The sequence below is a fragment of the Solanum dulcamara genome, chromosome 5, assembly GCF_947179165.1.
Source record: "Solanum dulcamara chromosome 5, daSolDulc1.2, whole genome shotgun sequence".
Classification (NCBI taxonomy): Eukaryota; Viridiplantae; Streptophyta; class Magnoliopsida; order Solanales; family Solanaceae; genus Solanum; species Solanum dulcamara.
The window spans coordinates 67,864,039-67,936,127 of record NC_077241.1 but is presented as its reverse complement, the minus strand read 5'-3'; the positions used below and the strand labels follow the sequence as shown (position 1 = coordinate 67,936,127).

Below are 72,089 nucleotides of genomic sequence, written 5' to 3'. Positions count from 1 at the left end.
CCTAGTGCTTATGAAATTTTTATGGTTGTTATATAGGTCCAATAAATGGATCGCATAAGTTGGAAAGAGTTGGTTCAATTGCTGATAATGGATATGATCCTGATTATGGGTGGTTTTCTGTAAAGATAAGTCTTGGCACACCACAACAAAATTATAGTTTAATCATTGACACTGGTAGCCGTTCGACTTGGGTACGTTGTCTATTTTGTACCCAAGGTTGCACATCAGACGATCCTCCGTATGATCCTTCTAAATCATCCTGCCAAAATACATTCAAAAATCCCTTTACCGCCTCTTATGGTGATAATTCGTATGCAATAGGCTTTTGGGTATGTGATACTCTCATTATAGATGGTCTTGATTCAATAAAGAACTTCGAATTTGGTTGTGCCCAACGAATCTCCGATGGCAATGGCGAAAATTTTGTTAATGCAGCTGGATTTCTTGGACTTGGCAAAGGAGACTCCTCTTTGGTATCTCAAGGTGGTGCATCAATGAAAGCGTTTAGCTATTTTGTCCCAGAAAATGATGGTGGTGGAGATCTACAATTTGGGGATAAAGCCACAGAAAAATCTAACACTTGTACAAATCAAATTACATCAATGCTAAGTGGAGGCGATCAAGAAAAATACTATATTGATTTAGTTGGAATAAGTGTAGATGGAAACGAACTTAGTGTTCCATCGACAGAATTCACATCTGGAGGGACAATTATAGACAGTGGAACGGTCATTACTCGATTGCCACAAGTGGTATACTCTGCACTTCGTGATGCTTTTAGACAGTACATGTTCAGTTATACATTATTAGATAGAGTCGATGAGCTCATGGACACTTGCTACAGCTTAGAGGGAATCGAATCAATCGCGTTACCAGAGATTAAATTCCATTTTGGGCAAGAGAATACTATTGATGTGACTTTGACAAAGGAGGGAACTATATGGAGGAAAGATGATACAGTAAGTTGCTTGGCTTTTGCTGCAACACATAGCTATGGCATTATTGGTATCGTTCAACAGCGTGGATTCAATGTGCTTTATGATTTGGAAGGGCAAACAATTGGATTTGGCACAAACTGTGCGTGATTACTTGTATAATCGATTTAATAGCAAGTTTTTGTTGTTGTTGTAGTACTACTTCTTATTGTTGTTGTAGTACTACTTCTTCCGAGGGTAAAAACTTACTCCCATCGGATGTTTGCATCAAGTTAAATAATAATTGTTTAATTGGAATACGTTCTTATGATTTGACATAAATATTTTGTGCGGAGAAATTTTTTACTCGTAATGACAAATCCAAAAATTTTAGCCAGGGAGTTCAACATTTTCAAAGGAGTGAATAGTAAAGAAATTATTGAATGGGTTAATAAAGATAAATTAAAGTATTGTTAAAAATCAAACTAACAATATATTATATGACATTAATATAGTAGTCGTACCGCCTTAATCGGATTCAAACCAGCAACCGATGGGAAATTCTGAACTCCCTTGACCTAATACTATGTATTAATTAATATAGATATTATAGTACTAATTTACTAGTATTAACTATTGTTGTTTAAGGAACGTAAAAAAGGGCAGTCCGGTGCACTTAAGCTCCCGCTATGCGCAGGATCCGGGGAAGGGCCCGACCACAAGGTGTTTAAGGAACGTACAAAATTCAAAATGAACAAATAAAAAATGAACGAAAAGAGTATATTACAATATATGCATACTTTGTATTAGAACCATATCCTTAAAATCGAACTCATCAAAATAAAATCTTAAAATCTCAAACCCACCTTTATTCGAATCAGGGTGGCATTTATCGAGATTGTTCCATATACCAAAAACTATAAACATCAACCCATGTAATACAAGTTAACATATACCCCAAAATCCTGAAAGAAAAAAAATGTATATACTTATAAGCCGAATATGGAAAAAAAAACGAAAAAGAAAATGTTACATAATTATTCTTTATTCTGTATTAAATATTTTAAACATCAACCATCATGATAAGGCCATTTAAATAAGAGAAACTTACATAAATATACAATATTAAGAAAATATTTATCATCTATAGCAATAAAAAAAATTCACTGAACACTTATATGGCCATTTAAATAAGGAAAAATTACTCTTTTACACATATTCTAATACCATATTTACTTGTATTCCCTATTATACCAAAAAATATCCAAAATCCCTCTTTTTCCTTTAACTCTCTCTCTCCCTCACTGATACATCACTCTTCCTCCCTAAATCCTCGCCTAAATTCGCTCTTCTTCATCAGTTTTTGAGATTTTGAATTTCTGAGTACTTCTGTTACTCAATTTCAAGGTTCTAACTAAGGTATATTTAAGTTTTTCCTTATCTGGAATCTCACTTCATCCTCATTCAATTTGATTTCTCCTAAAATTTGTATCATTTGATTTCTTCTGTAAATCTTTGAAAAATCTTCTAAAATTGGTATTCTTTGCTTTCTTCTGTAAATCTTTCTATTTTTTTAACTCATATTTTCAATGATACATATGGAATCTGTTCATGGTCTCACACAGTTGAATAAAAATCAAGGAATTCTTGTTTCACCTGGTTCTGATTCATCTTGGAAAGGTTACGACGAGGTTAGATCCAAACATCGTAACGATCCAGCAGTGATGGATAAGCTACATGAGAAATTGAAGTCGAAAGCTCTAGTTAAACATGCACCCAAAGAACTAGACAACAAGATTGAAGGGGTTACATCACGCCCTAATCTCCCAAAGGTATGGGTTCAATTAAGTTTTTTTAATGCTGATTTTATGAAGGTTTTTTGATTCTGATACAAATTGTTTATGTATCAGATTCTCATATATCAAGCGTTAACGCTTCTAATACATAATGTGTTTTTTAAATGTCATTTTTCTGGAGATTTACTACTTCTGATACATCGTGTTTAAGTGTCAGTTTCTATTGTATCAAGTTTTAATGATTCTGATACATCTACATTTATGTATCAGATTATAATTTATGAAGCCTTACTGCTTCTGATACATCTTCTGTATATATCAGATTCTCATGTATCAAATATTTTAATGCGTCTGATACATCGTATTTATGTATAAAGTTCAAGTTGTACTTAACCATTTTTTATGACAATGCAGGAAATGAAGTACGCCATCAAGAAGATCCCGTCCCACCCCTTGAGATTCGGCACGGCATATAGGGCTAATTTTATTGATCATTTTGAATCATCAATAGGTGAAGAAGGTATAAAGTTATTTAGGCAATCCATATTTGGTCACTACTTAGATATACCAAACTGCAATTTTCAAGGGCAAATCATCAAATGCCTCTTACTTCTTGAGGTAGAGCAAAAAAACAAAGAGGAATTGCACATTCGTCACGTGTAAGGTAATATACTCCGATTTATAATAAAGGATTTTGCTATCATTACTGGTTTGTGATGTACCGATAATGTTAATGACTTTCTGTACTCTGATGATCCAACAAGTAGATTATTTTTTATATATTTTTCTGGTGCAAAAAATGGGGTCAACAAAGCTCGTTTCGTTGAGCATTTTTTGGTTGAAGGATGGAAAACAAATGAAGACGTTGTTCAGATGACCATTCTCTACTTTATCCACACTTTTGTTTTTTCTCAACTAGGTGATGCACCTATATCTATTGATGATTTTAAAATGATAGAAGATGGTAGGTATGAGCAATACCCTTGGAGGAAAATAACATTTTCTAAATTGATAAAAAGAATGAGGCAGGAGTTTTCAAATGCCAAACAAATGTATCATCTAAGTGGCATGCCATACGCTCTGAATACATGGATATATGAATGTGCATCTCAAGTTCCCTCTGAAATGCTGTAAGAGTGGGTAATAAAATTTCCAGAATTCTTAATTGGAGTGTTGTTGCCGTGAAGCCAAAATTTGAGACCTTCATGTCTACCATCTTCAGTGAGGTACATGCATTGAAGATTATTCATTTATGCACCGATTCATTATACATAACATCTAAGATGCATTCTATATTCGTGTCCTTGATACATTATAATTTGATTCATAAAATAGATGTATCGGTGCTATATTTATGTATCAGGTTATAAATGTATCAAGATATAATGCCCCTGATATATCTACTTTATGTATCAAATGAAAATGTATCAAGCTATAACCTTTCTGATACATATAAATGTATGTATCAGAAACTCATTTATCAGTCTTTACAGCTCCTGAAAACTCTACCTTATGTATCAAATTATAATGTATCAAGAATTACATCTCATGATACATCTGTATTTATGTATCAGATTTTACTGCTTCAGATAATGTTGTTTTTTTATCAGTTTCTCATGTATCAAGGATTAATATTTCTGATACATCATGTTTGTGTACCAGAATTATCATGTATCAATTATTCACTTATTTTCTGACAAGCAACCAATCTTTTTTGTAGTATCGATGCTCCAACATTGTGCCATCTTAACATGAAATGGAATCTATTGTTATTCATTGCAGTCAACATCAACCTGAAGCTTCTACATCAGCTGCCAAGGTTAATTTTAAAAAAACCTCAAGAAGTCCCCGAATTTGAGGACTTTTCAACAATACCACCCACAAAATTATTAAAAAGATCCAGTCATGTCGCTGATACATCTTCTCCCCCTCATTCCAAAAGAATGAAGACTACCCCTGCTAAAGAACCAATTTAAGTAGAAACAACCAACATGCATAAGGATGTCATACTACCAAATGAATCAGAAAAGCCTGTTTCTCCTGACAATGTATCAGCGGCGAAGTCAGCGGTAGGAGGTGAATCTTCCGGTCATTCAGAGTAAATTGTTCATATGCAATTCAAAGCATTAAAAAAGTCCATAAAGAAGTCTCTAAAGAAATACGTAAGTTATTACTTTAAGATGTATCACATAAAATATACTTTTAATTATTTGATACATTTTGATTTTTTATATAACTGTATCAAGGTTGACCGGAAGTTCGAATAAAATTGATTCAAATCATATTGATCTTTTGAAAGCCATCAACAGTATAGCGCACCGCATGAATGACACATCATCTCAACTTAAAACAGATGATTTTGATCAAACATTCCATGTAGTGGAACAACAACAAGCACCTACTGGATCGGAGGAGCACAATCTTGCAAATAAATCTGACCCACCCCAAGCAAATGACTAATCTAATGTTTAGGAAGATATTAAGGTACATACATCACGTAATATTTGATATTTATACTTTTAAACTTCTGGATATATTTCATTTTCATATATCATATGTAAATATTATTATGTTTTCAGAGACCTAAACCATCCACCATGATACAACAGGTGGACAATGTATCAGAACAAAATATTTCATTAGATGTTTCAGAATTATTTGATCAGCATATTTCTTCTGATACATTAAAGGTAATGTATCAGGAACAACTTGATGACCAATCTGATGCTATATATATATATTGTATAATCTCAACCTCTTTAAATATATAGATATTTAAACATTTCGTACATATATATATCATAAGTAAATGTTATTATGTTTCCAGGAAGCTGAATCATCCAACAAGATACAAAAGGTGGATGATGTATCAGAACACAACATTGTAGTAGATGATGCAGAATCATTTGATCAGCATATGTCATCAGATACATTAAAAATAATGTATCAGTACAAAATTTGGTGAAGGTAATATATCATTTCAGTAGTTTTTTTCTTAAGTGATTATTTTTATTACATTTGTAGGAACCGGCAATATTCATTATTACACCACAATTAAAGGATGTACCAGCACACCAAATGAAACCACAAAGAGCAGATATTGTTCAGCTTATTGCTGATTCTGATATATTACAGGTAATGTATCAGATACATTATTGAGATAAAGTCAATATTAATAAATTTTGTAATGACGTTATACATTACATGTAGAACACTACAAAGAAAGATGAAAGAGTAGCCATTGATAAAAATGATAAAGTAGAAGAGCATGTTGAGAAGATTGAAAAGGAAAAAATCAAACCAAACACATCGAAATCCAATACTTCAACATCGTTATCGACCGAAACTCTGGATGTGATAGATGCTCTAATTTACGGACTTCCATTACTAGCCATGCCATTAACCATTGTTAGTCATGAGCAAGTAGTTCAGGATGAATGTCTACTACGCAATAGCCAGCTACCTACCACTCTTCCATCGAAACTCAATGTATTGCCAGATGATGCAAAGACACTTCTTCCAAAAAGTAGGATTCTTTCTAAGATCTTACAATCGTCGTGTCTATCAAAATTTGGGTCGAGTGAAAAAGGTAAGGAAAAATTGACATCTGTTATGCATCAAACACACCTTTTTGAAGGTTTTGATATATGTTATCATTCCCCATCCGAGTTTATCACAAACTACTCTCAATGGATAGATAAAGGACTACTAAAATCGCATGACAAAAAGTAAGTATGATATATACAAATTATATCAATACAAGTTGTGTATTATATATGTTCTGTTATTTAAATACAAGCTTCTATTCAGGAAACTGAAGGAGGAACATCACAGATCCAAGTGCTCTTCATTCGGCTTTGAAAAAATGGACTTTGTAGTGGCATTTTCTCAAGATAAGAACTGGTTCTACCTAATGTCACAGTCAAACAGATGCTAGAATGATAAGGTAAAAATTTCATCATAAAGAATTTGATACAAGTCATACTTACTATCTGATACATAGAGATTAATGTATCTGATACATACATAATCTGATACATGCAGTTTGTTATTGTATAACTAATATTTTCTTAAAATATGCAGCACATCGATGTAATATTTTACTTTATTTGGAAGAAATCAAACATGCAGTTGAGCAATCAGTATCGATACACAACGATAAACTGCATTTTTAAAATTTTCATCGAATCTGCACACACATGCTACTATCACATTCCACCTGACATTTCTACCCAAGAAGATATGGCAAGGGCCTCTGTTACAACTCAGCACGAGAGATCTGTGAAGAATATAATAAGAGTTTTCTCAATACTAGCGGGGTTGCCCTGACATTTGATAGATAAGTTATACATACCCGTAAACTGTGACAGGGATTTTCATTGGGTTCTTGCGGTAGTTGTATTGAAAAAAAGGTTGATACGTGTGTATGATTCGTCGCCTGGACGAAGAAGTAGCAACCCTTCCCAAGAGATCCAAAAGATAGCAGCAATGCTACTGACATACCTGCAAGATAGTGGTTTCTTTGACAACAACGAACATACTGATTGGTCGTCGCTTGATTCATGCAAGGACAAATCAACTGGTAACATACTTGAACCACATCATCCATTTGCAGTTGAATACGCTGAAGGATTGCGCAACAAAAAAGTGATAGCTTGTGAGTATTAACAATTATATATACATAAATCATTAATATGTCAATTTTATTTTTTTTAAACTTGTGTATTCCTTTCCTTGCAGGGATTGTAGAGTTTTTCTGGTCATTTTTATTGAATATCTTAATGATGGAATTTCTATTTCAAATACTGGACTAAACGTCGAATTCTTTCGTTTAAAATATGTCGCACTCTTGTGGAGATATGGTTGTCAAAAAATCATGGATGGTTATGTTAGCGAAAACGACGAACCAAAAAAACCTAGGAGAGATATCTCTCCAAGTCAAGGAGAACTGATGGATGCCCACTAGGTTTTTTTTATAATAGTAAACATTTTAGATGTATCTGCTGTTTTAATGTATTTGATACATTAACTGTAATGTATCAGAATCAGTAAGCAATTGAAATGTAATAATCTTTCTATATATCAATTGAAAAGATTTGTATGTTTTTCTCATGTGTCAAACTCAAATATAAAATCAAAGTTTATGTATCATATTCTAATGTATCAAACTTGTAAGCCCGGGGCATCTTGCTTATGTATCACAATAACATTTACCAATTTTTAATAAATCTAATACATATATTTTTGTATCATCTTCTCATTTACAAAACAGTAATTCTTATGATACATATTGTTTATGTATCAGATCCGCTTGTATAAAGATGTTATGATTCTGATGCTTCTTTTTTATGCATCATATTCATAAGTGTCAAGCTTTGCAAATTCTGATACATATTGTTTGTGTATGAGATTTTCATGTATCAAGATTTATTGATTATGATACATCATGCATATGTATCAAATTCTCATTTCTCAACATTTACTGATTCTGATACATTTTGTTTTTGCATAAGAATTTCATGTCTCAAGATTTAATGATTATAATACATCTTGCTTATGTATCAGATTCATATGTATCAAGATTTACTGCATATGGTACATCTACAACCTATATCAACACAAGATGTTATATATCATCCACAACTCTTGTGGAATTATGGTTGTCGGAAAGCCAATAATGTTTATGTTAGGAAAAATACGATAAAAAAAAAACTCATGTGAGATTTCATCTCTCCTAGTCAAGGAGAATTGATGGACGTCGAGTATTTTTTTTAAAAAAAATTGTAGTAGTAGAATGTACAATTTTATTTTTCACCAATTGTAAACATTTTAAATGTATCTGCTGATTTAAGTATCCCGATACATTATATTTAATGTATCAGAATCAGTAATGAAGTGAAATGTACTAATCTTTCCGTATATCAACTGAAAAAATTTGTATATTTATCTCATGTGTCAAACTCAAATATAAAATAAAAGTAGATGTAATTATATGATTCAAATAGAATGTATACCGGGATACTACAAGCATCATATCTCTTTAGAATGAAATAACAAGTCTTTCTGTTGTGACCTTCGTGGCCACAACGTCCACAAGAATTTGTGCTACTTCTTATCTTCTCACTAGCAAATTTTTTTTTCTTTTTTTTGGTCTTCCTGGCATCCTTTTGTATATTGGTGGCAAGATAAAATCTTCCAAAATTTTCTTTGCAGCAGACCAATCTTTCGTATCTGGCATTGGAATCATTGGTAATTCATAAGTATTTGCCAACGCCTCTGGCTTGTAGTAATCAACACAGTATGGGTGCAGGTCAGTAATGTTCTTACTCTTCAACACTGTAATTGCATATGGACATGGTATCTCGTCTAGTTGAAATCTGCCACAATTGCATGTTTTTCTTTCAAGACACGCAATGTATCTTATACCTAATTCATAAACAGAATAAAGATATTCTGATGAAGCAACAACGTGCAGGAAATAAATTTCAAATATATGTATCAGTACTTATGCATCACATACACAACTATGTATCATAAATGATGTAAATGGGTAATAATTATCACAGAATATATATAACTGATGAAGCAAAAAACTGCAGAAAATAAACTTCACATATATGTATCAGAACTCATGTATCAAATACAGATATGATATATCAAAACTGATGTATCAGTATATAATTATCACAGGATATACCTCAATGATGAAGCAACAAACTGCAGAAATCAAGCTTCACATATATGTACCAGTACTTATGTATCAACTACACATTTGATGTATCAGAACTGATGTATCAGTTTATAATTAGCACAGGTTATACCTAAATGATGAAGCAACAAACTACAATAATTAAACTTCACATATATGTATCAGTACTTATGTATTAATTACACAACTAATGTATCTATACTGATGTATCATTATATAATTAGAATATGCTATACCTAACTGATTAATTAACAACCTGCAGGAAATAAACTTCACATATATGTATCAGAACTTATGTATCAACTGTAGAACTGATGTATCATAACTGATGTATTAGTATTTAATTAGCACATGTTATACCTAACTGATGAATCAATAATCCGCTGGAAATAAATTTCACATATATATATCAGAACGTATGTATCAACTACAGAACTGATGTATTAGAACTGATGTATCAGTATTCATTTAACACATGTTATACCTAACTGATGTATCAAAAAATTACAGGAAATAAACTTTACACATATGTATCACAATTGATATATCAACTACAGATCTGATGTATCAGAATTGATGTATCAATATTTAATTAGCACAGTTTATACATAACTGATGTATCAAAAACCCACAGGAAATAAAATTCACATATATATATATATATATATCAGAACTTATGTATCAACTACAGAACTGATGTATCAGAACTGATGTATCAGTATTTAATTAGCACAGGTTATACCTAACTGATGTATCAAAAAATTGCAGGAAATAAACTTCACACATATATATCACAACTGATGTATCAACTACAGATCTGATGTGTTAGAATTGATGTATCAGTCTTTAATTAACACAGTTTATACATAACTGATGTATCAAAAACCTGCAGGAAATAAACTTCACACATATGTATCACAACTGATGTATCAATTACAGAACTGATGTATCAAAAATGATGTATCAGTATATAATTAGCACAGGTTCTACCTAACTAATGTATAAAATAACTATGTATCAAGTACTTATTTACTTAAAAATAACTGTCGTGTACCTTCATTCTCGAGCACTTGATCGTGTTTGATACTAGGATATCTTCGAATTTCCTACCCAAAGTATGTTTTGTATAAGATGCTATTTTCCTATTTTTTGCAGTTCCAACCCCCAAATAACATTCTCGTTTGCTTTAAAAAGTCAATTATAGGTAGCTCTCGTGCTTCAACAAGACATCCATTGATACATTCTGCGATGTTAGAAGTCATCATTCTACCCCTGTTGACAGTGGCATGAACCCTTGACAACTTTTCGTATCCTGTATTTTTTAAATAGTGTGCCACCCGGTGATCAATTCTTTCAACTTTGGCCATTAATTTATCGACTTCATCTTTTCGATATGCCTTGGCCATTGAATAGTAGAGGTCACTTAGTACAACTTTGCTCCTTCTGTATTTAGCACACACATTTTTCCATATATGCCATATGCATGCAAAATGAGGGACATTGGGAAATACCATGCTTACACACTTGATTATGCTTTCGTTCCTATCTGATACAACACATATATTGTCCCTCTCACCAAATGCATTTTTGAATATCTGAAAAAATCACGTCCATGATGCATCATTTTCTGTATCAACAACACCATATGCCAACGACAATATGCAACCTAAAAAATCAATAATAGCGATATAATAGTTATTAGAATTCATAAGATTGACAACAAACGTGACAAATGAGACGACACACTGTTATTCAATAAGCAATAGTATCAAAAAGTAATACTTGCCCCATCAAGTGTGCTAGCTGATACAAATGTCCCTTTATAAGGTCCATCAAGATGCGCACCGTCAATAATAACTACTGGTCGACAAAATTGAAACCCACTCATCAAGGGCCTTAACGTTATGAACAGATACATGAACTCATCAGTTGGTGACTTATGCATACTTATGTACGAATTTGGATATACGGTTTTTAGCATATGTATGTATACATGCAGCTGTCTATATCCATCAATAGGTTTTCCCCTTAACATCTCCAAAATATGCTCTTTTGAACGCCATGCCTATTGATAGGTAATATCAATTCCATACACTGATTTAATATCCTCTCGTATATCATTAGGGGTGAGAATTCTCTTATGATTAACCAATTTAGGTACTGTGAATGCACTAACAAAAGCCTTTGTAGCATTAACTTTGTTGAAAATCCTATCTCTTAGTGCATATGAATGTTCACTATTGAAATGTCTAACTTTGAATATATCAGATTTTTTCCAACATGAAGCTTTCATTCTCCAACAACAGTCGTCTGAACAACATACTAACACATAACTGCATTTTTATAAAAAAAAATGGCATGTATCATACCAACATTTTTTCATATGTAATACCACCAAACAAAGGGACATTCTGATAGGAAGTGTGTCAACGCATGTACTTGATATATGCTTCTTAGTATGTATCATGAACAAAAAACAAACATGCATCAGATACACAGATTCATATGAATCTGATACATACTGACAGCAATATTTTTTAAAAGTATAACTACGATTATTTTTTAACTGAGTTACAGAAATAGAGTTTTGATGTATCATGACAGGAAAAAATAATTTTTTTAAGTATGTATCAGATACACACATTCATATGTATCTGATACATACTGTTTGATAATATCCAAAACCAAAATTTCTAAATGCAGACTATGCACATATATTTTACTGTTGGATCTTTTAACCTTGAAATTAAATTCATTATTGATTTTGTATTTGGCCATTACATCAACTAGAGTTGCTTTGTCCTTATAGAATTGATTATCCTTCACTTCCGCACCATTTGTATCAGTGATGTAGTTTGTCAAATCCAATTATGGTATATAACAATCTGCAGCATTACCAGATTCTTCTAAACCAAAAATTTGAGACTCATTCGCGTTTGATTCGGCACAAACGATTGCTCCAGATGTATTATCGAATGATTTTATCTCATATCTCTTTTTATCAGAGTTTGATATGCATAGGGGATAATTTACGAATCCAGACTCGTTCTTCTTCAACTCTGTGTAAAGATTAACACTCATATCATTACGAATATATATTGACAACGAGTTACCTTCAACGATGTATCAAATTTTAATATTTTTCACTGATTCATCTACACTCAATTCAGTAGCGATTGTTGCTTTTAGATTTGAGTAAGATACATTATCACCGACAACGATTCCATCACTTTTGTATTGTTCATAACTAACATCGGATTGCCAAACTCCCGAATGTCTCAGTAGTATCGGAATATTCATATCGATTGATTGATGAAACTCGAAGTTTGGTTTGAATTGATGCTCTATTTTTTTCCTTGGAGACGATGCTCTGTTTTTTGGCTTGAAACTTTATGTACATAACTATTGCCTTTTTAATCAATTAATCCCATTAATTAGATCAATGATTAATTTAAAGAGCCAATCATACCTTATCTCAATCTACTATCCATAAATAACTGATGTGCATTAACTATTCTACAGCTAAAGTTGATGTATCAGATACATAACTTATGTATCAGCAAAACTGGAAAAAAAAAGTCGAAATCGACTTTTGTTTGAATTGATGCTCTATTTTTTTTCATTGGAGACGATGCTCTATTTTTTGGCTTGAATCTTAATGAACATAACTGTTGCTTTTTTTAACAAATTAATCTCATTAATTAGATCAGTAATTCATTTAAAGAACCAATCATACCTTATATTAAGATACTATCCATAAATAGCTGATATGCATTAACTATTCTACAGCTAAAGATGATGTATCAGATACAAAACTAATGTATCAAAAAAAAATTGAAATCGATTTTGGTTTGAATTGATGCTTTGTTTTTTCCATTCGAGACGATGCTCTATTTTTTTGCTTGAATCTTAATGAACATAACCGTTGCTTTTTTAAACAAATTAATCTCATTAATTAGATCAGTAATTGATTTAAAGAACCAATCATACCTTATATTAAGATACTATCCATAAATAGATGATCTGCATTAACTATTCTACAGCTAAAGTCGATGTATCAGATACATAACTAATGTATCAGCAAAACTGGAAATAAAAGGGAAATATGGTAATTTTGATACGATGAGGGATGTATAGTAATTAGATTTTTCCATTATGGGATTTAGGTAAAGTTTACTTTAAATAATGCCTCCTACGAGAACCCTATGTGAAGCGTAATATAAAAATAGATAAGAAAAATAAAATTTAAGAGTTGACTTACTTTGCGTGAGGCTCAAGCACCTATCTTATTATTTTTTTTAATATTTTTAAAAAACTACTACTCCCAACAAAATTAAATAAAAAATTGTTTCTTAACAACTATTTTAAGGTCAATAGTGACATCATTTTCTCTACATCCAGAAACTCTCGTGTCTTTGAAGAAGGAATCAAGCTCTCAATTCTTCACTAATCAATAAGTCAAAAAAAGAATTGAAGAAACAATTATTGAAAAGTTAGCAAAAAAGAAGGTAAAAGACATTGCGCTCATACTCTCATTATATTCCATTTCTCTCCTATGCACTCCGTTTTATTTATGTGGCGATATGTATGTGACTGAACTTGGAAAATAAAAATTAGTTAATATGAAATATTACTTATAAATTATTTTGTTCTATTTCGGACGAAACTATTATTTTTCTGATTTTTAAAAAATATATCCAACCTAATATCGAACTATACCATTTCTAGCTTATTTATAAGTCCATTTTTATAATATTTTGGAGTCATTATAATATAATATATTTTTTGTTAACACTATCAAACGATTATAGTAAAATATTAGGTTTCTAAGTATTCAACATATGGGACGAAAGGAGAAGTACGTAGGAATATCCAGAGGAAATGAGCTTGGAAATATGTGCTAAAAATAGATGATAGAATTGGGGGGGACCAGGTGAATATGACTGAGATAGCAGACTTCCAGCAATGTATTGAGAATAGAGGTTTGATGGAGATGCCAACAATTGGAAGCAGATACACATGGAGGGTTGGACATGGAGCAAATAGAAGAATGTCAAAAATAGAATCAGTGTTCATTTATACTGCATGGATGAATAACATGCCTAATTATAAAGCAGACTTCCTATTAGAACGGATAAACGATCATTGCCCTCTGAGGCTACATTTACTCCAGGGACAGAGAAGAAGTAGACCACCATTCAAATATTGTAATGTGTGGACGTCTCACCCTAATTTTACAGATATAGTGAGAGAAGGGTGGAACCAACCAGTATAGGAATGAATTATGTTTAGAGTTGTGAGGTAACTCAAGCTTTTGAAATAGAAGTTGAGATTGCTCAATGAGCAACATTTTAGAAATATAATTACCATGGAAGATGAGGATAGACTTGCTCTTGCTCTTGCTCAAGCTCAGACAGTCTTGCATACTGACCCTCTAAATGAACATCTACAGCAGGTAGAAAGGTAGCTCAGAAGTTTAGGCCGTTTTCATACCTTGCAGAAGTATATCTATAGCAGAGGAGCAAAGCAACATGGATCAAGTCAGGTGATGATAATACAAGATACTTTTTTTGATAATAAAATACAAAAAAGTACAGCAAGATATAATCCAAGTTATAAATGATGAAGGGCAACTGCAAATTAAACAAGAGAATATTGCCTTAGTTTTTGTTAAGTTCTATCAAGAGTTGTTGGGGACAAACGAAACAAATAGAATGGTTATTGTGCAAAGTATCTTGAGGGGAGGATGTGTACTGACTACAAGTTAATAACTACAACTTCTAAGGTCATATACAACAAAATAAATAAAAGCCACCATGTTCAGAATTAACAACAAGAGCCCTGATCTAGATGAATTTGGTAGTGTTTCTTCAAATTATCACCGCTAATTGTAGGTGAGGAGATAACTAATGTTATACTTGAATTCTTTGAGAATGAGCAGTTACTTAAGCATATAAATGCAACTACGATAACTCTAGTTTCAAAAGTAGAACAACCTCAATATACAAGCCAGTACAGGCCTATAACTTGTTGTAATGTTAAATTCATCTCAAAGTAATTTGCCGAAGACTAAGTGAGGCGATTCCTATGATAGTGATTGCAAATCCAGGTGCTTTTGTAGAAGGGGGGCTCTTATCCACAATGTATTAATCTGTCATGACCTATTAAGGCATTATAGTAGGAAAACAACTCCTAGGTGCTTTCTTAGAAGAAGCCCTGAAAGGTTATGAATTTTCTATACCTTTTGTCAATCTTGTTATGAAGTGTATGACCTCAACTAATTATTTACCATTAAAGTAAATGGTGAAAGATAGTGTTACTTTGAAGGAAGACTGCGATTTAGGCAAGGAGACCCAATGTCCCGTCTACTATTTGTGCTTGTCATGAAATTATTGACAAGGGTCCTTAGAAGAATGAGTGCACTGCATAACTTTCAATTCCATTCTATGTGCAAGGCTACAAAACTTATGCATTTAATATTTGCCGAGGATTTGATATTATTTTGCAAAGGGAATCTCATTTCTATTCACAAAATTATAGAGGCCCTTAACCATTTTAGTGCTGTCACAGGGCTTGTGGCCAATCAGGAGAAGTCTAGCATTTTTCTGATAGATATAAAAGAAAGACTACAACAGAAGATTTTTCATAGGATTGGATTCACTAAAGGATCCCTGCCTATTAGATACTTAGGAATGCTCTTGTCCTCAAAGAAGTGAAACAAAATGTACTGTCATCAGCTAGTGGACAAGATAACAAGTAGAACAAGCACTGAATATACAAAGCAACTATAATATGTTGATTGACTATAAATTATAAATATTATTTTATTCTTAATATACAACTTTTGGGGTGCTGTATTTATTCTTTCGCAAAGTGTGATCAAAGAGACTGATAGAAAATGTAGAGATTAATTATCTAAGGGGAAAATCTGAAGGGCATATGAAAGTCTCCTTAGTTGCATGGGTAAGAGTTTGTTTGCCAATTTTTTGGGGGGGGAGTGAACATTAAAGGATGTGAGGACTGAAATCTAGCATCCATTGAAAAAGTATTACGATAATTGGCAACAAAAAAATATGTTATGGATAAAATGGGTTCATGAGATATATATGAAATATGTAGGAATATCTGGGGCGATTGCCCACCTTAGGATAGTAGCTGGTACCGAAAAAAATTGAATAGCTTGAAGGAAAAAATGGTGAATTGGTACACAAGTGGCATACATAAATTAACGACTAATGATATCTACTCAGTGTCTAATAGTTATACTGATATGCTGGGACCACTGACTAGACTAAGGAAAGTGGGCCTATTCTGAAGTTCTATTATGCTACCTAGGCAAAGGGTGATTATGTGGCTAGCATACCAGAATAAACCGCTCACAAAGAGAGGATAGATGCTGCGATTACACATTTCACTTGCAGGAGATATTGATTGTTGTTTGTGTGCTACAGATATGTTAGAGACTCAACAACATCTTTTTATAGATTGTACTTGGATTGCAGAGGTTTAAGAAGCAATGAGTAGATGGTCTGGCATCCCAATCCCAACCCCAACCAAAAATGTAAAGGAATACAATATGTGCTAGATTAAGAGCAGACAATGGAGACAATTTCACAAGGAGCTAACAACAACAATATGTGATACCTTGAACTATAATGCATGACAAGCAAGAAATTGGAAAGTGTACAGGGATTTGAATATAGATACAGGGTTTATAACCATACAAATACAGAAGGGAATTCGAGAAAGGGTTAGCATGAGTGCAGGATCTAGGAAAGCAAGAAGATGTCAAGTATTAATACAGAGAATTTGTTTGTCCTTTTTGGCAACTATGATGGAGGTCTAGATTGAAGCTGAATAATCTTCCTAGAAGGGGATTCAAATCACTAGATGCTTTTAGATTGTAAAAAATGTAGAGTTGCTTTGGTTGGTGTAGTAACATTCACATTTTATTTCCAAAAAAATAATATCAAAATATATCTTTTTAATTTTGCGTGAAAAGAAGTTTTAGTTTCATTATAAGATACATTTGAAGAGCACAATTTTTTTTTTTATGTTTTTAATGATTTAATCTAAGTTTTTAATTGCATAGTACAACATTTTAACTTGTTATTTCTAATGTTTAATGAATTCTTGAAGTATATTTGCAAAAATATTAGGGTAATTGTTACTTGATTTAGTTCATTTTTAAAAAAAATTTTACCTCGATCTAGAAGCTAGCTTCCACCCTTTTGCCCCTTAGTAATCAGTATACCAATACAACATTCTCCATTTGGATTTCCCGAACATAATAGAAAAACGTATAAAATTCGAGCAAAAAAGTAAAATAAGAAGGATTCGTTTGATTTCATGCATATATTTGAAAAGTAAATTGAAAGTTTGAAAGTAAGAGAAAACATTATTTTCAAGTCGTCTTTGATATCACTTTTTTTTTTCTTCCCTTTTTTGATTCTATGAAATATTTTGTTTGAGAATAGTGACTGATAAGTATATAACCTTTTTTGTTTTAAAAAAAATATTTGATTGAGAACAATTTATTTTGTAATTAATTATTATGAAATTAGTTATATCATGATTGTTATCCACCATACACTATTCTTCTGTGAAAAGTTATGTCGTGATTTTATCACAATCAAATATAAAATAAACTCATTCTAAAATTAGTTATCCCTTATCACTCGTACCAAAATGAGCTCTAAAACATTAACTATTGTATTTTTCAATAATAAGGCTAAAAAGTGTAATTTCCACTTGTTTTTGGTTTAATATGAAAAGGATATTTTGATTTGAAAATTACAAATGGGCTGGTTCGGGTTCGGGTTCGGATTCGGGGTTGTCCGACAAAGGGAAGTCGGATCCTGTTCTCTATATAAAAGTTTCCCTCTGATTGAAAAAAAGTAACAATGGCCATCACGGGAAGACCCGTCGATAATGGAAAATCAACAGAACAAAGGGTATGTCTTCTTCTTTGTTTGGGTGAACAACCTAATGTTTCTTTCTCTATATATATTCCTTCTTGCATTACAGCATCTCTCATTAATGTTGTAGGTTTCTTTTGTTTGTATTTGTAATTCTATTGTTGAAATCAAGGTGAAGCATTGGTAGAATGTTTAACTGGTGGAGGCCAAAAGATTTCAGCTTTAATACATATTGTGTTTCCCTAGTATAGTATGCTACATAATGGAGATACCTACCCCATAGTCATGCAAAGGGTTAAAGATGGACTAGCTTTTGGAGCACACTTGATGTAGATTTGAGCAATTTAGGGATTCGAATTACAGCTAGAGCAAAGGAAAAAAAAGTAAGAAGAGAGTAGAAAGCTGTAGATTCTCATTCATATAGTAAAATGGAGTCTTTCATCATTAATATACTCAGCTGATGCATCTACAAAACGTGATTCTCCGTGGGACTAAATGTTCTTAACTATAAAATGCAAGTAACCCAATTGTGTACTTACTATAAAGAGTAAAACTGGAGTAGTGATAATTAACTCATAACAACCCTCACTGCACCATCGCATAAGCTGAATGTACTACTTCCATCTGCAGCTCATAATCATGTGATTGCTGGGGCACATCAATACCACCCCCTCAAGAACATCCTTTACCTCAAGGATGAAATGCAGGAAGTTGAACCTTCAGGGAATTAACATCCTCCCAAGAAGCCTGATCTTCTGGCAAATGTTTCCACTGAATGAGCAATTGAGCAACAACTTTATTTCCCTTTTGAATCATCTTACGATCCAATACCTTAACAGGTTGAGGACAGACCCCATTTGAATCATCTTCCCCAAGCCACAGCAGGTATATTCAAAAGCTGCAAAGAGCCAGAAGTCCAGGAAAGGCTACTGAATCAGCCTTGCTTTTCTGACACACACCACCCTTTTGACATAAACCTCAACTTCCTTTTTTTATCCTCTTCCGACAGAACAATGCAATCACTCTTCTATAAGTATGATCCATCCCAGAATTGGTCTCCCATCAGTAAATCATGCCACAACTGATTATATGAACTGCTCGTTATTGCTAATATAATGAACATCAAGCCGCTAGTCTTATATAAAATTTCATTATGAATTTGGGGAACAGAGGTTCATTGCGCTGTACTTCACTACCTTGAAAACAAACAATATATTATCCGATCTAGGGTTAATTTCCTAACTCTTTCAACTTTCAGAGAGCTTAATAACTAGTAATTTCTATACTCAGTAGGAGTATATTCGATGCTTCTGTTCTTTCATTAGAAAGAGAGTGCACTATTCCATTTTACTAGCTTTTCTGTAATTACTGAATTCATCTGTTGAAATTTGTGTGTCCGTTAGAAATCAAGCTTTTCCTCATATTATCCATCAGAAACTTGTAATTTTTCCAGGATAGTTTGCTTTAAATTCTGTGAACCATAAGTCCTGATAATGCAATTCATTTGCACAAATTCTGCTTTAGGATACAGTGAACCCATCTATGCATGTCGGTACCCCTGTGGCTAATAGTCGACGGGAACTTTTACAGGGATTCCGCAGTAGCCCAAAAGATGTTCAGATGTACCATATGCATAACAATTTGATTTGGGTTGGAGCATGCCTCTTGGAATGAACTGTCTTCCATAGTCTGTACAACATACTCTATCTGGTAACTCATAGGTAGAAACCAGGAAATAAGGTTGATACTTTGGATTGGTACTTTGGTAGTCAATGGCAGAGCCACATAGACGGTTGTCAGTTGAACATCCTTTGTCAGAGAATTATACCGTGTTTATAAAAATTTATTGTACATATTTATTAAGATCTTGAACACCTTTAGGGAAATTCGGGCTTCATCATTATTGCTAGTTGCTAGTTGCTAGTTGGGAGTGGAGACTTCGATATCTGATAAGAATGGCGTTATAAGGTCCTAATAAAGAAAGGAAATGTATGTTCTGTTTATTCTTACTCTAACTACTAAATTATTAGAAATAGGTCCTTGATTAGGCATACTTTTCTTTCTGATCTGTCATAGTGAAATGTAATCGAGTTAGAATGTGCTCCCACAGCTCTTTTATTGGAACAGTGTCTTTTTTCCTCTTTAGGTGGTGTCCGAAGTCAAAAGTAATTTGGTTGCAGCAGGAGTGCGGCTTGTGAAGAACTTAAATGGTAGTCTCATATCTTATCCTTGTTGAATTGTTTACTATTTGACATAATTTGCACATTGATCTGTAAGACTTAACTTCCATTTCAAACTATTTCTTTGTGAGTCAGCTTGTAGGGCCAAATTTCAGGATATTGATCAGAGAGAACGTGTAGCTGCTGCAGGAAATCTTACTGGTATTGATGATTCTGAGGTATTTCCAATGTCCCATGGCAATTGAACTCAAATGTCTGTGTTTGTTCTGTGGTTATAGGCATCTTGTAATCACAATTTTTAACTTTTGATGTGGCGAAGGTTGTTGGATATCTCAATAACACGAAGGAGATTCATTACAAGAAGATCATATGGGAAAAAATGAATAAAGAGTTCGCTAAGGTATTGCCTTCTTCCATCAACTCTTCTACATAATAGTTTTAACTATAGAGAATTTTGGCTGAAGTAATTGGCACTTCTCATTAAGAGCAAATGCATTTCTTCTTGTTCAAGTTCGTTTTATAGTATAGACAACAGTATCTTTTGTGTTTCTTGTGGTGTCATGACATATCAATTCATCATCCATATGCATTATCCTTGTTATCTTGTTTCCTGCTGGTTGTCTTCCACCTACCTGTCCACCCCCCACCCCCCCTCTCTTCCACCTTCTGGTTGTTTGATTAGACCTATTCCTATGTTAGGTTCCTCTGTTAATGTTGAAGAATTTATATCCATAGTGAAGACTGGAAGTTTTAGAAATGGAATGCCTCTAAAACCACTTTTAGCTAGGCATTGCTGCTGATCTCTCTCTCTCTCTCTCTTTCTCCTCCTCTCCAGTGGAAGATAGCTGAAAAGGTGCTTTGTTAGCCTAAACTTAGGTTGCTGACAGTTTATTCATATGCGGTGATGCCCTGTTTTGATCCATGACTTCACTGTCTCCTTGCCATCTTTTGTTAGACAAACAGAAATTCATGAGATAGGAATCGGTACTAATGAACTCAGTGGTTCCAGTGTAAATGATAGAAAAAGAAAATGGTATGGCATTGTAATGCAGTCTTTCATATGCAGATATGCAATTTCTGATCAACAACTTCACTCTCTCCTCTCCTTTTTTCATTAGATAAATAGAAGTACCTTAGTCTCTGTCTTCTTAAATGTACGACTCCTCTATTGATCTACTAATGACCCATCTATTTGAAGTTGTAATTGTTCAACTTGCTTCTTTCTCAGGGTGATAATAAACTACATGCGAAGAAAAGAAAACGGGAAATTGGAGGTAAAAAGGATGTCCATGCTAAGAAATCTGCTAAAACAACGGAAAAAGTAGAGAACAAGGTGCGCATATACCAGCTAAACATCCTTTTTGCTCATTCTATGTATTTTAGATGGTAGAATGTGCTGATTATACTAAAATATAATTCAAATATTTGCAGAGAACAAGTTCGAAAATAAATTATAATGCTTTGCAGAAGCTGACTGATGAATGGGTACACCTTTCTACTGCCCTCTCCTTGTACTTTAGCTACGGATGTCCAGCGATGTGCTTAATGCACGTATTGTTTGTCATAGGATCGGTAAAACGGATCCAAAAAGGAAAAAAGAAAAGGGGTTAATTTCATTTTAGCTATTTCACGAGCAAATTCTTTCGCATTTGACATTGTTCTTTGAATTGTGTTGCAGAAGCAAGTTCCTGTAGAGGCAGTGCTAGGAGGACTGGAACCTAAGGCCTGTGCAAACGGTGATTCAGTTGAAAACCTGAAAATTGGGTTCCATGAGCTTGAACAGGAGAATGAATATCGTGAAGATGATGACTCGTTTAGGGACAATGATGATGATTCATATTTTGGATATGGAACTGGATACTACAACAATAATGAAGATTTTGACGCTGATTATTGAATCGTAAAATTTATAGAGATCTCTTTTTGTTATTTTCTACTGAAAGCTGTAAGATGCAAAGAAACAATAGAGTAGAAGGGCTAAACAATTGAATGAGCTTGTTAGTTTATTTGGGGTTAGAAATGCAACAATAACTTGCATTTTACTCTACTCTTGAGGTGAAATCCGAAAATTGCTCCTCTTCACTTTGAGTTGGTGCTTTGTTACGTTCTCAGATAAGTGTAAAATAACCGGTGAAGTGATAGTTTCCTCTCGTAAAATTTCAGAAATAGTGAGAGTTTTGAGGCCTAATTATCAACCTAACGATAGTTTGGATAGTTGCCAAATGTAGTGAGAGTTTCTGAAATTCTTTCTATACGAGTGATATAATAATACAACTCACAATTTCACTCTTTATCAGTGATACAACAATAGATACAAAGGAAATTGATGTATCACTGATACTAGGCGAATTAAAACTGTTATATTATTGATGTAGGGCGAATTTCAAAAACTCTCCTAGAGACTCATCAAAGTAGTAAAATGAACTCATGAAAAAGGAAAGAGAACTGATATTAAAAGAATTGTGATTCTCCAGAAGCTTCTGCTGAATTGAAAGACCCTCAAAATCATTCAGGTTATACAAAATAAGTTATGAGCTAATCTAGAATTTAAGCCATCTCTTTTCCTTTTCCTTGCTATGAACTGCATTTGATGCCGATGCATGAGCAGCTTCAGCAGTGGCAATAGCTTTACGAGTTTCATTTAGCTTCCTCATAGCAGCTTCATAAACCGGCTTATCGTTCCTGTTTCGCTGCACCATTTCTTCCAGTTTCTGAGCCTGTATCCTCAACTCTTTTATCTCATCATCATATGCAACCAGAGACCTCCTATCTTCTTTCTTCTCTTCTCCTTTTGCCTTTCTCCGCCTATTTCCGGCGCTATTGTTCATGGTTTCTTCATGCACTGCAAGCTGAGTATTGATAAGACTAAACACATCTGGTCTTGATTCCTCTTCTTCCTTTGCAGCCCGAGCTGCTGCTGCAAATTTCTTCTCACGTTTCCTCTTGCCACCCCTACTTCTTTTCTTATGCTTTTTGTCTTCATGCTCAGCTTTCTGGTTTTTAATGGCATGGTCAAGAGATTGTTTTGGTGGAAGAACTTTCACAGGAATAGGATTCACCATTCCCTGTCCAGATGCGCCTAACCCCATTCCTTCACGGTAACCCATGTTTGCCATCATCCTGGAAGCTATGCCACGTGTGTGATTCTCCCACTTAGCAAAAAGTGTTGTTTCTGTCTGGACACCACGCTGCAGGGATGTGCTTTCAACAAATCCCAACCCTTCTGGACTATCATCTTCAGAGTCACTAGAATCAGATTCTTCCGAACCTGAGTAATTCTCTTCTTCATCACTTACCTCTGCATGTTCAGACAGTTCAATATTTTCAGCTCCAAGCATAGTAGAACTTCCATCATCACGGAAAACAATGTGACCCAAATTAAGCTTTTCATCCCAAGACCCAAGTTCAGCTTTTTTCCAAAGTCCAGCTTTGCTATCTGAGCGAGCCCAGATGCTGGAACCTGCAAGTGATGAATCCCATTTCATAGGGATATACTTCTTTAACGAGGATATTGGAATGTCGATACCTGAAATAACAAAAAATTAGACATCAATTGAGTGTTAAGAGGATCAACAAACTACAAAAACAGCATACATTATCACGCGCTGATATATCCAGCAGTAAATCTGCAATTCAATGTTTATAATCAGCCATCTAAAAAAAGAGCAAAGAAAAATCAACCAATCGAATCCGGTATATTTTCCACGTTCATAGGAGTGCACTTATGTTTCTGCTACACGAATATGATTTTTTTGGGCATTTCTAATAATTTCTATCTTTGTTCCATTTTTTTGGCATTTTTCATTTTCGGAGTGTTAACCCCGATTAGCATTAGCAGACTGCAGTCAACTGTGCTTAAAAACTGCACACCGTTCAACCCATTGCATTACAATGCAGATCATTCGAGTGTAGCAAGAGTTACAATAGGCAATTTATCAGTTAAAACTTCAGCACCATTACAGAAAACTTGACAATTATTTCTCTTTTCAACGGAAAGATCTTTTTCTTACACAATTACTTTTATTTCAAATGAAACAAATATAAATTTTTTATTTGACTACAGGATGAAAGGGAAAACAAAAGTCTGATTTCTCTCATATTTTCTCCACCAGGGATAGACACAAAGAAAGATGTGAATGTCAAACCAATTCTAAGATCTCTGTCCAGATTCTGTTCATTCGAACATACCATGTGATAAGCGGCAACTACTACCAAATCGACATCGCTGCTGTAGAAAGAACTGGCACATCTGCACTAGCGTGATCTATCATTAGCAAGTGATGAGACTTGAATCTAAGCACTCTGAGACTAGGAAAGCCACAAGAAGACTCAAGAAGCAAGGACTGCATAGTCTGAAAAAGAGATATTAAACAATTTCACTGTTTCTCAAGCAGAAAGGGAGGTGTACTAAGATTTACCTATGAACACAAAACATACCAAATATCAACATGAGACGAGTGCATCAAAATTGTAAAATGGAAGTAAGCTGCTAGGACCAACACAGTAGTTCTTGCCCAAACTATGTGGGTTTATGAAAGGTAGTGGAAACAAATTTTCTTAATTAGACTGATTAACACAAAGTAAACTAGCATTAGGTTCCACAATTTTTGGTAGTAAGATAGATAGAAAATATGTTTACATAAAGTGAAAAGCTAAAATTTATCTTTTGGTCTCATCAATGAACTGCACTAAATTCTGTTAATATAACTATGAAGATTGTCATCAGTTCATCAATCTATCCACGTGTATTCAGAACACTCAGTTTCAGTACCTACGAGTGTATAATTGCTTTCTGTGCCATTGCCCAACTTGGTATTCCCCACAAGACAAGCAAAAGCTCTTAGGAATGAATCTTGTCCTTTCATCAATTTTCATATCTAGCCTTGAATAATGGCAATCCTTTCAGTAATCTTTTTTAATGGGAGGGCAACATAGTGAAAAGTGAAGTAGAGGTTATTTTGATGTCTCCAGATAACAATTCCAGTGGTCAGAAATACGGCGGAGGCTGCATCTCATCAAATCTGTAAATGCTCATCAAAGTTCCCTTGCTCTGTATTTTGAATTTTCTAAGTTCTGGGATCTCATTTTCATTATTTTGAACTTCTTTTTTTTTTGAAATTGCACTATTTAAAACTTTTTAGTTCTTTTTCTTTCTTTCTATAACCGGTTGGGTTAGAGGTTATCACTGGTATGGGTTTTGTGGCATCCAATCTGCTTGCACAAGGTTTGATCCCCACACAGAATGTTACAAGCAAAAGCCGAAAAGAGAGAGAAACCCCGACTTACAGCATTTGATATGGTTACATTTTGAAGCTAATGGTACCCTTATTAAGGTGTTGCCATTGGTAATGAGGAAAAACTTGCTATAGCAAAGATATTTAATCTAAGTTGCTCGGACTCGGGTGCGGGTGTCCGAGAAGGATGCGAATCCAAGAGTCGGATTCGGCAAAATCTAAATTTTAAGATTCAGAGATAGGAATCTGAGTATGGATGTGGGTGCGGGGATTCAACTAAAAATATTCAATATTATAAAAATATAGTTATAAAAGAACTAAATATGGTTTGGTTGATACAGAATACATGAGCTTGGTGAGTAAGCTTGAGCATAACAATTACGGATGTTGTTAAAGACTGCAAACAAACTACAGAAGCATCGTTAAGATAAGGTACACACCAAATGATCCAGGCAAAGGAGGATAATGGAATATAGAATCAAGCTAAGAAGTCCCAAGAGGAAACCAATCCTTTATCAAAGTAAAGAAAATATAATTAAAATGATGCATGAAAACACTGACAACGAACCTTGGTTTTCGGAGTTCGAAAGAGAAGGGGAAGAAGCGGGGTAGAGGACGAAAAAGAGAGATCAAGTTACAAGCAGTCCTACTGAGAATAAGAAAAGTCAGTTCAGAAAACATGCAAGAAGAAAACAAAGGTTACCCACCACCATGTTTTCAGACGTTGGAGCGTGGAAACAAACTTTTGCAAAATGAGAATCCTCCAACCCCACAATTAGACCATTATACCACCTTCCATCATTATTGCGAAATCTACATTTTGATCCAACAGCATACTCTTCATCCACTAGCGGTTCTCCTTCAATCTCTATTGGGTCAAGAGGCTCCACCTCAACATCAGCAGGTTGTTTCTTGGAACCATGTAAAGAAGCATCAACCTCTAGCAACAACCTTGCACGTTTTAAGTGAAGGAGGCCTTCCTCAGCATCTTTTATAGACTGAACAAGCTCTTCACGAACCTGTTTACATAAAGATAGCAATTTTCAATTATCTCCTTGCACTTGAACACAGGAAAGTACAAACCTCTATGCTATCCCAGAAAGTCTGATTTCACAATTAAATAAGTCATTTTCCTATTAAATTGAATGATGATTGCTGACATTCAACTTCTCAAAACTTTCATACAATGTTACCAAAAGCTCATTTAAGGCACCCTTAAACTCAAAACACTATGAATTTTGCACCTTTTAAAACTAAAGCCCATAACTTAACTCCACTATGGAGCGCTTCTTAGAGCTTTTTGTCCTTCGACAACACTGGCATAAACTGAAAAATCTATAGTTTTTGTGTCATTTCGCCCAAAACCATACCTCTAATCAAAACTTCTTTCTTCGTTTTAGGATTCAACAAAATTTCATAGAAGGAGGTTGTAAAATGAAAGGGGAAAAAATGGGGTAGAAAACCCTAGTTTGAGGGAACAAACCGAGAGGAGTTCGGGATCGGAAGGATCAGAAGATAGGGCTTCGGTGAGAGAATGGAGAGCGTCTTTCTGCTCTTCTAATTGAATCTCCAGCTGCTCTTCCAGTGCTCTCTCTTCCTCGTCCGCCATTTCGCCGGATTACAGCTACCTCCTCCACGGCGACGGCCGGTTTACTATCAGTTACAGAAAATGATTGACCTTCCCCGTAATAATTTCATATAACGAAATTAAATAATATATGTTTCTAGCAACATCTTTCGCTTAACTTTGCTTTGTTGCAACAAATATCACAAATTTAGTTTTTTGTAATTAAAAAACTAATAATTATTTAAAGACTTTATACAATATTTAAGTAAAATTTAATTTCTTTTGTAAAAAATAATATAGTAATTTTGATACAATAAAATATATATATTTTTTGATCATCCATAAATTAATCCTCAAATTGAATATTTTAATTGTCCTCGGGAACATCCGATAAAAAAGAATTGAATATTTTAATCTTTGTGTTTTTATTGAATGCAGACAATCCTCTAAAATTGTCCAAACTTTTTATTTAGTTGCTTTAATTAGACATATTGAATTTGAGGAGAAGTAAAAATATGTTTACAAAGTATTGAAGCGAAGTAATTAAATAATAGAATATGACAGGGCGTCAAGTAAAAGATTAATAGGAAGGCAAACGTATTCTTTTTCCATTCTCAAAATATTAATATTATCTATTCTTATTTTCTTTTATCTTTAGATACTTATTACTATTTGTTATTTTTTAGCCTCGATATTTTGTTTTTTTGTTGTTGTTTCTACTTATTATTGGTACCTCTTTTTCATTGTACGTTCAATAAAGCATCTATCAAAAATAATTATTTTATTTTTTAAAAATAAAAATAAAATATAAGTACACTCCACTCTCCCACATCGTATCTATGAAATTACATTTCGCAAAAAAAATATGTTTTCACATAATTCATCCCCTTTCATTGTCACCTTTCTCCACTTTTACTCTCTTCGTTTCGTTTTATGTGACATTTTTTATTTGTACGATGTGTAAGAATAAAATAAAAATTTTAAAAATTGTGGTTTAAAATAATTTTTGGATATTTATATGACTGAGAATCATTTCATTAATGATAAAAAAGAAATTTCAAAGTTAAATTATTTCTAATCATAATAAGATAATATTTTTTTGAGACGAACTAAAAAAAAGGACACCACATAAAATAAAACAGGATGGGGTATTATTTTCAAAAATTATCTACAATCATCTCCCACTTCTATCAATTCCAGAAATGAATGTTATCACATAATTTTTCTTCAAAATTTCAACAAGTTGTAATTCATGATTTCCTTCGTCTTCTTTTTCGTTGTACAAACTATATTAGAGTACCTTTTACACTTCATTATTTTTTTTTGGTTTTTGGTTTTCCACCCAGTGCTTGGAGTCCGCATTAAAGTTCCGATTAAATTCGAATAGTTCACTGCAGGACTCATTTGGGGGTGGCGCTCCCAACATAATTTTCTCCATACCCAATACTTGAACCCGAGACCTCTAATTAAGAATAGAGCAGTCACACTATAGCACCACAACCCATATTTATTCATTTTACCCTCATGTTAGTTCTTGTAATTATATTCCAGTAACATTTGATAGTTTCACTCACCATTAAAATTTGTGAAAGCAAATTATATCTCAATACAAATTTTCTTTATTGTTGATAGGGAGAAGAAGGAAATTAAAGAGGGAGGGTTATAGAATTTAAAAGAAGTAATCTTTCTTTCTTTTTCATTTTTTTTTACTTGGCTCCAATACTGCAAATAGATATTTCATTTTACTTATCTATTTTAGCAAATCAGTAAAGTTTTGTTACTTTCTTTTCATACTATATTTAGTATAAAATAATTATATAAAATAGTAATGGTCAAATTTAGAGTTTCAAAACATCATTAATAAAATATATCTTCAATTAAAATTTTCTTTTAAAATGTATTAGGTAGCATGAATCAAGTAATACGAAACAGAAAAAAATAATTTCTCTATAAAAAAAAATCATGTGTCGAATAGACACATAATGACAGCTTAGAGCTTCTAACAGGAAATCACACCTCAATTGATGATTGGTTTCTGATTAAAAATGAGGAACTTTCATTGCTTAATTGCGATTCATAGCTACATATTAGAAGGAAGAGAAAGACGAGCGAGATTGAGAGGAGGAGAGGTGAGTGGATTGGGGGAGGGAGAGGGAGAGGGAGGAGAGAGACGAGCGAGATCTAGAAGAGAGACAATAGAGATACAATTGATTTGTATATCTGATCAATAATTGCATCACGAATATAATTGATATAAGTGATTGTATCATATGAAGGAGACGAGCGAGATTGAGAGATTTCAAAATTCTCCAATTGTTAAAACTGTAAAAAAATTCCTAAATTTTGTTCCTCACTAAAATTTCTTCGTTTCTTCTCTATAATTCATCTCCGATTTTTAATTCAACCTGTTGTTCGATTCAATGGAAATCACTGTATATGGAATTCACAATGGCAAATATCACCGTGTTGTTGAGACAGTTTGAAAGTTGAATCCTAATAATATTTAGGATTGTTATAAATTGATGGAATTCTTCTTAAGAATTATGCTACAGCCTACATATGACATCTGCTTGATGCTGATGCTATTTCAAAACAATTGAAAAGCGATAAATTTAACCTGAAGATTTGAAATGAGATGGAAATGAGATTGTTTATAAAATTGAACAAATAAAAATATGATTTTAGACTGTATTCATTGTACATAACGGCGAATTAAAATATCCTTGATAAAAAGTAGATATTTTTATTTACATACAATTTTTTTTTAATAATGTCAATATTGTTTAAATAAAATTTAAATCATAAAATTTACTATTAATTTTTTTAAGGCTTAAAACAAACGCTTTACTGGTCATACTTTGAGCCAGTAATTTTTTTTCCCATTTCCAAAGAGGTGGTCTTGCCTACTCAAAAAATATGACAAAATGAATTAAAAGAATTAGACGGTATAACATTAAGTGGAGCTATGGTAGGATGGTATAACACTTTTTACTCCTAATGTTGAGCAACAACTATAACTCTATGTTGGGTGATATGAAACTCCATCATGTTGTCAAGACACAGTTTCATTCTTTGGCTGACAAATAAAGAGAGATTTAATGACTAAGGACAGATTCACCAGACTACATATTCCCCATTCATAGTGTACTTTGTTGTCTTTGTGAGGAGTACAAGATGGAGAACCAACTACATTTATCCTCATAATGTAGTTGGATAAGCAAATTGAAGGACAAGTTGGAAGTATGGTCTAGTATTTCATTCGGATTGTATATGAAAATTTTACTTTGGAGTTTCGATTTTTGGATTGAAGAAATTACAATCCAAATAAGTTCGGATTGGAATGGATTTCTTATGTTTGGTTTTGGATTAATAGATTTGAATATTTCCAATTTTCAATTTTGACTTTTGAAGTAGGCATTAACAACCTCAATTTATCTAATAGTTTTCTCCTTAGAATGTACAACTTTTTATAGTTAACAAAGATTGAAGCTACCCTGCCATCCATACCGTGTAATTCCCATATTGGACTTAAAGACTATAATGGATCGAGTCGTAAGATACTAATCTGTTGGACCTTTGGAAATTGGACTTATTAGCATTGAGCACATATAATATAAGGTAGTGCTGAATATAAGACATAAATTTAAGGAATACTTCCATGGAGAAGGAAGGGAATACATTTGCAAAAAATAACAAACTATATACAGTTGGAAAATTGAAATGCTTTTATTACAATTTGACCATACTTTATTTTTCTACTGCAGTAATACAATATATATATGTATTTTATACACTTTGGACTAAAAAATGCTCACCTTCTTCGGCATGAACACTTGTCAGATAGGTTAGCTATAACAAATCCAGCGAAGACCTTGAAAACCAAAGCAGCAAAGAATCGCTTCAGTTTGTAACATGCTAATTTTTTTCAGTTTATAAAACATACTCCAAGCATGTAGAAAAGTATTATTTTTTTTTGAAGAAAAACCTGAATGCATCCAAGAATGTACACTGCAGAGTAACGACGGCCATGAACTAGCATGTCAGCGATCATAGCAAGGGGTATGGTCAATGACATGCCCAGTGTCGCAACTAATGGTGTTGTCCATAATACTGAAAGTGCCCTGTTTCATATTTCCAGAAATTACCAGTGTTAATCTAAAAAGATATAGAGCAAAAGAATATATCAATGTAGAGAAAAGATTAGGGAAGATTCTGGAAGAGTCTGAGCAACACAAATTTAAGGCAGTGATCTTCAATACAGCAGAAGTAAGGACTCTGAACAGCCTGTCCCAGCTAATTGGTTTGCTCTCATTGCAGTTTATCTCCACTATCATCTGATTAGCTGATGCGCTAAAGCTAAATGAGCAGAGAGGTAGGCTTAATCCCAGGAAATGTTTTCTCCTGTGTTATTCAATATGTATCGAGTAATCGAGATGATAGAGATTATCTTAACCTAAGCAGCAAATGAAAAAGGTGGGATCTAACAAAAGATCCAAATGAATTTATTGGAACTCAAGATTTAATGCAACTTTATTCATATTCTAGATTCTATGGGTTTTGCCAGTCATTTCATAAGGGAGAAGGTCAAGGTTTATGTTACTAGTAGATGATACATGCACAGAAAGGAGCAACTGGCAGATATCCTGATCAAGAGCCTTGAAAAGAATCAGCATGAATACCTTCCTGTGCAAGCTGAGGTGAAAAATATCTTCTACCCTCTAACTTGAGGTAAGTGGTGTGGAAGAAAAGAGAGCGGGGTAAGGTTGGCGAGCAATGTGATAAGTCATAGCTGTGGTGTAATATGAAAAAACAGTTAATGAGCTTAGTTAAGTTAATAAGTCGGCTAGAAGCTAATTTAGTCGATTAGCTAATGAAGTTGCTATATACTAATTGAAACTAGAACTAGATGATGGAAAGAACCATCTTTTATCTTTTTCCATTCAGTTGCAACTACTCAAGTTTCTTTCCCCTACTTTACTTGTCACTCAGTTACACCAACTCGAGATATCCATTGATTGACCTTTATCAACAAGATTAATAGTATTGAAAGTCTTCATAATTCTCACATAATAAAGAATCTCCATATTCAGGTATTCCTAATTTAATTAACTCTCACTTCAAATAGTTTAACTTAACTTATTTCTGGCAGTGGCATTCCTATATAAGGAGCCAAGCTTGTATCTTGTTTACAATCAATTCAAGATAAGTTATCCGTTCTTATTTTGTCACAATGATAAGTGCTTGTACGTACCATAAGTAGTCACAGAGAAAACTCCCAATGAATCCATTCAGCAGCACAATCTCGGCAATAGAAGCTGAGCTTGGGAAATCAAACTTAGGTTCCAACCCAACAGCATTTAATGGCCACACTGGGAAAAAGAATAGGGTGTGATAAAAATCAGTAATACATAATCAATTCTTTAAGGAAGAAACTCAAATTAAGGATGGAATATCATATGGCTGGTCGCATCACAGTTGACTTCTGGAAGTTCTCTCCACTGGCTTATGGATATTTGTATTCCACCATTACGGAAAAGATTGGCTGTCTTTCCTTTTCAAGATGCACCAAAAATATCCAACTTCTATTCTTATAAAAGATCAAACTCTGTAAGAAGTAAACTCTAACTTTGAACCAGCTTCCAATATATTATAATTTCTATGTACAACCTTCAACTCTTCACCTACTCTTAAATTCCATTCCAAGTCAAAACTAAGACGATTAAACAAGAATCTAATATATGGAATGAAACACTATATCATCATTAAGTACAATAATAGTACAACAGAGCCAACTTAGACCTAGAAGTCCCAAAAGAACACATTTTCATCACAAAGGAACCAACTCCAAACCTAGAAAATTCCAATAGAACTTATCGAAATCAGTTCCAAAATTTGAGCACTACCTAAAGAAAATCGTGTTCCTTACAAGAGCAATTGTGTTACCTTTTATTAGATAACTGAAGAATTTAATATACCCGGGGTTTTCTCTGCATCCCTTTCTAAAAAAATTAACAAGAACTGATCACCTTGTTCAATTCTTGTGTTTCTTGATTTATACCGACTCATAAGAATGTTATTATTTCTTGATAGACCAAACTGAGGGAATAGTGGGCAGCTTCTCTAATTATGAAAGAAAAATTATGAAATTCATGCTGTCAGTAATTTCCAAAATGTCCATTACCAAGCCACCAAAGGCCAAACAAAGTGAATATGCCTAGATATCCGAAGAACCTCTCCATATCTGCCTTTTCTCCTGATCCAGCAGATTTCTTGAGGAGTACTGAGTACATCAAGAAAACCGTACATAGATCAAAATAAGAACCATGATACTCGAATTATCATTGTAAAACAGAAGTGACAATTTCATCCCAAAAGTGATAGATATCCTACCTGTGAATAGGCCATAACACACTGCGGAAAGAAGACCAAAAACATCACCAATAATGGAATGCTTAGCAGTCCTGTCAGCGGCAATGAACCCACAAAAATGATGCACTAGATTTAGACATTAAAAATAGCAGATGGAAGTAAATTGAAAAATCCCTAATATTTGTCATCCTTACAAAATTGAAAAGCCAATTATATCAAGAACCAGGCAGGTTAGCCATGATCAGAAACAAAGTAAATATATTGTGGAATTATTTGCCAAAACAGCAGGTTATGGTCAGCTTAAGCATATCTTTCTTAAAACAGAAAAGGAAAACTTTACTTTAAACACCCAAAAGTGTTTCATAATGGCATCATTTAATTGAATGTCAATGTGGAAAATTGTTAGCAGACAATAAACTTTGTAAGATTGTAATGTCCTTGTGAGAAGAATTGGAAAACAAAAGAATTATTCAGAGAAGTTTCTAAGATCTTTTGAATGGTTAGCCTCTATTAAACGTTCTGTTAGGTGCCACTCCTAAAGGGCCTTTGAGATCTTAAGTTTTTGATGACAAGAGAAACCCGCAGCCGCTATCTTTTGGGTGAGCAAAGGGTAAAACCCCCGCTTCTATGCAATAACTCGCAAACCACACAGGAGAGGTAACCTACACTAGCCTTGGAGATCTTAAGTTTTCCATCAATTCCTTCTTTCTTTTTTTTTTTTTGGATGACCGTTGTGTTCTAGCCAACTTTCACGCATCTCGACTAATTCCACGGGATACCTGCCACCTCCCACCAGCAATAGGTACCAGGTAACTCTGTCCACCAAGGCTAGGAAAGATGGGAAGAATCACCTAGTATTTTTTGTCTCCGCTGAGTTTTGAATCTGAAACCTCAGTATTCTCAATCACTTCATTGACCACTAGGCCACATCTTAAGTTTTCCATCAATTCCTACTTTCTTTTCCATTCGTTCTGGAATTAACTGCCTAGTTTTAAATTATTATTTTTTTGAAACTGAACATTTTCATTTTATTCTGTTAACCAAACATGCTGCAGCGGCGGCCTCAACTACAAAAAGGAGCCGTAAGTGCCTAGTTTTAAATTTTTCCTACATTATTTACTTGATCCTGCTCTCCGTTTCTCTATGTATTAAGACTGGTAAATATCCATTTCAAGTTACAGGTGCAAAAACCAAGCTCCTTAAAGTAGGTATGAGCCTTGAACTGGTCTTATTATCTTTCCAGCAAACCATCAGCAACTTTTATGTCACTTTCACCAGGAATGCTCCACCCTTGCGGCGATACATGGTGATGGAAGGAAGCTAAAGCCATGAAATGAAAATGAAAACCAGTAAGCTACCAATCAAATTGATATTAGAAGAATGGCCTTTAGGTTTGTATATATATCCTGAGCTTAAATTGCATGTATCATTTCAAAGTTACTTATTGAAACTTTTTCACATTTTTTGTTTATAACAATTGTCATTATGAGTAACTTTTCGAATTTCTCAATTGTTCATGGAAACAAAATGAAATAAGTAATATAGAAGCACAACTTGTGCAATAATAACATATCAGCATCTAATGGAAGAACAAAATGTTGCAGTAACGAAGAATTTAAAATGTATGTTAAACTTGGATAAAGCATCTTCTACCGCTGCAAATGTAGTTTATTCCTCTAATACTTCGAATTTCATCTCAATGTAATCCTAAGAATCCTCATTAAGAAACAATTAAATCCTCAAAAAAATCTGACACTAGTATGGATAGCATTTTCCAGTATAGAATATCTTAAATTAGTGTTGGACAGTTTGCATAATAAAAATGGTTGGTTTGGAAAATCTCAAGACATATTAACACGACCTTAATACAGAGACACAGATGCTTATTTAAAACTTACACAAATACACTTTGCATTTCATCTGGAGCCCATGTTTTTCCAACTGTAGTCAGTGCTACACCACTCATACTAACTATAACAGCAATCATCTTTGCAATATTTATTGAATCCTGGCCAAGGAGTGCTCCAAAAAGAAGAGTAAAAAGGCCTGATGTAGAGGTCAAAATAGTTGTACTAGCCACACTCGTATTCGCCAGTGCAGAGTTGGAAAAATACTGCAAACCATAAAGCAATTAAGTTGGGCATGCAAGCACCAACTACATAATTTAGACAACTAACATCTAACACCTAGATAAAGACAGAATATGGCAAGTAACAGCCAGTGATCTGGATACATTAAACACGCCTCTAATGTAAGCATAGTCATTTTGATCCATAATCACACCAACGTGACTGCATCAGTAATTGCTTGAATTCTCTATCATCCGATTCTCATCCATCATACATTTTCAAGAATAAGGACATAACGATTGTGAAATCATAAATATGGACAAAAGAAGTTCTCCATCTCCGTGGTCTTTCTGGTTTTCATAAATATGGACAAAACAAGTTCTCCATCTCCGTGATATTTCTGGGTTTTATTTTACAAGTAAAGAAAACTCTCTGTAATTTTTCTGTTTGGAACTGATTTTGAAATAACAATTTCATATTTCCTAACAGGAGATGTTATATATGCCCAATGTTTCATAGACATTTTAATCAAGCAACAACATTTGTTTTCTAAAACCAAGACATCGTAAAAAGCTAGCACATGATTAAATGAATGATCTTGAATCTTATCGCAAAATCTATTAAGGATCGGGTAGTGAAGCATATCCCATCCAGAACACATCTACCAGCTTTGTCTTTTCCCCCTTTTTGCTCGCTATTTTGTTTTGTTTATCTTTTAGGGGAGAGGGTGGAGATATAGACAGAAATGTTCGATGCAAATACTGAAAGAAGTAAATTGTTCAACTTAAATGTGTTAGATGATTATAGACAGAAACAATTACCTCTGTTGCAAACCATATGGGAGAAAGATACAAGCTACATTTGACAAGGCCCCACGAGCTATGTTCATAGCCCTCTTTAAGAAAGTGGAACTCATCTTTATGGTTGATATCAACCAATGGAAAGCCTTCTTCCGGGTTGCTGTAAAATATGTCTGCTATAGAATAATCCTTCAAATCTCCTTCAGGATGATCGTGCATGTCATTGAGTTTAAGTGGCACATCTAGAACTGAGTCGTCGAGGAGATGATTTTCAATGTACAATTTCTTCAACGAACTCTGCTCCAATAAACTGCATAACCGATCTTTACAAACTGCTACAGGCAGGAAGATTGCCATAAGAGAAATCCCCAGATATGTAACAGCAAAAGGTTGTTTATACTCTACAAAAATTTTCTGCAGGACATAAAGGGTGTTATCTTAGTATCTCCTGTCCAAAAACTTCTGCATCATATGATTGAGAAACTTCAAAATCAAGAGAAATAAATGGAAGCTGAAACTAGTGAACGGCAAATAGTTTTTGTTTAGATACATACTTATAAAAGATCAGCTCCTTCAGCATAGGAACTACAACACAATGATACAGACATTCTAAGTTTCCCTTTTCCAGCAGCTCTAAGCACTTCTTTACTAATAATCCCCAAGTAATTGTTGTTAAGATTCCATGATAGAAATTTTACAATACAGACATGTAATGGAGACATGATTCATTTAAAAAAATGCTGGTCTCAAACCATCTCTTAGAAAAGCTTGTGCTCGGAAAAATTAAGTGCCTCATGTGACAAAATAGTTAGCATAGACACAAGTTACTGAATATGATATGCATAGATGACATGACCTCCTTGATCAATCTAAATGAGAGTAAGCATATGATATTTGATGAATACAATCAGCATGCTTAGTGGTAATACAGTAGGTTTCATCAATCAGTGGGCTTTGCATTCAAAAAGTCATTCTGTTTCAGATTTTATGCAAAGGCATAAGTTCAGAACAAAACAAAGATAGAAAATGGTTGGCGCTAACTTGCCTCAATGTGCTCTCATCTATCAGTCTAAAAGCAATAGTGCATGATACATTTTTTGCTTCTCATTTCTTTCCCAGCAAATGATAGTAGATAAAGATAATAATAAGATAACTACGCCAACAGAAACCGAAATACGATACATAAAGTCTGAAAGCTGATAACTACTCGTATGATATTCTTTTAATGTATAAATACAATGGATACTCTACAGGCATTATAATTCATAAGACCTTGTACAATGATGATCGCAACAATAAAAAATAATTCTACATATGCTACTACCTGAAATTGGACAGCTATTCACATGACTTTGCCTGATTATTACTAAGTGCATTTCCACAATGTTTATATTTCTGAACCTCCTTATACAAGTGATTTCAGTTGCTTGACTATAGAAACAAAGCTTTTCCATTGCTTAGCAATATATGGGACCAAATTTCACTAAAAATCCTTACCTTTCTCTTTCGCATTTCTGCGAGACTTAACGAACCAGAGTACATGTTTCTATAATGTCCTTCATGTTAGTACCAAATTAGGAAAAAAGAAAAGGAATTTTGAGGTTATAATATCAGCTGTAATATTTTCCAATTCAGAAATTGAATGCACTTTTGAGCAATTAAGCCTAGTGTATATATTCGCTTTACTTCTTATCAATCTTTCCCTATCTGATTGCTGCATAAGAAAACAAATTTCGCATTCAGCTATGAAAAGAAACAAGCACACACAGTTGAAATTTCGTGATTCAAACTTCTAACTTATACTGAATTCGGACAGGGAAGCTTTAATTTTTTTGAATTAAAATTTATATATTTAAAAACTAGCTTTAAATCATAATAATTAACAAAGATATATAAAAATTCCTAGTTGACTCTTGAAATTCCAACTATACAACATAAATTGGCATGGAGGGAGTATTTGATAATCCCAGAAAGTAGGAAGAAACACCAAAAAAGAAAATTACAAAGAGAACGCAAAATGAAAAGGGTTACCTGGGTAACCTCAGCAGAAGCAACCCATATAAACACAAAAACTCCTATAAGCCCTAATCCAGCATTGTATTTCCAAACCATATCTTAGAAAACACAATTAAAAAACTCGCAAACAAAGTAGCCAACTTTTAAACAAAGAAAAATGGGTAAAAAATCTTAGGAAAAACTCCAGGCTTGTGGTGCTTTTCTTAGGTTGTAAAAAGGGGAGAGAAAATGTCTAATACTTAAGAGTTTGGAGTTGAAATGCATTTAATATTGCAGTTGACTGGCATTACCAAGAGAAGATTAAACGTGAATAGTGCTTTCTGTTTGACATGTAATTCATATATTTCAGTGACGTACGGGAGTGACATGTAACTAACACCATCTCTGTTTGAATGGGCACATATTAAATGTCTTTTTTTTTTAATTCAAACTTTTCTCGATCACAAACATTTTGATATATTTGATATGAAAAAAATTAAGAAATAAAAATATTTTATATCTTATTAGAAATTCTTTTATCGTTATCGAAATAAAAATTAATGATGATTACAATAATCTTTTATTTTTATCAGGAATAGAGCATGTTTAAGAAGAAAGATTACTAATATATTTATTAGAAAATTAAGTAACAATAAGGGTATTTTGGACCAAACTTTTAGCAGTATGAGCATTTTTAGATCAAATTATTAACCGAGACATTTTTGTTCAATTTCACTTAGTTTAAGGATATATTTTAGCCCTTTCCGTAAGAAAAATTAAACACATATGTATTAAGACAATTTTTTATGTTTAGTGTATATATCGATTCTCCTTCCTTTTTTCGTTCGTCTACAATGATTGAAACAATCAAGATGTGATTCTATTAGCCAAATGAACAGATAGAAAACAGATACAAACTAGGTGATCTGGGTTTGTGATCCTTTTTCTGATTGAAACAATTAAGATGTGATCCTTTTTCTGATTGATTTTGTAGAAAATGGATGACTGTGATTTTTTTTATTGGTATGAAGATCAACACCATCCTCAAGCAAATAAAGTGATCTGGATTTGTTGAAGAAAGTCAAGGCTTTTGATGAAAAAATAAATCGAGCTAGAAATATATTTATTGTTGGTGTCATCACTACTGGGTTGGTAATGTTTGGAATAAATCGAGCAACTATACATGTATCAGATACATTGAAGATTGTTTATGTACATATTAAGGGTTCATGTATCAGATACATATTCTCATGGTTTATGTACAGATTCAGCTGATACATAAACTTTCCTCTTAATATCAGATTCGAATTTAAGAGGAAAGTTTATATATCAGATTCTCATGTATCAAGTTTTACTGTTTCTGATACATCTACCACCTATATCAATACAAGATGTTATGTATCAACCACAATTCAGTTGATAACTAATACAACAATCTTTAATGTATCAACCCTTAATCTGTCGAATATGTCGAATGGTTATGTATCATATTCGAATTTAAGAGGAAAGTTTATGTATCAGATTCTCATGTATCAAGCTTTACTGCTTCTGATACATCTACAACCTATATCAATACAAGGTTACAATCCTCAAAAGTGTTTATTACGTTACATAGCAAAAAGTATTCAAAGCTGGTACTACTGTTACTTCTTCTTTTTGTTTGCCATTTGCTGCAACTGGGAGGTAGTGACAACATCTCTATTTTTCCATCTCAAGCCTCTATGCTTAAAACCAAGGTCTATGCCTGTTGAACTTGCATCCTTAAAATTTGAACCTGTTAGTAGAATTCTTTGACTTGAAGTCCCTGGCTATTTTTACAGAAAAAAAGAAACCAAAATTAGTAAGTAAGCTACACTTGTGAAGATTAGTATGTAACCAAAGGAGAAAACAACATACATCCATATCTCAAAAAGAAGACCCCAACACAAGGAAATACCCAAAAAGTCCCTTACTTTATCAGTACAATTTCCAAAAAAAAACCTAGTTACAAAATGCTAAAAGAGAGTGGAAACAACCAGAACATACACCTTCTTCAACAACAAATGAAACATGCAAACACAAGAAGTAGTTGATAGAAATGTCAAAAAGCCTGGATTGAAGTTCACCCTTGCAATCTCCAACACTTGATTTCAACCTTTAAACCTGGAAATTGGCAACATAAACTAACATAACAGTTAGTACTAACTAAGAATTGAATGAAAATCAAGAAAGATTGAACTTTCATATTCTTACCTAGGGTTTTGATCGGTGAACTGAAGAAGATGGGTTTTTGAACTGAAGAGAAAATGGAGAGAAAATGGAGTTGAAGATCAACTTTTGAGCATTTAAATTTAAAGCTAATATGACGTGTAAAGAAGACAAAGTTGGCATGATATAATTGGTCAACTAATCCATGTGGACGAAATTGTAATACACGCGCTTGAGTCCAACAACAGATTATTTTAAAATTGTCAAGATGACACATTCGACTCTTACATAAGGTGTCTAAAATGAATATCTTTTGGTTTAGGTGTCTAAGTGAAAGTTGGTGCCAACTTTAAGGGCACCGATGAGTTTCGCCTGAATAATATGAAATTTTCTATTCTATGTCATGCAGTGATCATAGCATACTGGAAAATTACTACTCAGTTGACTTATAAACCACTTGTAATTTGACTGACATTATCAAACTTGAATTGATACAACTTCCAGGATTAATACTTCTCGCAGAACTTAAACACTTGGATGATGTAACATCGAAAAGTATGTTATCAGCAAGAAGTCCATATGAGTGATAATGAGTGTTGCGAATAAGAAAATAATTTACTGCATAAAAAGCATCTAGCGGGTTCAAAAACACAAGCAGTTGGGCACCAGGAAAGATGAGAGTTCTCAATCTCTACAAGCTACTCGAAGACATGGTTTATATGATTTAATCAGCATATTTGGGTGAAAACAGGACAAGATGAAAAACAATTGAAAAAAATGTCTGCAAGAAAACAAGGCCAGGCAGAAAATCCCAAATAAGGAGCAAAAACAAAAAGAATAGTCAATACTGGAAGTACCTGACCAGCAATATAGCTATTTAAAATTATAGGCAGTCCTCAAATCACGGCTTCTGCAATCGTCCCTGGGCCAGCCTACAGAAAACCAAAATAATCAGACTAGTACACTTGTTTGTTTTAGTTACTTTGAGGTGAGGTGTATATTATCTTCCCACTTCACAATTTGTTTATGGAAGTAGAAAGGTGGAAGAAGCTTGATGACACAATAAGAAGGTCTAGCTTGGTAATAATGCAATCACAAGCGCCCATGCATTCCTCCATTTTAGTGACAAACCCCTTTACCTACAATGTAGGTAATACATAAGAAACCCCAAGAACTCGCAAGATGTTCAAACATGTTAAACCTTTATCAAAGTGCACACTATGTAGCATTAGTCTTAATGTTACCCGAACACACACACACACAAACACCATATGCAGAACCAGCAACACTCACCAAGAAAACAATTTGTTACTCCAAGCAGTTTAGGGGTGAAGGTGGAATTTAATAAGTTTGGCAGCTTATGGTTAACTTTATGAAGAAAGGTAAATTAAAATTATTTTTGGGTTTCAGTTTTACTATTTATGATCAATTCCTATGACAAATTGACAATGCCTTGCAATTGTAATGTCTAGGGCACTTGACAGTTGAAATACAAGTCTAATCTGTACAATTATTATAGACAAGGACGGACAACTAATTGCCTGAAATAATATTTCTGGGAGTTAACAGTCCATTGAGACTTGAAAATAATATTTGTATGAGTTTCCGAATACTACAGAAATTACTGTACATCAGTCTGAAGAGAACAGAGTTAAAAATATTGAGACAATGAATTGTGTTATCGAGAATAAAATGGATGGCTGTATTTTTCATATATTCTCCCTTTGCAACTTTTTCCATTAAAGCCGACGCTTTATTTGCGCTTAAAGCCCCAACAGACCTTAGAGCTTTTTTCCGCTTTTTGCTTTTGTAAAAACTGGGTTGAATGACTGGTCATTGGAGAGCTTCACAAAGAATATGCAGCAAAACTCATACACCTTTCAGATAATACCGATAAAGACTAGTAGAGAACCCGCTAGAGAGTAAAATTTCAAATGACACGTACCTGGACAGGAATTTTCCAGTCTACTGAATTCAATCTGTCGGCAAGCTTCTTATTCCGCGCGCATATTACAAGGACCTGACCTATTGTCTCCCCAAGCCGTTCATCATATAGTGCATCTGAAAGTGCTCGAGCTGTAGCCTCTATTGGGCCCATTCCTTCCCCACCACCCATCAGCAGTACGGCAGGTAGATGCCCCTCCATTTCAAGTTCCATCCTCAATTCAACCTGCATTTCATAACAACACAATCTACAAAACATTAATGATATTGTCACAGATAGACATGCAGAAATAATAGCCGTTTCTACAATCTAAAGCTGATTCAATCAAACATTTCAATTATGAATAAACAAGGTACAATGAGAGAATCTCTGTGAATGGCGGAGAAATTACAGAGATGTAGCACGTTTACTGAGCATTAGCTAGCATCTCTTTTCCACCTCATGGTTAGCAGATTAGATGTACTAATAAATCACGAGTCCTAATAGTTTGAGTTTCTCCACCATTATCATCAAAGCATCACTTGCTCCTGTCCTATTGGACTAGGATAATTCATAATCCCAACACAATTACAAGCAGTAATAAATAGAGGTAAGATTTATCTGTGGTCTGAATAGCACGCCCATTAATTTTTTGACATCAAAAAATAAAAATAAGAGTAAAAATGGATTAAAATCATGCATTATCCTTATTAGCAAAGAGTAATACCTAATGATGAATTTCACATGACCCCGTACATGGGGGAATTGGAACTGGGTGCATACAGGTTAGAATTGAGAAGGCAAGGCAGAGATACTATCTGATGAGCATTGTTGCACAATTATAAATAGTGACCATCACGAGGTGGGCTTTGCATATACATTTTTGGTTTGTTTTCCTTGGGCAATCAATTTATATTATTAAAATATAAAAGTTATATACGCTGGGAACACAGTTCATATGGTAAGGAGATACTATTATTTCCCAAGGTATGTCGTGTTCAGCACCAGGATCAAATTCAGTTCTTATTGCTGAGAGTTTGTTTTTCAACTATAGTTCCATAAAGCCAAACCTTGCTTTCTCTCTCGTTCTTCACCTAGTTGCTTTCTTCTTTTCAAGCTGTCTCCTATGGAGGGTGCAGAACATAAAAACTAGGAAACTGTTGTGTTTCTACAGCATCTATTTTATAATAATAGGAAAGATGGCATATAAGCCAATCTTGAAGTATTGATATTATTCTTTTTTTCTTTGGAGGATTGAAAAAGCAGAAGTCTTTCATCAGTACTTGACCAAGACTCTATCAAAATAATGTAGATAAATATATTAAGATGTGGCTCGACCAAAGCAGTAAATTCAGAAGTATTCATTTTGATTCTTTTATCAAAGTGAATACTTCTGATTTAACTATTGTGGTCTTGCCACATCTTAATATCTACATAAGTTTGACACCATCTTAAATCAGAAGTATCCATATTAACTATTGAGCCAAATGAGAGCAATTTATTCATTTCATGCTGATATTATGACATTCTTATTCACATCAGAATCTGAACATCATTACAACTCACACCATGGCATAGTGCTCTCTCCTCTCCCTCCAATACTGTATTCTGTGAAACATAGTGTCTGCCGAAACTATTCACAGTTTATGCAAAATGTTTGCACATTTATTCTCAACATTATCCAGAAATCTGCAGACAAATATATACATTTTCTATAAATCCTACATTTCCTTATCAACACTCTTAACTCTCACCTATGAGATAACACATAACCATATAATCCTCTTATTCTCACAAAAAAAATCAACTTATGAAGAACAAAAAAAAATGGAAACAGAATGAAGCTATGAGCCATTATAAGGAAATACAGTCCATTTAAAAATAAATGCACAATTATAACAGAGATTCAATGTTTCAATGTACAGTCCAACCAGGCTAAGGTGGGGGAACTGCACTTACCTTTGGGCAAACAGGCTTCACAAATGATGGTCGCACAGGAAGGCCATAAACTTTTATTTGAGATAGTCGGAGGCCAGCTTTCAATGCTCGTCTTGCAACCTCCTCCGATGGGCAGTAGCACCTAGTAACAAGTTTATGAAACCTAAAAGTGGGGGGAAAAATCAGTACTAGTGTCCAAATTACACATTTGGTGAATACGTGCAAAATGTACAATGTAAGATGACGAGGGCATAAATCAATTAATATGTGCGTTAAATATACCATGTTGGATGACAAGTACATAAATCCGTTAGAACAGTAGTGAATATAATCATCTTTAAGATCCCCTTGGACCTCAAGATACGTAGAGGCACATGCTGCATTAGAGGATGTATACTAATAATGATATCCGGCTGGTATTTCATTAAACCTTTAGCAACCTCCCTGCACACGGTATGAGAGAAGAACTCTAAGTTATATGACAGAAGCAACTATGATTAGAAAATGTACAAGTTAGTCAACTGTAAGCTGGGTGTATGAGTGTATATAGAGGTTCAAGAAGTCTAGCTCCAGAGAGGAAACCAAAAGAATAATATTTTTTGAGCCAAAATGGGGTTTATACTGCAATTAAACACCATGAGATCCTAAAGTTAAAATGATAACAAAATATTCAAAGTAACATGCATGATAACAGAGAAAGTGGGGAAAGTAATAGTAATTAACAGTGTACAATATGTACGAGATGTATCGACAGTGTAATTTGATTTGTGTTATGAAACACAGATCACAATTGAGAAGGTCTTACAGAACCCAACAATAAAGGGGAACTCCTTGCTACTCAATTCTGAATCAAGACTCACAATTCTATATTAAACATACCAATTATCATATTTGAAATAAGACCACGCCAAGTGTTTGTTTATTGCCACGATATGTAGCTCCAAGTCTATAAAAATATTGCTAGAGTGAAACATGAACATGGCTTTCAATATTCAAAAAATTAGTAACTAAAGATTATTGCATTCTCATTAAGCCTTATCGCATTCTCATTAAGCCTCATAGTGAATTCAGTAAAAAATCCAACATGTATTTCAAGAAGATAGATAATAGATAACACTCGCCAGCATGCTAGGGCAACTTGTCCTTTATCATATATCCAACAGCCATTCCCGTAATCAAATATACATTATCATTTGATACATTAAAATGGAGCAACTTCCCATATGTGAACACATTACCTTGCAAAACTGAAAGTTTTATATTTTCTGTCAGCAGAAGTGCAGGGCAAAGTAGGACATCATTATGGATTCAACTAATGAAGTTGTCTAACCTAGCAATAAAAGCAGATGTAGCAGCAAAATTAGATTGATGAACTACACGAGGAGCAGATGCATAATATGTCATTCTCCATAAAGGGCCATTTTTCACCAAAAAGTTGTAACTCCTTGGCAATTGGTTGAAGGGCCACGGCGTATGATCAGTCCATAAATCAGTAACAAATACCTGCAATGCACACCCTCTTAACTTTAATAAAACATAATTCACAAACATACTCATACACTCACATTCTTTATCATAGCTAACACATATAAATCCTACACTATCTAACAAAATCAATCAATGGAAATGACCTGATATTTATCTCCGAATTGTTGGTTGAACGTTGCCTTAATAGCTTCATTAGATACCCTGTGACCCCCACCAGTATCACTCATCAAAATTAGCAACTTTTTTGGAGATTCTGATTCAACACCATTAATGGGCACTACTCCTTCATCCTTGGTAACATCCCTATCTTGTCTCAACCCATTACTATCGTCACAATAAACACCAACAGAGGCAAACCCAAGTGGAATTCTCTCACAATGTAGCCTAATTTCTCTATTGAACTGAAGAATAACTCTTCTAATGCTTCCATTTCTACAACTATTCAAACTAAATAAAGGCTGTAATGGCTGATTCAAACGCAAAAGAGTCCAACTTTGAGTGTACATCTAAAGTATAGCTGAGTTTATTTGAGTTATCAAAGGCAAACTTGGATACAAAATCAAAGGTGTTGTTGGATTCTTGAGTCATAGAGGAAGGATGTATCATTCTTGAAATTTTGGAGATGACAATATGAAAATGTGACACAAATTGGGAATTGTTTCTCACTTCTTTGGGGGTTTTCTTACGAATCTTTCTTTATATAACCTGAAAAAGTTAGCAACTGAGAGTCTGAGAGAGTGATTGGTGAAATGCTAGTGAATGTAATATGCTGGGAATTTCTCTCTTTTTAATGTGAAAAAAATATATTAAACTTTAATTCCTTTTATTTTTTGGGAAGTGAGGAATTTATATGCTAATTTTGGGCATTGGTTTTGGTAAAATCAAATTATTTTATAAAAGTAGTATTTCCCGCATTAAGTAATCTAAAAGTTGGAAAATGAATAGTGTTTAACAATAAGACTAAAAATAGATATAAAATAAGAAATTATATTTTCCAAACGGAATAAATAAAAACGTAGATATATTTTTAATATAGTAAATAAATAAATACAGAAAGTAGTATTATATTGAGCATTTTTTTCGCTTTCTAAAAGAAAGAGAAAAGTCATGTTCACGTTTCGAAAATATATGCAATGACAGAATTAATTTTTAACCGTCAATTCAAAAGGAGATTAATGGTTCCATATTGGACTATGGATATAACTATTTGTCAATTAAGCAACGTCTTTTAACCTCTCCCTCCCGCTAAATCCCTCTGTAAATTCTATGAGCTCACTGAGAAGCCAAATCTAGCTTCACTCATTGAGACGGTGATAATGCAAATACATTCCGTTTTTTAATTTAACTTAAGTCAAAGAAATTTGATCAATAATTATTGCTAATTGCTTTTAGTTTTGAATCTTGGTGTTGCTTGTTCTTGGAGTTGCTTGTTTTATACCAGTAAATAATGATTATATTTTTTAACGTTATTTATACCAATAACCAATTTATAGAGTTGCGTATGATTGATTCGATTTTAAAGTTTATCAGTTCAACTTATTTCTTATAGATTTGTAGACATGCTAAACTATTGCAAAACTATTAAGATATTGACTTATCAATTATCAGTTATTAATCGTTATCAGTTTGATTATCGATTTAACAGTTAAAATTTGACAAAAGAAATTTTGAAAATCACTTAAAAAAACAAGGTGACAAATCAAAAAAACTGTGCACATGAAAGATTGCATTTTGCTCAAAATCAAACACTGAAACCTATATAGAATAACCGAGAGTTTGACATAATTAGAAATAAAAGCATAAAACTAAACTCTAAGCCAAAAACTTTATATACCAAATGATGTAAATATAATTTACTCTGCTATAGATTAACCAGTTAAGAAAAAAACACCAAACCACTGAAAATCGACAACCCAACTTTTAAAAATAAATAAAATCAAAACCATTACTGAAACCCTATAAAACAATAACTCATTACTCATAATTCAATAACTTTTTTGGGGTTTGAATTATTAGTTTATGTTCGATTTTGAAGAGCCCTACCAGTTCATGGATAAGGGCATCTCCTCTGGTGCATAAGGAAAACAGATTGATAACTTCTCTACCATAATAACTCTTTTACATCTGCCAAAATCATTCATCTTTCCTGAAATGAAATTCATCAACCTATTCATGTATATTATGTTTTTGAATGATAAATCAAGTTACATGTTATAACACAATCTCAAACAAACCAACAGGAAATGAGATCACTTTTAAGAAGCCAATAATGAAAATTATCAGAATCTTGAAGAGATGAGAAAGGGAGCAAACAAAAGATGCCCCTCCTGGCTCCTGAAATTGTTAAGTTACTGTACATTCATAAGGCTCCTTCTAAGGCCTAAAAGGGAAACTAATGCTGGTTCTATCTTTGTAAGAACTCTCACAAGTTAACAGCTTTCTATCTCGAAATCCAACTTTTGAGTCATATTATGATCATACAATTGTCGGTATCATCCCTCTGACGGGAAAGCCTTGGCTGGTGGAGAGTCCCCTAGACTTACCATCATGCTTCAGGGTCCCTGAATACTATTCCCTGGCTGGCCAGAATTATGCAGAAAACCTATCCAAGTCGGGCGCACAAACTCTGAAGTTCTAACAGCAACCAGCTATTGGAACAAATGTATCTGCTCGTAGGGACATTGGCTGGCAGCTAACATCCTCACAACTCTTGTGGTAGAGCATCTTCTGTACATAGAACATCAGATAACATTGAGAGGCCCTAACAACTTCTTCATTGACTTCAGTTATCCATGCATCGTCACATTTGTACCATTGGTTTCTCAAACGCAAATATGTCACGTAGTGACCAGATTCTAACATTCCTGAATGTGTGACCACTGCAAAAATTTCAAATTCTGTAGAAACATCTGATTCATCACCGTCAAACGAAAAGATTCTGTTCCCATATCTTTTCCTTACAATTGAAGATGATAAATATGGTTTCATGTCCAAAGAGAAAGGAAATTGCACATGGCGGTCAATCTTTCTGGACATTTTTCTGGTGGGAGAATGTTCAAACCGTTTTATATGAAAGCAGAGTACAAGAGGGAGCTTTTTGATGGACATTTGTTTCAAAGCATCTTGCTTTTCTTGACAATTTTCACAGTACAGTTTCTGATCGGATCCCAATTTTTCTGGTCTTGTGAAGAGGTCTAAGCAACCTACAAGAGATTCATTTGGCTTACTGGACTTACAAGCAAAATCCTTTCGGCTGGAGTTGCATACACTCAAGTCAAGAGAAATGTCCATACACGGATCATGAGTTGTTGAAGTGAAACCACATGATGCACATGTGACATCAGATCTCAAGAGCCCGTAGAAAGCCCTATGAGCAATACACTGGCAATCTCCATTATCTGTTTAAGAAATGTTTCTTTGTAAGAGACAATGAAGAACAGGAAGCCACAAAACTCTCGAGTTTTCAAGGTCCTAATACATGAATCACCCCTTCTCTCATCAATGAAATTGATCCCAAATGGAAGTACAGGCCGAAATTTTGAAATCGGAAATCGAGCATGTACATAAACAAGATCTGCACTATATCTACACACTGTGTTGCATTTCAGACAGAAAGAGATGAACCATTATCTAAGCAACAGACCCCAGACGATGTAGACAAGAAGTATAAGAACCATTCTCATCAAAAAATATACCTTTGATTGCCAAACTTGCTTTCCCCTCTTTGTCATGGATCCTGTCCAGCATTGAAATGAAGAATTCATGAGCATCCTGCTGCTCGTAAGTAGCATGGTTTTCTGAATGCTGCCACCAACTGCAAACATAAACAACAATTCAATTAAAAAGAATCACTACATAGGTCTTCAACATGTCAAGTCTCCAACCAATGTTAACAATTTCTACGTACAAGCATCCGAACTAAGCTGACAAATGGTGATACTTTACTGGATATAGCAGCATAGAGAAAAACTCAATATACCTATTTTGCTATTATTAGAGAATTGTACACTTGCATCTAGTCTGGTTTTAGAAGAAATGCATCAAATCTTGGTTTCACAATTACACTTATAATTGATAAGACAACTCTAATATTAACTAAACGCAAGGTTTTGAATTTGTTGGGATTAAACATCATTCATATTTTTGCAGATCCTGTTATAACCAAGTATCAATAAGTTAAACGCGAGAACAGATAAGCGATTCGGAGTTCAATCACAGGAGATAGAGTTTACTAACAGTCACAGACCTGTAAAGAAACTGAGCTGGACTATAAGGGATCCGATCACCAGAAAATACAGCTGAGAACATAAGATCAATGTCACAAGGCAGACACAATCGATCCGAGAACATCTTTCTGCAAATTTCTCGGTTATGTCTATCACTAAGGAAGTAATTTCTCAAAGGGGGTGCATGAAGCAACACTTGCAACACAGAATTCATGAAACAGGTATTCCCCAAATTGTTCAAACCCCTTAATCCCAATGGAAAACACGATTTCGACTTTCGAAAAAACAATCTCTTCATATTCTTTGAATCTAAATCCATACCAAAACTCAACCTTCTCCTCTTGCTCAATCTCAACTCACTCTCCTCAACCCCATTTTCACTTCTTGAAAACCCCATGATGTGTTTACACATCACAGACTTATCAAAATCAGGATCATACACCTGATCACAACACACAAAACAATAAAGCTCAGCCCTTTCCATATCTACTGAAATCTCATGTCCATCTTGAGACTGGCTATGCAAAAGGGCATGGTTTGATTCAGGTGACAAACAACATAGCACTGATGAACAGATCAAACACGTATAAAATCTCCCTTGACACCCACTACAAATACTACATCTGGGTATCTCTGACTTCGACATCTCCAAGGTGGTCCTACCATATGGAGTTGTCCTAAAACAATCTTGAATCAAATTGTACCCACATAAACCATTTTTCACCTTGTAATCTGCAAGATGCTTGCAGGGCTTTGGATTTGTATATAAACCGTTGCTTGAGTACATACTACTCTTGAATCTTGATTAAGCGTCAAGATCAAAATTGGTAAAAACCCAAAACAAAACAAAAAAAAGATTAAAAAACAAAACTTTCTGTGATCTGTGCAGAAATAATCAAACTTAGCTGAAAAAAATCAACAAAAATATTTGAAAAAATATACAAATATCACTGTAAGAATTTAAATTAATGGGTTGATCTAAAATTGCTAACAGAATTTTTCTGAAAAAAAATTTGGGTCAGATTCCAATGGGAACAGAGAGCTGTAATAGAGAGGAAGGGAAAGGAGGCGCTTTTTTGTGTAGGAGAGGAGAGAGAGACCGACTATCATTGTATTCTCCTGAGGGAGAGAGCACGGGTGTTACTGTGAAGCCCAATGCGTGGCAAGATCTTGTTGTTGCCTTAATTTAACATTTGTTTCGGTTTTCACGAATGATGTTTATTTTTCGAAGATAATTTTAAATATATATAATAAATTAATTAATTTATAATAAATATAGTTATGTTTTATTTATATTAAAAATAATTAAAATTATAGAAAATATACAGTAATTATATAATATTAGCTTGCTAAAAATTATAAAAAACATATATTGACTATACAGTATAAATTACTTATACATGAATTATATACTAAATATATATTATAATACATTTAAAAATTGAATATAATTTAATTATATATAAAATATATATTGATTATATATGCTTATATATTAAATAATTATTTTTTTAATAATTATTTTGATGGAATGGGCACTGTAATTATCCTATTTTGTTTCCAACAGGAATGATGTTTATTGACAGCAAAGAAATGACGACAAAACAAAAGGCATCTTCTAGTGCAACCGGGCAAGTAGGCTTCAGTTAGAAGACCAAAGGATCGAAATACAATGTACAAATGATGTAGTTATGCAGCACCTAGTTTTTATAGTTTGTTACGAGGAAGGAATGAGATGATAAAAATATTTTATACGATAATATTTTTTATGTGTCAAAATATTTTTATTATTTTAATATAAATTATAATATAAAATAATATTTTAAAATTATAATTCTTTATTTTATTTATCAAAGATTCCTAAAGATTTAAATAACTAAAATTTCAAATTTAGCAGAAAATGATGATCTAATTAATAACAAGAACAATAATAAATATATATATATATATAGGAGTGGTCTTGTTGACCCAATTTGATTCATTTTATAGCTAGAAAATACGAGTGAGATACATGAGATCTCTTTATTATTAATTATTTTTTAAATTTGAATTTTGCTAATAGATAAGTTCTTGAAAAGAAGTTTATTCTTTTTTAAATCCTTTTTGGGACTTTATGTCAAGTTATAAAAAAAAATGGACCATTCCCCTGCTATCGGATCAAACTTGCAGTTTTTAATTATTTGGCCAAGTTTTTCAATTAATCATTTATCAAGACGACGGATGAGAGACATTTTTTTTTGAAATTTTTACATTAATAAATTCTTTTAAATTAATACTTATTCTTTTTTAGAATTTTTTTAATTATAATTTATAATATATTTATCTTAATTAATAACTAAAATCACCTCATTACTCTCCTCTTTCTCTCCCTCTCCGTCCCCCTCCCCCTCCCCCTTTCTACGGCTTCTTCTTTCTTTTTTTCTATCTATTTTTCTCTTTCTTTTCTCTTTCTCTTTTTCTTTATCTCTTTTAAAAAAAAACTAATTATCTTAATTTAAAGCTAATTTATATAGTATCGAAGTATTTGAAATTCACATATAATACTTATAATATATTTGTATTAAAAATATTTTAATTATATGTTCACAACATTTATTAAAAGATGCCTATAATATGTATCATAAATTAATTTCAAAATGTATTTTAATTATTGTTTATTTTTTCTCTTATTAATAGTGCTAAAATATATTATTGTATTATAAATATTTTAGTTATATGTTCACTAAGTGCATTGAAATATGCCTATAATATATTGAATTCAAAATCTATTATAATATTTTTTATTTTTTTCTCTTATTAATAAAATATATTATTGTATTAAAAATATTTTTGTTATATATTCACCACGTGCATTGAAACATGCCTATAATATATTGAATTCAAAATCTATTATAATTATTTTTTATTTTTTTCTCTTATTAACGGAATATATTATTATATTAAAAATATTTTAGTTATATATTCACCACGTGCATTGAAACATCTCTATAATAAGTATAATATATTGAATTCAAAATGTATTACAATTAGAATTCAACATTATACATTGTTATGAATTCAATTGTTGTTATTTCAACAAATATAATATATTTCTAACCGGATAAATTAATTTGAATAGTACTAGAATGTTTGAAATTCACACATAATACTTATAATACATTTGTGTTAAAAATATTTTAGTTATATATCCACCACATGCATTGAAACATGCATATAATATGTATAATATATTGAATTCAAAATGTATTACACTTATCGTTTATATTTATTTCTTTTTGTTATGTTAGAAATGCATTATATATGTATTTATATAAAAAAATATTTAATTTAAAAAATAGTAAAAGTATTATTTCTATAATATTCAATTCAAAATTAAATTTTAAATTAAAATAATTAATTATTATTTCTAAAAAAGGAAGAAAGAGAAAGAGAAAAATATGGACAGAAAAAAAAACAAGAAAAAACGAACAAAAAAGAAGAGTAGAAGTAGAGAGAGAAAACTTTATAAAGATAAAATATGTACTAAAATTCATAATTAATATTATATATTATATTATTTAAATAAATGAGCCATTTCTTTTCCAAAGGTTGTGGTGCTTTCGATTGGGCCGTATATTTTCTAAAATGAGATTTAAGGTTTCTTCTCCTATTTTCCGTGAATAGATTATTTACCAGAATCATGGATATGTTTGATTATTAAGGATAATAAAATGAAAATAAAGGCTGTAAAATCAACTTATTTCATTTATTATATATCCCTTAATTTTTAATAGCTTTCTTTTTCCTATGACTTAATTTTTCTTTGAAAAACTATAATATTTTTTTTTCAAAGAAGTGGGTGTCATTTGATTGTTTGGTGTTTTTTTAGGTTGTTATGTTATGGTGAAATTTGAGAAGAGAACAGTTGCAAAGTCCACAAAGTTGTCTCATTAAATCTTTAAATATTACACCTTTAGTGACTTTTTTAATTAACTCCTCACAAATTAAGATATTCATCATTTACTACTTAGACATGGACCAATGTTGATTCTTTTGAGGATGAAGAAATCAACAAAACAAATAAAGAACGGTTCATGAGAGGTTTTGGAGCACTAGAAACTTTTCATAATATAAATTATCAAAGTTCAAGTTGAAAAGAAACTAGAAAGATCACTACTTGCTTCGATATGAATCAAAAAGACAAGGCTCGAGAAGAAACTGCAATCAAAGAATGGAAAAATGCAGGACGTGAAGACACTAATATGATTTAACTTGGAGAAAAGGCCAATACATTTATCTCAAAGATAGAAGTCTTAGCCGTTTGGCCCCAAATGCAAATTGTATGGCCAAACATTAGTTTCAAACTTGGGAACTTGGAAAATTTTAAGAATTTAAAAATTTCCTCAAACTTTTATATTTTATAAAAACATCAATCATTTATTAATTTCAATTAATATTTATCTATCAACTTACTCCATTAACGTGGTCAACCAACATCATTAAATAATGCAAACTCTGTCAACAAGATCTGGAAAATAGAGAGCATCTGTTTACTCAATGTGAATTTACTAGAGCTATTTGGAAGAAACTGCTTAATTGGATTAAATGGCCACTCTTTCAAGCTGATACATGGGATATGCATTTGGAATGGACTCTAAAACAATCTAAAGACAAGTCTCACAATGCACAGCTGTTCAAATTAATGTATGCTGAGTGCTCTTATGCAATATGGATGGAAAGAAATTAGAGAACTTTTGAAGAAAAAAGAAGAAACTATGAAGAGATAACTAAGGAAATAGCATATATGTGCACTTTGAGAGCTCCTTTGGTGATTAGTACTCGACGGCAACAATCTCTGCTCTTCTGAAGTTAATTGTAGTTTTGAGGTCTTTGAGTTTTATCTCTTGTTGGATAACAAACTGTGATATAGTTTGTTATTATTATGTAAATATCTCTTGGTGATTAATAAAAACTATTAGTTACCAAAAAAAATGAAAGTTTATCAAAAAGAGATTGTTCTTAGAATGCGGAAATATTTTATTAAAGAATAGTTTGTTATTACCTCATCCAGAAAAGAATAGTTTGAGTGACAAGACTAAGAAAAAAGAATAATTTATTTTAATTTGATTAATATATTTCTCTTGCCATATAGTTAATTTGTTGTTGTTGATTGTTATCAATATGTTATAATTAAATGATTACACAAATTTATGAGTATTTTTAATAATTTTTGGAACTTACGGGTACAAAATAATATTTTTGATATAGCCAAATATTCTTGGGAAAACTTGTGGTCAAACAAATGGTGAAACTTCACCCAAAAATAACTTGTCAATAACAGTTGGAAATTTGGGGCACGTGTCACGACCCAATCCACCGGACCATGCGGGCATCCACTCAAACACCTAAGTAGGAGAACTCTTATTCCTTAAAACGAAAAGACATGCGGAAGTCTAACAGGAAACAACTGTAAGCCAAAAGAGTTATAAAAATATTTGAAATAATTTTACAAAAATCAAATCTTATTATAAGAATCATCTAACACCCCCAATGATACTAGTCTAAAATAAGTACAAGAGCTTTACATAAGTAGGGCATAAAATAAAAGAAATGACACAGCTCAAACCATGACAAAGAAAAGGTAGAAGCTGTTGCAGAATCGTCTTCATCTTCACATAAAAAATATCACTGACCCTCCAATCAGACTATGCCAAATGATATAGCAAGAGTAGTATCAATACAAAAAATACATACGGGTAAGCATCGGTCAATCTAATACTCACCACATAATATATAAGAAATAATATAAGGAATATAGGCAATAAAGAATTACCATATTGACCATCCCTAACTCACAACACCTCCTCTCACAATCCTAGTTAGTAATTCACTCCCCTATTAGCTATTGGTTCATTAAGAACCCCAATATATATAAGCTAAGCTCCAAATGTGTCTATCATAAACTAGGGAAGTCTTACGAAATTACTTCACCACTAACTCTACCACTAGCAGCATAGTTTCACAAGATCATATGGCAACACTTGGCACCAAACCTGTCCCCGTTAGTAAACAAGACCTTACCAACTATTCTAAACTGGCTAATTCCTCACTAGACAGAATCCGATCACCCCACAACACAATCCTAAGCCAGTTCTAACCCACCTTTTATGCCCAACTGGAGGAATTCAGGTGGGGACCACTGATGGACACTCTCCTTACCTCGCGCTTAGGCTGGGTGAGGGAGTTTTATGCCCTACTCCCTACTGTATATTGGGACGACTCTCATCCCACCATCTGCATCCAAAGAGTCGACATCCCGGTGAGTCCCCACTACATCAACATTGTATAATGCTGACTACGAGTCCAAACTGAGGGAGATAAACTTATAGTGGCTACGGGACATACTAGCTGCTCTAGAGCATTGGAACATGGTCTACTGGACTAGCACAGAGGGCATCACCAACTGATTAGTCATCTGATGCCAAGAGATGGCGAGGATCCGCCCATCCAGCAATTGTACTGACGTGACCTTCCCACAGGCTCTAGTGGTGGCTTGTACAGTACAGGGGATAGGCATGAACGTGGGGGCACATATAGTGTCTGAATGGAAGATATTCTACCAGGGCAATAAAAAGGCTATTTTCCATCTGGGCTGATCACCGCGATGTGAAAGATGACAGGGTTTTTATTTTTGGACTCCAATGAGGTACATCCTAAGTATCCCTCTTTTCACCCTCTTCTATCAAGAGGGCTTCCTCCCGAGGATAGAAAAAGAGGAAGATGGACGGTGTTGAGAGTAGTAGGGGAGAAACAGAGGTAGAGAACGAGGTATAAGATGAGGAGGAGGCCCCTCCAACTCAGTCGCAGCCACCACAATTAGCTTCTCGCTTAAAAGAGGACTTAAATGTATTCCGAAGTCGTCTAGGAGGCTCATTTTCCAATACCTCAACTACGGTTCCACTTTTTATTGCCTTAAAAGTCGAGATGCTCCTCCGCCAGCTGCGATGAGAGAGAAGGAAGAATATAGAGATGGGCCGCCTACTAGCCATGATGTGGAAGACTATTAAGGTGATATTCTCCTATGTCGTTCCCTAGAGGGAGCTTCATAGGTTGGATCCAGCGGATTTCATCGAGTTTTCCTTCCTAAACGAGGCCCAGTTAGGACTTGTTAGCTTGGGTTTGCCTCGTTTAGGAATGTAACAGTCAATTTTTCACTTTCTTTACTGTTTTTTCTCGTAGATGAGTAGAACCAAGACATAGTACTTAGAGTGCAAGTTCAGTGAGATATCTTAGGAGGTTGGCGCAGAAATTAGGCTTGGTGACCAGGCCATCCAAAAGAAAAGTAGTTTTAAGTACCTTGGGTCTATCATGCAAGGCAGCGGAGAGATTGATGAGAATGTTACACATCGTATTGGGGCATGGTGGATAAAATGGAGGCTCGCTTCCTATATACTATGTGATAAAAAGGTGCCACAAAAACTTAAGGGCAAGTTCTACAAAGTGGTGGTTAGACTGATTATGTTATATGGGGTGGAGTGTTGGCCAGTTAAGGTCTCTCACATTCAAAAACTGAAAGTAGCCGAGATGAGAATGTTGAGATAGATGTGTGGACATACCAAGAGTGACAGGATTAGAAATAAGACTATTCGGGACAAGGTAGGAGTGGCCTCGATGGAAGACAAGATGCGAGAAATACGACTGAGATGGTTTGGGCATGTGAAGAGGAGAGACACAGATGTCATAGTGCAGAGGTGTGAGAGGTTGGCCATGGATGATTTTAAAAGAGGTAGGGGTAGGCCGAAGAAATATTGGGAAGAGGTGATTAGACAGGACATGTTGCAGTTATATCTTAACGAGGCCATGACCTTAGATAGGAGGATATGGAGGACCCATATTAGGGTAAACGGCTAGTGCATAGTCTCATTATTCTTCCGTATTAGTAGGTGTATTAGCGCACTATAATTTTTTGTGATCTAATTTCTGTTATTATCTCTCTATTACTTTCTGTACTTTGATTACTCTATTTTATCCGTGTCACTTTCGTTATTTGCGTTATTCATTATTTACTTTCTCATATCGCTTTGAACTCCTTAGCCTTATCAGACCTCTTTTTATGCTTTTTTTGAGCCGATGATCTCTCAGAAACAGCCGTCCTACCTTGGTAGGAGTAAGGTCTGTGTACACTTTACCCTCTCCGGATCCCACGTTGTGGGATTTCACTAGGTTGTTGTTGTTGTTTACTATTTTTTCTCGTATTTTACAACCACATAGATGTTAGTTCTTTCAATTATCATAGCCTGAATATATCTATCTATCTCTTTATAGCTTACTCTATCATTGTTGGGCACTGTGTTAAGCACAAGAGTTAAATAGTACATGCTCTGCAGTTCATTGATAAGCAGGGGAAGGAAACAGGGGGTGATAGGCTGAGGTTATGTCTCGCCTCACCCACGCTGGCAGAAGGATTCCCGCTCTGGCGGGATAATCCCGCTCCAACAGGGCAGGTCGGGTTAGAACCTTATAGCTTATTTGGATGGTTATTTTTTGTGGTATGGTATAGTTAGTAAGAGAACCACATTTGTTTTGATTATTTCTTTAATTACATGGTATGGTATGGTTTGGTTTAATGGTTTTGTAATCATGAAAATCCTCAATTTTTAAAACCACCAATTTGATGGTATCCTATTATTTTCTTATTTTTTTTCAATTATACCCCTACTTAATTTTAAATAATTCTAAATTATCCTTTATTCTTTATTAACCGTTACCCTAATATATCTACTGTTTTCACCTTCGTATTACTCATTCTCCATCGTAATAATTTTTGAAGCTTTTAGGGATTTTAAATTGAAATTCTCTCTTCAATTGTGCTCATTATCTCTTAGATTGAAGTTTCTAGGGATTTCAAATTGAAATTTTATCTTCAATTATTATGAATATTTATAATAGTTAAAGGCATTTTCATAAATTTATCAGTTACGATATAGTGTCATACAGTCAAATCAAACAACAAAATTATCATTAAACAATATAAAACCATACAATCTATTCAAGCATGGTATTATACTGTACAGTACAGTATCATACCATACGGTACATTATGAAACCATGAGAAACCACTATTCAAACAGAGTGTTAGGAACTTTTTCCTGGTGTGCTCCCTATTTTTCTAAGTTCCCTTTTTGGCTTCCAGGGCCATGCTTAGCCCAACTTAACCCTCTTAGAAGAACTTTGGTGAGGTCTCTCCCAAAGTCGAATCCAACACTACACATTTGAAAACCTCTCTCCATTATGTTGGTACAACAGCCCGTGTACATCACACAAAAAATGCCTCTGCTCCCTGAGGAGGAACAAGTCACAATCATATATAAGGAATTAATTTATAACCACCATCTAGCGGGTACAAATTCACTTTACTTTTGATGATCTCCCAACCGGTCCTAGATGTCCCAAAACTAGAGTTTTTCTACAGTCACACATCACTCCTTCCCCCTTGTTGGACCAAGAGTGATTTTGATGATCGATAAAATAAGCAGTTGAAAGGAGCAAGTCACAACTTAGTGTTCTTGTCAATACGAATCCATCAGGGAGAAGGAGAAGTGCAGATACACGGAAGAGTGGAAACCTAAGGTGGTGGTTTTTCCTTAAATAAAGTAGCAGTCCAACAAGGAAAATGAATAGTATTCGACTTAAAAAAGGAGAAGACTAATGTCTATAAATAAAGAAGGATTTACACAAAGAAAGCTTGAGCACTTACGATAGAAAGCTTCAAGCGGAACAAATTCAAGTAAGAGAAAGTTCATATTTGAGAGAGTTTTGATTGAGATTTTAGAGTGTTGCGAAGACAAAGAAACTGAATTGAAGTACTTGTTTCATAGGCTTACGCTTATAATTCTAAGTTTGTTTTATTTGTAATAGTGATTATCAAATTGTATTCATTGTTGATTTAGAGTGAAGTTTATTCTTCTAGTTGGGGGCAATTGGAAGAAAGGGTTCAACAGTCAAGGGTGATTGTTGAAGTTTAGGAATTAAAGTTTATAATTTCTTAGATTGCTTAGGATTGTAATCTTAAACAATTGTTGAGGCTCAAGGTTTTAGTGAAGTGTAGTTAAATCCTACAGAATTTTAGGTCATGGTTTTTCACCCGTTTAAGCCATGTTTTTTTAAGATAAATCATTGTGTCATTATTCTATTTGTTATTCGAAGTTCAGTCTTGACAATTCATAAGAAACAAATTACACATACCTGTTCCTTAGGCAAATTAGGGGGTCAGTATTCTAACACCCCTACCATACTCACGGTAGGTAAGTCTATAACAATACGAATGGCACCCTCTCACATAAGTGCATAAAATATGTCAGAAATTTACTCATTAGCCATAAGACAGTTCACCAATAGGCTATCACACATAACCAAGTCATGGCTATTTCTTCCTAACCATAATTTACAAAATCCCAAGCGATTATGTCTCACATAATTCAATAATTTGGCCAGTATACTTCACACTATGACAGATATTTCGGACAACATTATGTACATAATCTCATTATATAACTCAGCCAATTACACTAGGCACCTAATCACATCACATAACTCAAGCAATTACATTTACTCATAAATTCAAGCTACTCCACACATTGTCAATCAGGCAGACGACACTACACACAGTCACAAATTTGGAACCACATCATACAAGCCAACCAATTTCTTAACTTAATCCGCTTCATGGATGACCATTAGTTGATCATATATGCATTTACTAAACCTGTAAGACCAGATATCGATTGGAACCTTCTCAGTTCCAATTTATTTTGCTTGTGTCCTTTCGGTCATGACAACGACATTAGTTTACTTTGTTGAGGTACCAATTGAAATCCGGAGATACCAATTGGACTCAACCTATATCAGAAGCGACAAACCACATAAAAGGAGAGAAGAAATTAAACTACTTTCTAGAATGTTTCATAGTTTTCCGAAGATTAGATGTGGATGTCAACACACTAATCTGTAGAAGTCCATTTTACACTTGCTAAGAGACCAATAATCTAGGCTCTGATACCAATTTATCAAGATTCAACCCATTGAGCCGTGTGGGCACCCACTCTAACACCTAAGTAGGAGAACCCTTACCCCTTAAAATGAAAAGGCATATGGAAGTCTAACATGAAACAATCGCAAGCCAAAGGAGTTATAAAAACATTTGAAATAATTTTACAAAAATCAAAACTTATTACAAGAATCATTTAATACCCCTAAAGATACTAGTCTAAAAAGAAGTACAAGAGCTCTACAGAAGCAGGGCATAAAATAAAAGAAATGACATAGCTCTAACCACGATGAAAGAAAGGTATAAGCTATCGGAGAATCGTCTTCATCTTTACTTAAGAAACATCACTGACCCTGCAATCAGACTATACCTAGTGGCATATAAAGAGTAGTATTAGTACAAACAACACATAATGATAGGCATTATTGGTCAATCCGATATCCACTGCATAATATATAGGAAATAACAAGAGAAAACATAAGCAATAAGGAATTACAGCACTGACCATCCCTAACTCACAACACTTTCTCCCACAATCTTGGTTAGTAATTCACTCCTCTATTAGTTATTGGTCCATTACAAACCCCAATATATATAAAAAGGGCAGCCCGGTGCACTTAAGCTCCCGCTATGCGCAGGGTCCGGGGAAGGGCCCGACCACAAGGGTCTATTGTACGCAGCCTTACCTTGCATTTCTGCCAGAGGCTGTTTCCAAGGCTTGAACCCGTGACCTCCTGGTCACATGGCAGCAACTCTACCAGTTACTCCAAGGCTCCCCTTCAAAAAACCCCAATATATATATGCTCCAAATATATCCGTCATAAACTAGGGAAGTCTTATGAAATTACCTTACCACTAAGTCTACAATCACTAGCCGTACAGTTTCACAAGGCTATATGGCAACACTCGGTACCAAACATGCTTCCGTTAATAACTTTCATTATCCAATTCTATCACTACTAGTCCCTAGTTACCCTAGGAACTAAACCCCAACCTTGCCACTCGACCTATGGGTTATGAGCCCACACTTCATCACATATTATGGACACTACTATCAAGTCACGCAACGATTACACAGTCCTATCCTCGAATAAGCCTATACTTACTCTTAGACCTCAACTAGTACCAATTGCCGAATCGATGGAGTTATTTATAGAAGTCTTACCCTTTAACAGTTACACAATCAATTTCAATATTAGCAGAATAACAAATATTCACTAGTCCTCTCATGGGACCATCTACACACACTTGGCCCTATCATGGAAAATAAATTCAAACTAATGGCGTGCCAAAAAGTGATACCTGATCCAATTATATGTCGGGATGTGACACCCAATTGAGTAGTGTGTTAGAATGTGACACCCAATTCCATCAAACAAAACCAATATATAATCACAGTTATAATAAGTAGACATGAACAATGCATATACATATACACATGTTCATTGCACACAATTATATCAAAACGTCAACTCATATGGTTTACTTCATGCTTTCTCCTTTCACTACCCATATACATTCAATTGAGGCATCTACGAGAACATTTAACAAAATAGGAAGAATAAATTACTACTTCTATTAGTTTATTTTACCATTCTTTCTTACCCAGGTCACATCAAATTCAATCATTAAAGGTACCATTTTCCTGCCCATAGCCCATGCCCGAGAGTCTAGCTATGAAACCTCGTGCTAATTTCCTTTACATTAAGCAAAGGGTACATATTTAACTACTTAGATAGGAAAACCTATACTACCTAGGTGTCAAGTAGATTGGAGAGATATGTGATCCCAATCCTAGATTCCAGATGTCGAACGAGAAAGGTAGGCCTAAATTTTGCCGTTTGAAACCTTTCTTATGCCGAAATAACCTTTTCCCTCCTTCCTAAGTTTAGAGCGCCTTCTGAGAGTTTTTGAAGTAAACATCTCTCATAAATTGCACTTAGGAAAAAAGGGAAATAAAAATTTTGCGACTTATGTTTTGTCTTACGACCTTCCGCTTTGGGAGCAGAAATTTCAGTGGAGCGGCACCGCCATGGTAGGACTATCTCGCTTTGGCGGGCTAGTGAGGACCCAATTGACATATTTTTTCCCATGATTTTATTTTCCAGGTTAACAATGGTTCGCGTCGTTACAAAACTCTATCTTACTCTTGAACAACCATTAACATAGAAAAAAGAGAGATTTTTTCTCGACTTGGCCAAACTTTCTTTTTCTTCCATAAAATTACATAGAGTTTTATTAGCTCTCTTTGTCAACATTCTATTCTCTTCTCCTCGTCAATACTCAAAGATGATTGCTTTCCTTTTAAGAGTCCATTATTTCATAAAGGTTTGTTGTTTTAACCCTTCTCTTGCAAGTAGCATACGATAAAAGTATCGCTAGCATTCAACAAAAGTATTAGAACCTGCAATTATAGAAATACAACTTAAGGAACAAATCAACAGGCAAATACATAATGCTTCCAACAAACAAATCATCAAATACCAGCTGAGTAGTAATTCAACTCTTTATCAAATTTAGAATTTTCAAAAGGAACATAATTGAACAACATGCGGCTACATAACTCACAAGAAAAAGGATACAAGAATATGAACTCATCAATATGGATACCATTTCTTGATGGATAAAAAGAAATCATTAATGAACCAATTAGGACCATCTTATAAGGATAATCTCATGTTTTTCTCTTTGAAAAACTTAACTATGATATAATCGAACCCAAGATCGATAAGGATGATTTCCTCAGATGGTTTCCACAGAAGGCCAAGTTTCCCTTTTAGATACTCATGAATCATTCTCTTCCCAAGGAGTTTAATAATAAACGAGAAAGATCAAGGTTTCTGTATTCAAACCTTCTCTTTTTCAGAGAGAATTAATTAGTTGATCTTCCATAGGGCGGGATTGGGACCCATCGCTTTCAGTTGATAGTGCTAGAAGAGGGTCGTCAATCAGCACTGTGTCCCTACCTTCAAAATCCATCTCTAAGTCAATATTTGTAATTGGGACTAGGGTAATTAAGACATTTTTGAAGGACAATTCTTTCAGGTTTGGTGATAGTTGGATCAAAAGATGATGAATCTATGCTTATCTTGCAGGAATCCAATAGGTCAAGGGGTCAGAGGGTAGTTTCTCGAAAGGTGACATTAGATTTTCTTTTTTAGTGAGAGGTTGGATAGTCTCTCTCCAAAACTAAGGCAATAACTCAAAATGTACTTAAACCATCATATATAAATATTACAACTTAATATTTCTATAACTAGTTATACTATTACTCATTTACTATTTAGTTTGCTTAGTAATATCTCTATTTAGTTCGAGTGCTATTATGTCAAAAGATATTTAGTTTCATAAAAACTTTATGTCCAAGAGGATTATTTTCTTGTATGGTTGTACGCAAGATATTTGCTTACTAACATTATGTAATATTGTTTTATAAATATTTATATTAACATTTCAAAATTAAAATTAAAATTTTAAAAAATATATTTGTTTAAAAAAATTATAAAAATACAATTTTTAAAAAAAAATTGGGTTGGCCTGACACGACCCTCACGCCACATACGTAGTGATAAGTTGAACTTGATGTTTTTTGACCCACCAAAATAAATTGGTTAGTCTGATCTGATCCGTCAAATTCCAAAGTCCGTATGAACTAGACTGGATGGATTGAATCGATCCATATTGACAACTCTAATAAAAATATGAAAAACATTATCTAAATATACACATCTTATTTTATTCATAATCTCTACAATTTTCTACCATATAAAAAAATTTAAAATTTCCTCTCGGATACATCACTCAACTCTCGCTGATATATTCCTATCCCCCTCTCGGATACATCCCTCCCCTCTTAGATACATTCCTCTCCTATATGTCCGGATATATATCCCCTTTCTGATACATCTCTATCCCTCTCTGATACATCCCTCCCCTATTGGATACATCCCTCTCCTATGTATCCGAATGTCTATTGATGTATCCAGAAGTCCAGTATTGTATCCAAAATCCATAAATTTTAAGGAATCTTGTAATTTAGAAAAGAATAAAGAAATAATATAATTAGCTCTTAAACACTATGGGATTTATGTAAATTACACTAAAAATATTGACAACAATTATAATTGCAACTACATAATGTATACATAAAAAATTTAATATGCTACATGTATATATGAAATTTTATTCATAAAAATTGATATGTAAATTTTAGTTGATGTATATGGTAACTGCAATATGTGTACATAAATTATATTTTGTTTGAATATATAAGAATATTAACAACAATTATAATTATAACTCTCTCTTTGTGTGTGTTAGATATATACATAAATTTTGTTCATAAAAATTAAACATTGAAGTGTAAATAATAATGATTAATTAGTTGAATGCTTCACTTTGAAATTGAGGCTTAAGACATTTATTGTACTCGATTGAATTGTTTATATGAAAATCTGTTGGGTTTAATTAATAGGTTGAATGAGAAATTGAGGGAAAAAGAAGTGGAGAGGAAATGATATGTTCTTTCTTATTTTATTAAATAAGCTTTGGTCCCACATAGGTGGTCGAAATGAAAAGTCTCCTATTTAAAAGTAGAAGCACTTCTTCATATTGCTAAAGGGTCAAGAAGAGGGCCTCCCCTCGCGCCGTCGTCGTCGTCGCTCGCTCGGCTCGGCTCGGCTCGGCTACGGCTACGGCTTTGGCTTCGGCTTCGGCTTCGGCTTCGGATTTGGATTTGGATTTGGATTTGGTCAATTGATATGATTGATTGATAATCTTTTTGGACCAAATTTTCTTTAAATTTTTAATTAATTAATATTATTTATTTAATTAATTAAGTGGAAAAATCCTGACCCGTGATCCGCGACCCATTTCTTTCCCGGATTAATTTAAAATTTCCCTCAATTTTTTCCAACAGATTTTTGAAAGGTTGCAACCTTGTCCGAAAAGTTGCAAACCTTCTCAACAGGCAAATTTTTTCCCAACAGGTGCCTTTTCTTAAAAGGTGTAAACAGTCTATCTATATCTGTTAATCCTCAGAATGTTCAATACGAAATTCTGAACATACCTTCTTCTTCTTCTTCTTTCTGCACTTCCTAAAATCGTGTGATATACATCCTTCAAGTGGTTCGCAGTCATCAAAGATTTGCAGTACCTCTACTTTGGTGAGTACATATTCCAAAACCTCGGGTACTTTGAGGGGAATAATTTCCTTAAGGACACACTGTGCATTCAGTGGGATCGATTCTGTTTTCGCATTAATATTTCAGATTCTGTGTTTTATTACCTTTAGTTGTTGTTACTGGTTTTAATATTTACAATACAGTTTACTAACAATCTTAAGGAAATTATTATTATTGTTTTCTAACCAAACTGTATTCTTTCTTTGGAGACTAAAACCTGTGTGGTTTTCTACTTCGTATGAAATAAATATTCTGACTTGAAGAGTATAAAAACTTCGTTGGAATATTAAAGTTCATATTTGTACAGCGATTTGAAAAGTATAAAAACTTCGTCGTTGTTTTTGTAAAAGGTCTAATATTCTAAAATATTAAGATAGTTTGTCTATTTTGATAGTGAAAAGAAATGACAAGTGATACTGCTACTACTTCTGCGACTGTTGCTGCAACAAACCGCACTTCTGTACCACCGGCAAAAAAACCAGAAAACTTTTCTAGAGCCAACTTCAAAGGATGGAAGCAAAGGGTGTTCTTTTGGCTTACAACTCTTGGTATGCAAAAGTTCACTAACGAAGATCCTCCTATGCCCGTTGCTGATATGCCAGCCAATGAAAAATTTATGATTACTGAGGCATGGACACAGGCAGATTTTCTATGCAAGGGCTACATCCTAAGTGCTTTGGATGATGATTTGTACAATGTCTATAGTGCTGTGAAAACTTCTAAAGAATTATGGGATGCACTTGAGAAGAAGTACAAGACTGAAGACACATGCTTGAAAAAAATTGTGGTTGCTAAGTTCCTAGACTATAAAATGATAGATAGCAGAACTGTTGGAACCCAAGTTCAAGAACTACAACTTATTTTTCATGACCTTATTGCTGAAGGTATGGTAGTTAATGAAGCATTTCAAGTGGCTGCGATGATAGAAAAATTGCCTCCTTCGTAGAGAGATTTCAAAAATTATCTAAAGCACAAGCGTAAGGAAATGAAGTTGGAAGATCTTATAATTCATCTCAAGATTGAGGAAGATAACAAAACAACAGAAAAGAAGTTGCGTGGAAATTCAACAATTATGGGAGCGAACATCATTGAAGATGCTGCTCCAAAGAATAAGAAAAGGAAGCAACCTTTTGGAAAGAATCAGGAGCAGAACAAGAAAAAGTTCAAGGGCAATTGTTATAATTGTGGGAAAGTTAGACACAAAGCTCCAGATTTTCGTCTTCCGAAAAAGGACAAGAGAAAGGAACAAACCAATATGGTGGAAAATAAAGAAGGTATTGATGATCTATGTGCAATGCTATCAGAATGCAACCTAGTAGGTAATCCCAAAGAATGGTGGCTTGATTCGGGAGCTACTTCGCATGTGTGTGCAGTACGAGAAGCCTTCTCTACTTATTCCCCTGCAGCACCTGATACGACGATCTATATGGGAAATTCTGCAACTGCAAAGATTGAAGGATATGGGAGAGTATTTCTAAAAATGACATCCGGCAAGGTGGTGACACTGAACAAAGTGTATCATGTTCCAGAAATGCGAAAGAATTTGGTGTCTGCCGGCCTTCTTATCAAGAATGGATTCAAATGTGTTCTAGTTTCAGACAAAGTAGTTGTCAGTAAGAATAAAATGTATCTAGGAAAAGGCTACCTCACTGAGGGTCTTTTCAAACTAAATGTAATGGTTGTTGATGATAATAAAGTTCAAGCTTCTTCTTACTTACTTGAGTCAAATAATTTATGGCATTCACGTTTAGGACATGTCAATCATAAAACCTTGCGAAAACTGATTAACTTAAATATATTGCCTAACTTTGATTGCAATAAATCAAAATGTCAAGTATGTGTTGAATCTAAGTATGCTAAGCATCCTTATAAATCTATTGAAAGGAATTCTAGTCCCTTAGAATTGATTCACACAGACATTTGTGATATGAAGTCTACACCAACTCGTGGTGGAAAGAAGTATTTTATAACTTTTATTGACGATTGCACTCGATATTGTTATGCATATTTGCTTAATAGTAAGGATGAAGCAATTGATGCATTTAAGCAATACAAGAACGAAGTAGAAAATCAATTGAATAAAAAGATAAAAATGATTAGAAGTGATAGGGGTGGAGAATACGAATCTCCTTTTGAAAAGATATGTTTAGAATATGGAATTATTCATCAAACTACTGCCCCCTTACACACCTCAATCAAATGGAGTTGCGGAAAGGAAAAACCGAACATTAAAAGAAATGATGAATGCTTTACTAATAAGTTCCGGTTTACCGCAGAACTTGTGGGGGGAAGCTATCCTTACAGCTAATCGAATACTCAATAGAGTACCCCACAGCAAAACACAAATTATTCCATATGAACTATGGAAAGGAAGAAAACCCAACTTGAAATACTTCAAAGTGTGGGGGTGTTTAGCAAAGGTCCAAGTTCCTTTGCCCAAAAGGATAAAAATCGGACCAAAGACCGTGGATTGTGTTTTTATTGACTATGCTACAAACAGCAAAGCTTGTCGATTTTTGGTTCACAAATCAGACAATCCTGAAATTAATGTTAATACGGTAATTGAATCAGATAATGCTGAATTTTTTGAAAATATTTATCCGTATAAAACTAAAAGTGAATCCTCAAGTGAAATATCTAAACGACCAAGAGAAGTTCAAAAGGAAAGTAAACCATCCGAAGAGGATTCAAGGCATAGCAAACGTCAAAAGATATCTACTTTCTTTGGACCAGATTTTGTGACATTCTTGCTTGAAAATGAGCCTCAAACATTTAAAGCTGCAATTTCTTCTTCTGATTCAGCATTTTGGAAAGAGGCAATCAATAGTGAGATTCAGTCAATTTTGAATAACCATACATGGGAATTGGTTGATCTTCCTCCTGGAAATAAACCTTTAGGATCAAAATGGATATTTAAAAGGAAAATGAAAGTTGATGGCACTATTGATAAATATAAGGCAAGACTTGTGGTCAAAGGTTATAGACAAAAAGAAGGTCTTGATTACTTTGACACATACTCGCCGGTAACAAGAATAACATCTATTCGAGTGTTAGTGGCACTTGCAGCTGTATATGGTCTTGAAATTCATCAAATGGATGTTAAGACAGCTTTCTTAAATGGAGAATTGGAGGAAGAAATTTACATGGAACAACCTGAGGGTTTCATAGTTCCAGGTAAAGAAAGGAAAGTGTGCAAACTTGTTAAGTCACTTTATGGACTTAAACAAGCACCTAAACAATGGCATGCAAAATTTGACCAAATAATGTTGGCAAATGGATTTAAGATTAATGAGTGTGACAAATGTGTTTACATTAAAAATACTCCAAATCATGAAGTCATTGTTTGTTTATATGTTGATGACATGTTGATAATGAGTAAAGACATTGCCAATGTAAATGCTATGAAGCGTATGCTTGCTAGCAAATTTGACATGAAAGACTTAGGGGTTGCTGACTTAATCTTAGGAATTAGGATCCATAAAACTCCACAAGGTCTAGCATTATCACAGTCACATTATATTGAAAATATACTCGATAAGTTTAAATATTTAAATTTCAATGTTGCAAAAACTCCAATTGATGTAAGTTTTGCACTTCAAAAGAATGAAGGTAAAAGTGACTCACAATTGGACTATGCACGAGTTTTGGGAAGTTTGATGTATATTATGAATTGTACACGACCAGATATAGCATGTGCTATTAGCAAGTTGAGTCGATTCACGAATAATCCTAATCAAACTCATTGGATGGCAATGAAACGAGTCTTGGGGTATTTTAAACACACTCAAAACTATGCTTTGCATTATAATAAATATTCCACAGTAATTAAGGGATATAGTGATGCAAACTGAATCACCGGATCATCTGAAGTTAAATCCACAAGTGGATATGTTTTCACCATTGGTGGAGGAGTAGTGTCTTGGAAATCATCAAAACAGACATGCATCGCCCGCTCTACAATGGAGTCTGAATTTATAGCTTTAGACAAGGCTGGTGAAGAAGCTGAATGGCTTCGAAATATTTTGGAAGATATTTCATTTTGGCCCAAACCTTTGGCACCCATATGTATACATTGTGATAGCCAAGCGGCAATAGGGAGGGCAGGAAATGTTATGTATAATGGAAAATCGCGTCACATTCGACGGCGACACAATACTATTAGACAACTATTCTCTAGTGGTGTTATCACTATTGACTACGTAAAGTCAAGAGATAATATATCGGATCCACTAACAAAAGGCTTATCTAGAGAGGCTGTTGAAAGATCATCGAGGGGAATGGGGTTAAGGCCTAGGACAAGTCAACATGGCGGTAACTCTACCTAGTAGACTGGAGATCCCAAGAACTAGGTTCAAAGAGATCAAACAAAGTTATGATTGACGGTTCAACATTGTCAAATAACTCAACCCATTCTCGTGATGATGACAATGTTCAGAAACAAAGTATAAAACCTTAAAGCTTTTTAATGAGTTAATAAAGCTTTAAAGGTTTTTTTAATGATTATCTAAATCTGACGGAAAATGACTAGATAGTGTGTCTATAGGACTACACGTTTAGAAATCACCTATGTGAATGTGAAGTATAAGTCGCTTCAAGGGGAATGACAGTAAAGGCCCATTCTCTATGCATTCACGAAACCAGGCGGTGTTCATGGCTGAAACGAACACAACCGTGAGAACCATAGATGGTTGATGATTGATTATGTGACTTATGTTGTCTAGTTATACAACAAAGTTCGGCGGTTCAAAGATATCGCATCTACCGATTGATCGAGTATATCCTATATAAGTTCACTATGGAAAGTTCAAAGGGAAACCTACTTATTTAGATGCAATTAATCTTCGCTTGTATATCACACACTTATCCGTGCATTCCTTTATCTTGTAGACATTCCCCATTCATGTGGGGATTGTTGGGTTTAATTAATAGGTTGAATGGGAAATTGAGGGAAAAAGAAGTGGAGAGGAAATGATATGTTCTCTCTTATTTTATTAAATAAGCTTTGGTCCCACATAGGTGGTGGAAATGAAAAGTCTCCTATTTAAAAGTAGAAACACTCCTTCGTGTTGCTAAAGGGTCAAGAAGAGGGTCTCCCCTCGCACCGTCGTCGTCGTCGCTCGCTCGGCTCGGCTACGGCTACGGCTACGGCTTTGGCTTCGGATTTGGATTTGGATTTGGATTTGGTCAATTGATATGATTGATTGATAATCTTTTTGGACCAAATTTTCTTTAATTTTTTAATTAATTAATATTATTTATTTATTTAATTAATTAAGTGGAAAAAATCCTGACCCGTGACCCGCGACCCATTTCTTTCCCGGATTAATTTAAAATTTCCCTCCGTTTTTTCCAACGGATTTTTGAAAGGTTGCAACCTTGTCCGAAAAGTTGCAAACCTTCTCAACAGGCAAACCTTTTCCCAACAGGTGCCTTTTCTTAAAAGGTGTAAACAGTCTATATATATCTGTTAATACCTTCTTCTTCTTCTTCTTTCTGCACTTCCTAAAATCGTGTGATATACATCCTTCAAGTGGTTCGCAGTCATCAAAGATTTGCAGTACCTCTA

The 72,089-nt window shown here is 33.9% G+C and overlaps 6 protein-coding genes across 11 annotated transcripts in view; 2 read left to right on the top strand and 4 right to left on the bottom strand.

The window, feature by feature from the left end:
- LOC129889456 (aspartyl protease AED1-like) overlaps positions 1–1,238 on the top strand; it is a 2,777-nt gene extending 1,539 nt beyond the window's left edge. Inside the window, exon 2 of the mRNA XM_055964752.1 lies at positions 37–1,238. Coding sequence (XP_055820727.1) covers positions 37–1,085 — 1,049 coding nt within the window. The 3' untranslated portion in view covers positions 1,086–1,238. The remainder of the gene's footprint in view (positions 1–36) is intronic.
- Positions 1,239–18,300: 17,062 nt separating this feature from the next.
- LOC129889455 (uncharacterized) lies at positions 18,301–22,599 on the top strand. Its single transcript, XM_055964751.1, has 7 exons — positions 18,301–18,373; positions 20,484–20,547; positions 20,653–20,735; positions 20,837–20,917; positions 21,746–21,850; positions 21,949–22,002; positions 22,196–22,599. The coding sequence occupies exons 1-7, from the start codon at positions 18,323–18,325 to the stop codon at positions 22,412–22,414; spliced, it is 657 nt and encodes a 218-aa protein (XP_055820726.1). The 5' UTR covers positions 18,301–18,322; the 3' UTR covers positions 22,415–22,599.
- Positions 22,600–22,947: 348 nt separating this feature from the next.
- Positions 22,948–27,461, bottom strand: LOC129889454 (zinc finger CCCH domain-containing protein 18). Its single transcript, XM_055964750.1, has 4 exons — positions 27,235–27,461; positions 26,459–26,770; positions 24,706–24,766; positions 22,948–24,043 (listed from the first exon to the last, which is right to left on the bottom strand). The coding sequence occupies exons 1-4, from the start codon at positions 27,358–27,360 to the stop codon at positions 23,058–23,060; spliced, it is 1,485 nt and encodes a 494-aa protein (XP_055820725.1). The 5' UTR covers positions 27,361–27,461; the 3' UTR covers positions 22,948–23,057.
- Positions 27,462–30,997: 3,536 nt separating this feature from the next.
- Positions 30,998–38,926, bottom strand: LOC129889453 (uncharacterized transporter C405.03c-like). 2 transcript variants are annotated; one of them, XM_055964748.1, is made up of 8 exons: positions 38,588–38,925; positions 36,578–36,970; positions 35,586–35,800; positions 33,709–33,779; positions 33,500–33,598; positions 32,570–32,687; positions 31,304–31,439; positions 30,998–31,189 (listed from the first exon to the last, which is right to left on the bottom strand). In XM_055964748.1, exons 1-8 carry the CDS (start codon positions 38,666–38,668, stop codon positions 31,130–31,132), a joined length of 1,173 nt encoding a protein of 390 aa, XP_055820723.1. In that variant the 5' UTR covers positions 38,669–38,925; the 3' UTR covers positions 30,998–31,129. The 2 variants fall into 2 exon arrangements, with proteins under 2 accessions (XP_055820723.1, XP_055820724.1); XM_055964749.1 differs by lacking the exon at positions 33,500–33,598 and having other exon boundaries at positions 38,588–38,926.
- A 1,010-nt stretch (positions 38,927–39,936) lies between these two features.
- LOC129889452 (probable monogalactosyldiacylglycerol synthase, chloroplastic) lies at positions 39,937–46,684 on the bottom strand. Of its 5 annotated transcripts, XR_008766916.1 has the most exons (9): positions 46,232–46,684; positions 45,931–46,103; positions 44,883–45,044; positions 44,622–44,763; positions 42,684–42,908; positions 41,596–41,670; positions 40,784–40,825; positions 40,657–40,693; positions 39,986–40,359 (listed from the first exon to the last, which is right to left on the bottom strand). XR_008766916.1 is itself a non-coding variant. In XM_055964747.1 (6 exons), the coding sequence occupies exons 1-6, from the start codon at positions 46,592–46,594 to the stop codon at positions 41,635–41,637; spliced, it is 1,101 nt and encodes a 366-aa protein (XP_055820722.1). In that variant the 5' UTR covers positions 46,595–46,684; the 3' UTR covers positions 39,937–41,634. The 5 variants fall into 5 exon arrangements, 1 of the variants encoding a protein (XP_055820722.1); XR_008766915.1 differs by having other exon boundaries at positions 39,984–40,359; positions 40,784–41,670; XR_008766914.1 differs by having other exon boundaries at positions 39,985–40,693.
- A 1,540-nt stretch (positions 46,685–48,224) lies between these two features.
- On the bottom strand, positions 48,225–51,459 carry LOC129889451 (ubiquitin C-terminal hydrolase 22). Its single transcript, XM_055964746.1, has 3 exons — positions 50,335–51,459; positions 49,784–49,902; positions 48,225–49,486 (listed from the first exon to the last, which is right to left on the bottom strand). The coding sequence occupies exons 1-3, from the start codon at positions 51,099–51,101 to the stop codon at positions 48,723–48,725; spliced, it is 1,650 nt and encodes a 549-aa protein (XP_055820721.1). The 5' UTR covers positions 51,102–51,459; the 3' UTR covers positions 48,225–48,722.
- Between the last annotated feature and the right edge of the window lie 20,630 nt (positions 51,460–72,089).

What these genes read in the sequence shown, in the direction of transcription:
- LOC129889455 (XM_055964751.1), top strand. Translation starts at nt 18,323, where the DNA reads ATGGCCATCACGGGAAGACCCGTCGATAATGGAAAATCAACAGAACAA. An exon ending in GCTTGTGAAGAACTTAAATG is followed by an intron (nt 20,548 to 20,652) that starts GTAGTCTCATAT and finishes TTTGTGAGTCAG; the next exon opens with CTTGTAGGGCCAAATTTCAG. An exon ending in AGAAGCTGACTGATGAATGG is followed by an intron (nt 22,003 to 22,195) that starts GTACACCTTTCT and finishes ATTGTGTTGCAG; the next exon opens with AAGCAAGTTCCTGTAGAGGC.
- LOC129889454 (XM_055964750.1), bottom strand. Translation starts at nt 27,360, where the DNA reads ATGGCGGACGAGGAAGAGAGAGCACTGGAAGAGCAGCTGGAGATTCAA. An exon ending in CCGATCCCGAACTCCTCTCG is followed by an intron (nt 26,771 to 27,234) that starts GTTTGTTCCCTC and finishes TTATGTAAACAG; the next exon opens with GTTCGTGAAGAGCTTGTTCA. An exon ending in CAACGTCTGAAAACATGGTG is followed by an intron (nt 24,767 to 26,458) that starts GTGGGTAACCTT and finishes ACGCTAGTGCAG; the next exon opens with ATGTGCCAGTTCTTTCTACA.
- LOC129889453 (XM_055964748.1), bottom strand. Translation starts at nt 38,668, where the DNA reads ATGGTTTGGAAATACAATGCTGGATTAGGGCTTATAGGAGTTTTTGTG. An exon ending in GAAATGCAAAGTGTATTTGT is followed by an intron (nt 33,780 to 35,585) that starts GTAAGTTTTAAA and finishes TGCCGCTGACAG; the next exon opens with GACTGCTAAGCATTCCATTA. An exon ending in GTGTTATGGCCTATTCACAG is followed by an intron (nt 33,599 to 33,708) that starts GTAGGATATCTA and finishes TGATGTACTCAG; the next exon opens with TACTCCTCAAGAAATCTGCT.
- LOC129889452 (XM_055964747.1), bottom strand. Translation starts at nt 46,594, where the DNA reads ATGTACACTCAAAGTTGGACTCTTTTGCGTTTGAATCAGCCATTACAG. An exon ending in AATTCGGAGATAAATATCAG is followed by an intron (nt 46,104 to 46,231) that starts GTCATTTCCATT and finishes TGTGCATTGCAG; the next exon opens with GTATTTGTTACTGATTTATG. An exon ending in ACTGGAAAATTCCTGTCCAG is followed by an intron (nt 41,671 to 42,683) that starts GTACGTGTCATT and finishes GGTTTTCTGTAG; the next exon opens with GCTGGCCCAGGGACGATTGC.
- LOC129889451 (XM_055964746.1), bottom strand. Translation starts at nt 51,101, where the DNA reads ATGTACTCAAGCAACGGTTTATATACAAATCCAAAGCCCTGCAAGCAT. An exon ending in CCAGCTCAGTTTCTTTACAG is followed by an intron (nt 49,903 to 50,334) that starts GTCTGTGACTGT and finishes TTATGTTTGCAG; the next exon opens with TTGGTGGCAGCATTCAGAAA. An exon ending in AGCAAGTTTGGCAATCAAAG is followed by an intron (nt 49,487 to 49,783) that starts GTATATTTTTTG and finishes TTTCTTAAACAG; the next exon opens with ATAATGGAGATTGCCAGTGT.